The sequence below is a fragment of the Benincasa hispida genome, chromosome 2 (assembly GCF_027475165.1).
Source record: "Benincasa hispida cultivar pf3 chromosome 2, pf3_genome.v1.1, whole genome shotgun sequence".
NCBI lineage: Eukaryota > Viridiplantae > Streptophyta > Magnoliopsida > Cucurbitales > Cucurbitaceae > Benincasa > Benincasa hispida.
The window spans coordinates 50,735,538-50,805,250 of NC_143479.1; the positions used below are offsets into that span (position 1 = coordinate 50,735,538).

The 69,713-nt window shown below is 33.2% G+C and overlaps 1 protein-coding gene across 1 annotated transcript; it reads left to right on the forward strand.

The window, feature by feature from the left end:
* The first annotated feature begins 39,816 nt into the window (after positions 1-39,816).
* LOC120072355 (cyanogenic beta-glucosidase-like) lies at positions 39,817-49,519 on the forward strand. The gene is made up of 13 exons (XM_039024837.2): positions 39,817-40,016; positions 40,346-40,409; positions 41,231-41,289; positions 41,831-41,906; positions 42,574-42,651; positions 43,113-43,200; positions 44,207-44,462; positions 45,355-45,470; positions 46,386-46,603; positions 47,680-47,696; positions 48,034-48,139; positions 48,246-48,351; positions 49,202-49,519. Exons 1-13 carry the CDS (start codon positions 39,858-39,860, stop codon positions 49,368-49,370), a joined length of 1,512 nt encoding a protein of 503 aa, XP_038880765.2. The 5' UTR covers positions 39,817-39,857; the 3' UTR covers positions 49,371-49,519.
* Positions 49,520-69,713: the final 20,194 nt, after the last annotated feature.

Consider the following 69,713-nt stretch of genomic DNA (forward strand, 5'->3'; position numbering starts at 1 on the left):
TTTCCTCTCTAATACACCATTTTGCTGAGGTATACCAGGTGCTAATAATTGGGAAACTAGTCCATGGTCTATTAAATAGGTCTGAAAAGTTGAATCCAAAAACTCTCCACCTCGATCAGATCGAAGTTTTTATTCGTTTTATTTAATGCATTTTCAACTTCAATCGTGAATTCTTTGAACTTTTCAAAAGACTCAGACTTCTATTGCATTAAAGAAACGTACCTATACCTTAAATAATCATCAGTGAAAGTGATGAAATATTCATAACCTCCCTGGCTCTTACATTCATCGGACCACAAAGATCTGAATGCATTAGCTCTAGAGGTTCTTTGACCCTATGTCCTTTTTACAGTAAAATACCTTTTAGTCATTTTGCCTTCAAGGCATGAATCACACACATGTAAAGAATTTTCTTCTAACTCGCTTAGAAGTCGATTATGCACCAACCTCTCAATCCTATTCAGATTAATATGTCCTAATGTTAGGTGCCAAAGTTGGCCATTTTCCTTTGTTGAAATTCTATGTTATTGAGAGTTCTAGGAGTTTTAAACATCTCTATGTTATGGAGGACATTTTTTGCTAATGGTCTTAACACATACAAATTATTTTCCAGTTGTGCAGAACATATATCAACACCATTCTTAGTAATAAACACTTTATTATAAGAAAATTGAAGTTGATAATTACATTCCAAAAGACACTTTATAGACACTAAGTTCCTTTTTAAATCAGGAACAACAAATACATAATTCAAAATTAGAAATTTGTTCTGTAAAGTTAATCGGAGACCTCCTACTGCCACAGCTGAAACTACGTCCTCGGTTTTAACTCGCATCATCATCTCTATCCCTTGAATCTCTTATAGCATGCTGTAATTTCTATTGATGCATAATCCGTATGTTTCCGTTTAAGACTGTGATTGTTTGTGTTCAATCTGAATGGGATTTGGAACGATCCACTTCTGCTGCTCATGGAGATCTCTGTTTATGATTTCTTTCATGCTTCGCAATGCTATCTTTGGCGTTGCAACGCTGCGATGGTTAATGCAATGCCCAGCAACCGTGCATGCGCCTATTGCAAGTTAGTGTGGAAGCCACCATTGCAACGCACCCCTGATGCTCAAGGTCTGAATTGATAGAAGCATTGCAATGTTATTCCTAGCATTGCAACGCTGCATCTAATTCTATAAAATTTCTCTTCGATTTTAGGTCAATAATGCTATCTTTTGGAGACTGATCGGATGGAGGCCGAAGTAGAGCTTCACTCTTCTTCTTCTCCCTTCAAATTTTAGCATCTTAGCTTAGGATTTATTTTTTGTTTTTGGGTTGTAAATGTCATATTGGACCTTTCCTCTTCCTTTTGTCTATCGGATGTTGAGGTAACTTCTATCTAGTTTTTGGAGCAAAAACCCTGTGTGTTTTTTCTTGAAATTTCTTTTGTTTGGACTTAATACATACAAAATTTATGTTTTCTTGAATCTTGCTTGATTTTGATATATATTTGTGTGTTGGATTTACGCCCTTATCACGAATGTATGTCATAGCTAGTTGATTTTAGGCTCGCGTGTTTCTCTGATGTTCGTTTATGCTTCAAATCACATCGGTAACAAATTGTTGAATATGTATGCTTGGATTTATAGTGTAATCTTGGGTCTTAAGATGCATGCTTGATCTAGGTTCAAGGATAAATCGATTGATTTAGTTAGGGCTTTACCATTAATTAGTCTACACAATGGAATCCTAAAGCTTAATGCGCATGTGCTTAGTCTTAATTGATTGTTATTGAACCCAATTATGATTTAATGCATGTTGTTTAATTAGGACGCTTTCTTGGTTCGGTCCTAGCTAGTTGTCCGCCTTTGTAGAGGCTAGCTTGGTCGTGTCAAGAGAGTGTAATAATCGAGTTGGCATCGAGTTGGCGTCACAACGCTATATGCATTCTAGGCCTTAGGAGGATGGCACTATGATAAACTCCGGGATGGTGTGGCAATGCTAACGGGCATATGCACGCATCTCTTCTTCGTAGCACCACTACGCTTTTTTCTATTTGCACAAAAACCATGCTCTTTGTCTCTTGTTGTCGAGCATGGCGTCTAGCAGTGCAGCTGCACCATGCATGCAGAGGCAAAATGGTCATTTTGACATTATCTTTTTGAGTTGATGCATTTAAGCTCCTTTTTAGTTTCTTTTTGGTCCATTCTATCATTAACACTCCGTTCTACCTCTTAGGTAATCGAAACCTATAAAATCATGAAATAAACATATAAAACCAAGTAACGACTTCGAATTAAGTAAAGCAAGATAATACATTTTTTGTGCTACCAAAGGGTGGGTATAAAAATGTTGGGATTTATTTTTAGGTGAGTTAATCTCACATAAGGATTAAAGGCACTAGCTAAACATGTTATTCATTTCCACAGGGTTAACGCCAATAGGAAGGGCCTATTAACTGAAGGAGGAACGTCCAAGGCTGTGAGTGACAAAATTGATGTTTCCAAATGTTTTAGTAATACATGCTTTACTTAAATATTTAGACTCATGTTTAATTATGTTAAAAAAAAATGTTTAAATGATTTTCAAGCAAACTATATTTCATGAAGCCTTTAACACATACTAGTTTAAAGAAGTTTATGAGCATGACTTAAGTATTTCCGTACTTTTTTACAACAAGTATGCATTGGAAGTTGATGCTTTATAGTAAAAATGATTATGCATATGATTTATGATGCTATGCTTTCAAAGTAGGATTTATGTCAAAGTATGAGTTTTATGATGATTATTAGAACCCGATACTGAAGGAAAATGAGATGGCATCTGGGCAATAGTACCTAAGGTATGATGGTACTTACTGATTACCACGTGCACGTAGGTAGAATCGATGTTGGTTGTGTTGAGAATACTGCACACCAACTAAAGTATAACATTGAGAGATTGAGCGAAAGGGTTCTCTCTCAACCAGGGATTATGTTAAGCTATGTTTTAAGCTATGCTATGTTTGAAAGTTTTAAAATGAGTTTGCTTGGTAGTTTCAGTTTTAAAGCATGATGTTGATTTATTGGTTACTCACTAGGCTAGTAGCTCACTTGTTTAAATGTTTTCCTTCTCACAGGTAGTGGTCATCTCCCCAGAGGATAACTGCACTATTGCTCTACCACATAAAGACTCAGTTGTAAGAGGATGTTTAGATGTCTGCTCTATAAATATTTGTATACATGTGTCTTTATATTAGGGGCTAGTAATAAGTGTTGGACCTACTGAACATGTTTCTGTTTATATGTTATAAATATGTTGTGTATGGAGCCCTGAGGTTATTGTAAATATTTTAAGTTCCGCTAGCACTTGAATGTTAAATATGTTATTCCATGGTTTTGTAAGCAGGTTAAGTAGGTGAGTTTAGGCAGTAAGTGCCACATAAGGGTTAATAGTTGCTGCCATCACATTCTCTTCTAGATTAAGAGGTTAATCTAAGAGGGGGTGATAACGCAGGCAAAAAAATGCCTCGAGTGTCACGATGTTGAGGGATAGTACCGTGATGTTCTGCTTGAAAATCCCAGTGATGTAGCAGAGCGTCACGACGCTGCAGCACACAAAGATATTTCTTCTTCAATATTCAACAAATCCGCCTCTTATCTCCAGTCCTCTTCACGATAAACTTTTCACCATGAACAACAAGACAATTATAGACTCAATTCCAAAATCTAAATACGAAGTAAAGCATGCTTTTATAGGATTATTAAGGGAGATGAGTAACAAAACATTGAAGATACTCTTCTTCAAATCTTCTCTCAGTCTTTAACAAAAATAACTTGATCAAACAAACCACGTTCTTGAAGCTCCAAGCAAGATATGGCCATCGATCTTCTCTGCTGTTCTCGTTGGAACAACGGGGTTGGTGGAATCCAATTGGAAGTTTAGAGAAGTGAAAACTTTTTTGTTAGAGAATTATTTCTCTATAAATGTGAGAGCAAGAGAGTGAGTGAGATTGGTCAGTTTTATCAAGAAAAACAATCGTACTTTAATTACAGACTGTTCTGCAACTTTAATACGTGAGGGGAACTGTAACTCCTCTCACCCCCACTAATACATTCTCATGCAATGAAGTGGAGTTAATTAATTAATTGATTTTATTAACCACCTTAATTAAAATTAATAAAATCTGAATTTAATTAATATAGATATTAAATATCTTATATTTAATATCATGTATATTTGAATCATATTCTTACTTACATATCTCTTACAACCTATAGTATTAATATGGATCTCATTTCATATTAATTGTAAACTATAGTTTAAATTTAAATCCAATTCATAATAAGATAATATTTGAATCTTATTCAAATATTAATTCTTTCATATTATATAGTTCAATTTGATTTATTCTTAAAACTAATTTTATATTATAATGTATCTCTGTACATTATAATAATCGTAACTACAACTAGGTCAAATTATCGTTTTACCCATATAATTACCTCTTGCGCCTTAAGTACCACTGATCCTTTAATGAAAAATTCTATTTATGATCCAACCATAAACAAAGTCCCTCTCGGGCCAATGAGAGGGTAAGGTCTCATTATTCAAGTCCCAGAGTTAATACTTAAGGGAACAACCTATCTACTTTCTATAAAGTCGAGAATGAGCAAATTCCATCTTGTAAAGCTATGTTCCCAGCTCTTGACTTAGTATTGTCCCCAAAATAATAGGCATATTAAGTCCGTAGCTAAAGCCACTTTGAACCATACAAATCAAAGAACGACCCTTGTGAACGGGAGTTCATAACTCACTTATGATTGAGATCGAGTTACATGGTTATTGTCTAAAATATAATTCTCTTCAATTAACGGTGTTACAAATATGTGTTATATTTCGTGGTTTGGTCTTATACAGATTCACTGTATAAGATACCACCACTTACATGTCATTACATGAACGATTTGGACCAAACCGATTATAACACTTACGATATTTGTAACATTTATAAAGTGGACCGTATTCGTAGTCTTATTAGGGTAAGGTACCCAACCTTATCCATATACTATAGACCTTTTATATTATTCTTTGAACTCGATCTACTTGTATGTTAACCACGTATTGTTCAACTTACATTAAATAACCTTGGATCTTAGTTTAATAGATTTGAGTTATGCAAATAATAAATAACACTTATTTGAAAAAAATAATAATAATTTATTTACAAAGATTTACAGACTACTTCTTGCCTATGCGATGATGAATGATGCACACAGGTATAAGGTGAACGCATACAATCATATCCTATCTCTAGGGTGCATGCGATGCGTTAATGCAAACAGAACTTATTCCTAAGCTTCTATCTCTTGATTATGCGTTTCTAATCTGACTCTCCCAAGCCGAGATTCTAATCTGACTTTTCCAATCCTAGATTTTATCCTTAAACTACCCTCCCAAGTATCTCTAAAGGATGAATGAAGCATACACAATACAAGATGATCGCATAAAGTGAAGATCTCAGGTTATGCTAGCTAAGTGCTTCTCAACCCATTCAACAGTTTAGCTACTCATGCGTAATGTAAAGAGAATGGACAGATATGGAGATGCAATTTCAATTTTATAAAGAAGTTCATATTACAAAATGACAATGGTAGATTAGGGTAGAGAGCCTGGGAGCAATGTCTTGCTTCCCAAGGCTTTTACACTGAGTTTTCTCTACTCTGCCCAAAAGATGTTCTTGCTTCCACAAGAGTTGGCCCTTTCTTTATTTTCGATGCTTCCCGGCACTCTTTCAAGTTAACCAGGACGATCTCTCGGCATATTCTCCCTTCACTCGCTTCCGCCTTCTAGGTATGCAAAATCTAAGTATAAGGTGAAGACGAACTCTAAATTCTGAATAGCGGAACCAAATTTTCCGAGCTGAGCGAACTCCTTCAATGAAGGTGACCTTCGGTATTTATAGAGCTTCAGGGTGAAACACTTTTTCCCTCGAATGATTGCACTAATGGGATGTCATTAATTCTCTGTCTGATGCGCCGAATATTTTTCACTGAAAAGTTGAGTGTACTTGCTACAGTATGTCATTAACGACTTGTCAACTTAATTTGGAATCGACCATCATCAGCTTTCTGTCCCATCGTGATTTATTAAGCTTTCACCTTGCTGTGCCGACACTATGCGGCCATGTTCTTGAGCAAATTTTCGTGAACGCAAACAATCGTATAGCCTTGCGGTCGCAATCTCTTAATGCGCTCAGACGTTAATTTCTTTGGATCGCAATTTCACCTTGCGCCAATGCATTTTCTGCACGAAATACATAAGTTATCTGTTTTTAATGCAATGGATGCATGCGATCGTAATGTTGTAAAATTAATTCTTTTGGACGCAATATTATATATTTTTACCATCGCAATCTTGCATTGTTTTATAACTTTGCATTGTAATAACGTGCATTTCTACCCGTTATCAATAAGTCTCCCATTTCAGGGGTAAGACCGGGTAGATAGCTAGGGACATAGGGTGCAAGATGGAATTCATGCCTACCCGACTTAGGGATAGGAGGAAGGTTGCTCTCTTAAGTGCTGAATTCGGGTCTTGAACAAGGGGCCTCACCCTTTCATTGACCAGAGAGGGATCTGATTTAGGGATTGGATCACAAACCAATTGTTCAATAGAGGATCAGTGGAACTTAAGGGGGAAGACGTAATTTCGGGTGTAAAATAGCATGTGACCGAACCGTTATTACGAATAACCTGTAAAGAGTCGACTTATTGATTATAGTTAAATCAAGTGGACACAAATATATCTGCAGTGAGGAGAGTGTAACTATCGAGCTATAGTGGTGTGACTCAATAGTTAATGAATATTGATTAATTCAATCTAAAGAGTTTTAGCCAATTAATCTCAAATCATTAGAGTTCATGATCTGTAGGTCCATAACATCCCTCTACTAGCTCATAAAACATGAACATCTTGAATTAGTAAATTAAATGAATTTTGAATAATATCAATTTGAATTGTTCAAATTGAATTTCAACTTGAAATATTAAAATTGAAATTAGGGTTTGAATTTTAATAGTTCAAAATCAAATTAGAGTTTGTATAATTATATTTGATATACTTAATTAATGTTTAGTTTATCCAAATTAAATGAAATTGGAGAGTTTATAATATTTAACTATTGATTTAAATATTAAATACATGAACAGTATTCATGTTTAAAATTAGGTGTGTGATTAATTTAATTTTTTATATTAAATTGTTGTTTAATTAATTAAATATGTTTAATTAATTAAAAATCAAATTAATTTTTCATTTTTATTTCAATTTCAGAAATTGAAATTTAGATTTTGATTTTATTTAATTTTGAATTAATTAAAGTTAAAGAAAAATGGAAAGTAGGAATTTAGTGTGAAATTCCCATAATTTGAAGATAGTAGGTGTTCCTCCTATGTTCACCCACCTTATCCATTATTTATACTAAATTTAAGTGTCAATTTGTTGGCACTTTAGTGCTTACAGGAATTAAGGGAATAAAACTCTCAGAATTTGGGTTAAAGAAGAAAAGAAAAAAATAGGCTGTTGAAAATTAGTTTTCTACTGGGTGTTCTTCTTCTTCTATTAGGCAAACCTAAAAAGTCACTTAGTTAAAATCCTTAGCTGTGTTTTTTCGAAGTAAACTAAACCCTAGTTTATAAAATACTCAGTGGGAAGAAGAGATGTATCTGATATGTCTATGATTCCATTCACGTTTCTCCTTGTATGTCACACCGTGAGATTCATGCTTTTCCTCGTGGTGCCCTGGGAGCATCTCCCTTCGGATGGTGTTTGCATGAGTCAATATCAAGGTGGACGGAGATAGTGTTTATAGTAAGTGGGTGAAGAGTGTGTGTCAACACGGCCTACGGTCTCTGTCATTGGTTCACACCGTGAGATCATTTTGTACTCCCCCGTGGCACCCTAGGAGCGTCCCCCTTCAGATGAGTTTGGTTCAGTTGGTCAAGATTAAAATGAACTCCAAAAATGGATAGGGTTGCTTTAGGTTTTTTCTTAATCGAATTTTTTCCATTTGGATTGGTTGGTTGAGGCAGATCTCTAGGGCCTAAAGAGGCAAGTCACACTTACGAGAGATTGTTAAGTAAGTTAATGATCTCTTGACCAAATCAATGATGGCTAGTCGTTATAGGAACAAGAGTTATTCTGGTATTAATGACTGGTTGATAACTTCTCAATTCAGAGGAGGGATAATTGACCTCCCTTCGGCAGCTTTTATCCTAAACATTTGAAGCATTATTGTGAAACTAGATGTCACACAGGGTTCATATTAGTTTTGCTAAAACCTTATTGGATGTTGTTTATTTTTCAACGAGTATTTGCTTAAAACCTAACGTAGGTCAATGTGTTTTTCTTTTCAGCAACTCGTTAGTATTTTCGTTTAGTGCCTTTAATATGACCGATTACATATAGTGGAAAGAATTGTGTAAAACGTATTTCGTGGCAGACGACCTCGAATTTTTCATGGTTGAGGAATGTTCTCAAGTCTCAACCCTTGATGCACCGCAAAGTGTTCGTAATGCATATGAGGAGTGGATGAAGGCTAACTGATTGGCCAGACTTCACATTTTGGATAGCATACCTGATGTTTTGGCCAAAAGAGTTGAGAACATGGTCATTGCATGCGAGATCATGGAAGTTGCATGATTTATTTGAAATCAATTCTTACTTTTCGAGCACAAAGGAATGGGTGACAAAACAAGTAATTTCAGTTGTTCTGACACTGATCCCACTACTCTCCAAAAGAGGAGGAAAGACAGTAAATATGATTTATTGGTCTTGGAGAAATGTTGGGTAGAGAATGATGATTCTGCTTAGATCCTAGATTCCGGTTCTACCAACCATGTCAGTTCCTCTTACCAAGAATTCAGTTCCTGGCAAACGTTGCCACAGAGAGAGATCTCTTAGAGTCGATACTGGTAAGGTTGTTTTAGCTGTTGCTGTAGGCAGGCTGAAGTTATTTGTTGACAAGAAATGTTATCTGTTACTGGATAATGTTTCGTAGTTTCTCATATTAAGAGGAACTTAATCTCGGTTTTTGTCTCATTGAACAAGGGTATACCATCTCCTTTTCTGAGAATAAAGTGTTTATTTTCAAGAATGGAATGGAGATTGATTATGGTTCAATGTAAAATAACTTATATGTACTAAGTCGTTAGTCATAAAAGCCTTGTTTAATACTGAAATGTTCAGTATGGCAACAACATCTAAAAGACCAAAGATTTCTCCTAAGGAAAACGGCCATCTTTGGCATCTAAGGTTAGTCACATCAACCTTAATAGGATTGAGTAGTTGGTGAAAAGTGGACTTCAGCATTTGGTGAAAAGTGGACTTCTAAACAGTTTAGAAGAAAACTCCTTGCCGGTATGTGAATCATGCCTCGAAGGCAAGATGGCCCTCGAAGGTAAGATGACCAAACAACTTTTTACTGGAAAAGGTTACAAAGCCAAGGAAGCCTTAGAGCTTGTACATTCAGACCTCTGTGGTTCAATGAATGTTAGGGCTTGAGGTGGGTATGAATATTTCATCTCTTTCATAGATGATTATTAAAGGTACGGGTATCTCTACCTAATGCAACGTAAGTCTGAAGCCCTTGACAAGTTCAAGGAGTATAAGGCTGACGTTGAAAACTTGTTAGGTAAGAAGATAAAAACACTACGATCTGATCGTGGTGGGGAGTATATGGACCTCCAATTCCAGAACTATATGATAGAACATGGGATTACATCCCAACTCTCAGCCCTAGGTACACCTCAGCAGAAGGGTGTATCAAAAATGAGAAACATAACATTGTTGGGCATGGTTCGGTCTATGATGAGTTATGTTCATCTTCCAGACTCGTTTTGGGGTTTTGCGGTGGAGACTGCATACTATATTCTGAAGAGCGTTCCCTCGAAAAGTGTTTTTGAAACACCTTTTGAGCTGTGGAGAGGCTGTAAATGAAGTTTACGCCACTTCAGGATTTGGGGGTATTTGGCGCATGTGCTTGTGACTAACTCGAAGAAGTTGAAACCGTGTTCGAAGCTTTGCCTATTTGTAGGCTACTCCAAGGAAACGAGAGGTGAATAATTCTATGATTCGAGTGAGAACAAAGTGTTTATTTCTACAAATTCTATATTCTTAGAAGAAGACCACATCTGGGATCACAAACCATGAAGTAAGCTAGTTTTACGTGAAATTTCTAGTGAGACTGAGACTGCTGAGGGTTCAACAAGAGTTGTTGAACAGGCCGATAGATCAACAAGAGTTGTTGAGGTCGGTATATCTAGTCAAACAACTAAAGAGTTGAGACTGCCTCGACGTAGTGGGAGGGTTATGAACCCACTGGATCGCTACATGGGTTTGACTGAAGCCTAGAACGTCATTTCTAATGATGGGATCGAGGATCCATTATCTTTTAAGAAAGCAATGAAGGATCTTAACAAGGATGAATGGATTAAAGCCATGAACCAGGAAATGGAGTCTATGTACTTCAATAACCTCTTGAAGCTCGTAGATCCATCTAATGGGGTAAGACCTATTGGGTGTAAGTGGATCTATAAGCAAAAGAGAGGTGTAGATGGAAAGGTGCAAACCTTTAAGGCTCAACTCATGGAAAAGGGTTATGCCTAGGTTGAGGGAGTTGAACGAGGAAACTTTCTCACCTATTGTCATGCTCAAGTCTATTAGGATACTCCTGTCCATAGCCACATTTTATGATTTTGAGATATGGAAAATGGACGTCAAGACTGCCTTTCTTAAAGGTAATCTTGAGGAGACCATCTATATGACTCAACCAGAGGGGTTTATAGTTCCAGATCGAGAGCAAAAAGTTCGCAAGCTTAATAGGTCCATTTATGGGCTAAAACAAGTGTCTAGATCATGGAACATTAGATTTGACATTGTGGTCAAGTCATTTTCCTTTGATTAGAACATTGATGAGCCTTGTATTTACAAGAAGATCATCAACAACTTAGTAGCTTTCCTGATACTGATGTGGATGATATCCTACTCATTTGGGAATGGTGTAGGGTATCTGATTGATATTACAAAATGGCTAGCTGCTCAATTCCAAATGAAATATTTGGGTGAGGCATAGTATGTTCTAGGGATCCAGATCATTCGGGATCGTAAGAACAAAAGGTTAGCCTTATCTCAGGCATCATACATCAATCAAATGTTGATCAGGTACAAGATGCAGGATTCCAAGAGGGGTTTCTTACCCTTCAGACATGGAATCGTTTTGACTATGGATCAATGTCCTAAGACACCTCAAGAGGTTGAGAAGATGAGACGAATTCCCTATGCTTCAGCTGTTGGAAGCTTAATGTATGCAATGTTGTGTACCAAACTCGACAATTGCTATGCAGTAGGGATTTTCAGTCAGTATTAGTCCAATCTAGGATTTAATCACTAGACGACAGTCAAGACGATCCTCAAGTATCTTCGAAGAATGAGAGACTACATGTGTATGGAGATAAGAATCTGATCCTTATAGGATACACTGACTCTGACTTTCAAACCAATAGAGATTGTTGCAAATAGACATCGAGGCAGTTTTCATCTGAACGGAGGGGTTGTAATGAGGCGTAGCATCAAGCAAGGATGCATCGCAGACTTCACTATGAAAGCCGAATATGTAGATGCTTGTGAAGTAGCTAAAGAGGTTGTTTGGCTGGAGAAATTCCTTTCAGATTTGGAAGTAGTTCCAAATATGGATTTTCCTATCACTCTTTATTGTGATAACAGCAGGGCTGTAGCAAATTCAAAGGAGCCTCGGAGTCATCGTTGGGGCAAGCATGTAGAGCGAAAATACCACTTGATGAGGGAGATTGTGCATCGAGGTGATGTGATAGTCACGAAGATCATATCGGAGCACAATGTTGCTGATCCCTTTACAAAGGCTCTTACGACTAAAGTGTTCGAGGATCACCTAGAGAGTCTGGGTCTGCGGGACATGCGGCATCTTATCTAGGGCAAGTGGGAGATGATACTGGGGTATGCCCTAATTTATTGTATATTGTACATATTTTCTATTGTATTGTACATTAGTCTCCCAAGGCATTAGCACAAGTGGGAGATTGTTGGGATTGGTGTCCTAATTCTCCCGGAGTCTCGTTGTTTGTAATTATACACATTGTTTATGAATAAAATAATTGTTATTTCATTCTGCATTTACTCATATCCAATAAACAAAGTTTCATGGTTATCTTATGTAAACTTAAACATGTATATGAGATATACGAGTGGATCATGCCTTAAGTGATAACCTAAATAGGTCTGTAGTATAAGGATTAAGGTGGGATACCTGATCCTGATGACACTATGGATACGACCCACTTTATAGGGGTTTATAAGTGTTGTAAACTACTATAAATGCTAGATCCTGACCATTCATGTGGAGACATGCGAGCGAAGGTGTCTTATACCAAGAGTTTGTATAAGACCAGACCATGAGATGATTTGTCTCTATATATAACACCGTTGATACTGGAGACTTACATCTCACCTAAACGACCATAGGTGACATGACCTCAATCCTGAGTGTTTTGGGAACTCCTACTTTTGTGTGGGGTCCTTTGATTAGTATGGGTGAGATTGGCCAGAATACCAACTCAACATACCTATTTTTTTGGGGACTTGTCTGATCTAGAAGCTAGGAACTCAATTACACAAGATGGAATTCACTCCTTACCCAAAGCAGGGGTAAGTAGATAGATTCCTCCCTTAAGAACTGATTCTGGGGCTTGAATATAGTGGCCACAGCTTCTCTTTAGAAGAGAGGACTCAGTCATAGTAGGACTATGACTTATGTTCATTAGAGGGATCAGTGGTACTTAAGGAGTTAGATGTAACTACATGGGCATAACGGTTATTGGCCGAGCCGTATTTACGAGTGATCTGTGAAGGGTTATCATACTGTTGATTGGTTAAGATGGACACTTAATATATCTGTGGTAAGAAGAGTTCAATTGTTGATCTTTAGTGGAGTGCCTGGCAGTTAACGGATGGTGGATTCCATGACTAAAGAGTTGAGTCAGTTATTCATGTACCATTGAAGCTTCGAGCAACAGGTCCATAAGGTCCCCTTGGTAGCTCAATGGATTCAAGTTGAGGATCAGTTCTTGGTGTTGATTTGAAATGTTTAAATCTACAAGAGGTAATTCAATTATATATGATATGATCGGTAGGATGTATGATATACATCTAGTAGAGGGTTAATGTAAATGAGATTTATATTAAGGATCATAGAATAGAAAAAGAGTTATGGTTTGTATGTTTCATGAGATGAAATATTAAAACTATAGGTTATAAATATATAATGGTAAGTAAGTTATCCTTTATATTTATAATAATATTAATTATTGGATATTTATTTCTTTTTCTCTAATAACCAACTGAGTAGGAGGTTATTGGTGGTTTCATGGTAACCGTGAGATAAAAGGAAAAATATTTTCCTAATTTTGGTTAGCAGTTAATTTGAGAATTCCAATCTTGGAAAGTTCTAACAGAATAGTTGTCAAGTAAATCAGATTTACTAAACGACGGCTTAAAGAGACTAAACGATCGTGGAGTGTTCTTACACGATAGACACTCTACTAGACGATGACCTAGACGATCGCATAGCTTTTGTTAAGCGATTGGGCATCGACCTATACGATAGGCTTTATCTTCTCTCAATTGCCCAATCGTTTACACGATTATTCTTCCTCTAGTTTCTCGCCTCTAACCAAGTCGACACACAGCCCACACTCTGGATTCTCACACCAAGAATACCAAGGTAACCTTGTTGGTGGTGTCATACTCAACTCGACACAGTCGAGGTTCTGTGGAGGTCGTTCATGGTGTTTAGGGTGTTCGTGACCTTGGTGATTGCTTTGTTCAATTTTTTGTGATCGTGCAGTATAGTGGTCGTGTTGTACGAGCTTTCGAGTGTTGCAATGTTGTTGATTTTTCAAGCATTCGTGATCGAGGGATCTTGAAGATGAGTCTTCAAAGGTTTGTTAGCTCCATCCCTTGATATGTAGAAAAGCATGATGTAATTTTGATTTATGCATAACCCTATGTTTCTGTTTGTGACTGTAATTGTTGTTGTTCATATACGACTGAAATTTGGAAAGATCCTTCCGCTGCTCATGGAAATCCTCATGTCAGATTTCCATCAATTGGTACCAGAGCCAGGTTGTTCTGATATTCCAAATTTTTCTTTTGTTTTGAACTTTTTTTTACAGTCATGGTGGGTTTTCTGCATTTGTGTTTAATTGTTAAATGCTTTTGTGGATGGCATTGATGGATGTTTTCGGGTTTAATTGCCTCTGTTTAAAGCTTTCTTCAATTATAAAGTGTTAATTTGTAAGTGGCCTTGTAATTTTGGGCATAATTAACATGCTATCGAGTTTGTAATTCAAAGAATTTGAGTTAGTCGAGTCATCGTGATGAAGTTTCAAAGCATGGAGATGCAGTTCTCAACAAAGAAGAAGACCAAGAGTTGGTCGTGTCGTGTAGTCTCAGGTAAACGATCGTTGGGATTTAACTAAACGAACGTGTATATTTTTCTATACAATCGTGTAGTATTTACTAAACGATTGGGTAAATCGTCTACTCTATCGCATAGCGTTGGTTTCCCAATCGCGTGGACGCTAGAGGTAGACAATCATAGTGGGAGCGTTTGATGCTCATCGTTTAATAGAAGGCTCACACTAGACGATCATGTAGTTAGCGTGCTCATCGCATAGTCACTACCTACACGATCACGTACTATACTATACGACAGTGCTCGCTCAGTGATCGTTTAGACGATGGTGCTTTTCTGCATCGTAGTCATTTAGACGATCGTATAAGGCTTGAGTTGAGCGAAGTGCGCTAGACGATCGCGTACCTCATGCTTCATCGCATAGTAAAACGTACACGATCATTTAGTTATAGGAGCATTAGTAAACGATAGAGTGAAGCGTTTTTTCTTTCGTGTAGACGATCAGGGGGTGTTTGGTGCACGATCTGTGGAGACGCGTTGCTTTGCCCGGACGGTTTAAGACCTGGTTCGCCTGTTTCAACCAAAGACTCCTTGTTTTGTAATAGTTAGCTTTAGTTTTGAGGATTTGAGGGAATTTTACCCGATTCATCAACATTGTTTATTATACATGTGATGTATGGTTTTTATATGGAAAAGTGTTTGACATATAGTTTGAAACCCACCTTAGGTTGTACAATCATTCATGCATCAGGTAATATAAGTGTTATAATATTGCATGAAGAAATTACATGAAAGCATGCGCATGCATCATGAAATATAAGAGTTATATTTTGCAAGCAGTGAGCATTATCATGTATAAGGGTGAATGGAAGGATGTTGTGCTTGTTTCGTTGCTTGTTTGTATAAGAGTTATATAAAAAGGTAGCAATGAATGAACAATGCATTGAGCATGACACTTAGGCTATTTATAATCGTTATGAATGGCCTGTCTGTATTAGCTTTGTGTTGTGGTTTTGGTTCTTTCCCTCATAATTTTTATAAAACAAAATTACAACTAAAATCGATAAGAAAGAGTTGCATGCAGACTTGGGTGAACTCTTTTTTTAAAAGGGTATTAAAATTGGATAGAGATAGACCTAAGTTCAAATAGTTCTAATGAGATTAGTAACGTAGATTAATCTTTTAAAATCGGTTTAATAGGATTAAATTGATTGGCATAAAAGATTAAATTTGTTTTAAATCTATCTATAAGGGACCTTTTGTCTAAGGCGGGTTCTGTCTAGGCTGGGGTTCTTAAGCTAATGGAAACAGACACTCCTACCTGGAAACCTACCTGGAAGGGTGAATTAGATAGATTTTCTACAAGCATGCGACAATTGGTCAAAGACTCCGTTAAAGAGTTTAATGGATGATGATCAAAAGTTGTTTAACTATCTAAGGTAAACGTTACTCTTGGGCAAACCTAAAAACTCACTTAGCTAAAATCCTTAGCCATGTTTTTTCTAAGTAAACTAAACCCTAGGTTATAAAATACTTAGTTGGAGGAAGAGATGTATCTGATATGTCTATGATTCCACTCACGTTTCTCTCTATATGTTCATACTGTGAGATTCATGCTTGGCCTCGTGGTGCCCTAGGAGCATCCCCATTCGGATGGTGTTTGCATGAGTTAAAATCAAGGTGGATGGAGATAGTGTTTATAGTATATGGGTGAAGGGTGTGTGTCAACATGTCCTACGGTCTTTGTCATTGGTTCACACCGTGAGATCATTTTGTACTCCCTCGTGGCGCCCTGGGAGCGTCCCCCTTCGAATGGGTTTTGTGTAGTTGGTCAAGATCAAAGTGAACTTCAGAAATTGATAGGGTCGCTTTAGGTTTTGTCCAAATCGGATTTTTCCCTTTGGATTGGCTGCTTGGGGCAGATCTCTAGGGCCTAAAATGACGGGTCACACTTACGAGAGATTGTTAAGTAAGCTAATGATATCTTGACCAAATCAATAATGGCTAGTCGTTACAGAAACAAAAGTTGTTCTGGTATTAATCACTGGTTGAAAAATTTTCAATTTAGAGGAGGGATATTTGACCTCCCTTCGGTGACTTTTGTCCTAAACCTTTGAAGCGTCATTGCGAAAATAGATGTCACACGAGGTTCATATTAGTTTTGCTAAAACCTTATTGGATGTTTTTTGTTTTTCAATGGGTATTTTTTAAAACCTAACGACCTCAAATTTGTCATGGTTGAGGAATGTCCTCAAGTCCCAACCCTTGATGCACCGCAAAGTATTTGTAATGCATATGAGGAGTGGATGAAGCTAATTCATTGGCCAGACTTCACATTTTTGCTAGCATACCTGATGTTTTGGCCAAAAGGGTTGAGAACAAGGTCATTGCACGATTTGTTTGAACGTCAGTTCTTACTTTTTTAGCACAAAGGGATGGATGACAAAACCAGTAGTATCAGTTGTTCTAACACTGATCCCACTACTCTCCAAAAGAAGAGGAAAGACAGTGAATCTGATTTATGAGTCTTAGAGACGTGTTTTGTAGATAATGATGATTCTTCCTGGATCTTAGATTCAGGTGCTACCAACCATGTTAGTTCCTCTTACCAAGGATTCAGTTTCTAGAAAACGTTGCCACAGGGACAGATGACTCTTAGAGCCGATACTGATGAGGTTGTTTCAACTGTTGCTGTAGATAGGATGAAGTTATTTGTTGACACGAAATGTTATCTGTTACTGGATAATGTTTTCATAGTTACACATATTAAAAGGAACTTAATCTCAGTTTCTTGTCTTGTTGAACAAGGGTATACTGTCTCCTTTTCTTAGAATATAGTGTTTATTTATAAGTATGGAATAGAACGAGTCCATGATCTCATGTGCAATGACTATAACAACTAGCCATCATTGATTTGGTCAATAGATCATTAACTTACTTAACAATCTCTCGTAAGTGTGACCCGCCATTTTAGGCCCTAGAGATCTACCCCAAGCAACCAATTCAAAGGGAAAAAATCCGATTGAGGAAAAACCTAAAGCGACCCTATCCATTTCTGGAGTTCACTTTGACCTTGACCAAATGCACAAAACCCATCTGAAGGAGGATGCATCTAAGGCGCCACGAGAGAGTACAGAATGATTCCACGCTTTGATCAGAATGTTGATGAGCCTTGTGTTTACAAGAAAATCATCAACAGCTCAGTAGCTTTCCTTATGCTATATGTAGATGATATCCTACTCATTAGAAATGATGTAGGTTTTTTTACTGGCGTTAAGAAATGACTAGCCACCCAATTCCGTATGAAAGATTTGGGAGAGGCGCAGTTTGATCTAGGGATCAAGATCATAAGAGATCGTAAGAATAAAAGGTTGGCCTTGTCTCAGGCATCGTATATTGACAAGATGTTGTTCAAGTTCTCGATGCAGAATTTCAATAAGGGTTTATTACCTTTCAGGCATGGAATCATTGGGTCTAAGAAATAGTGTCCTAAGACACCTCAAGAGATTGAGGAAATAAGACGAGTTCCCTATGCATCGGTTGTTGGTAGCCTTATGTATACAATGTTATGTTCTAGACCTAACATGTGCTATACAGTAGGGATCCTCAAGTAAGGGTCAAAACGATCCTCAAGTACCTTTGGAGAACGAGGGACTATATGCTCGTGTATATACAAACGGACTTGATCCTTACAGGATACAAAGACTTTGACTTTCAGACTGATAGAGATTCTTGAAAATCGACATCAGGTCAGTGTTCACTCTGAATGGAGGAGCTATAGTATGAGAAGCATCAAACAAGGATGCATCGTGGACTCCACTATGGAAGCCGAATACATAGCTGCTTGTGAAGCTGCTAAAGAGGCTGTTTCGCTTAGGAAGTTCCTTATTGATTTGGATGTTGTTCCAAATGTGTCTTTGCCGATAACACTCTATTGTGATAACAGCGGGGCTGTGACAAATTCTAAGGAACCTTGGAGTCACCGAAGAGGCAAGCACATAGAACGGAAGTATCATTTGATCCGGGAGATTGTGCATTGCGATGATGTGATTGTCACAAAGATCGCATTAGAGCACAACGTTCCTGATCCATTTACAAAGGCTCGCATACCTAAAGTGTTCGAGGGTCATCTAGAGATTCTGGGTCTACGGGATATGTGGCAACTTTTCTAGGGCAAGTGGGAGATGTTACTAGTGTATAGAGTATGCCTTAGTTTATTGTATTTAGTACTTTTTTGTATTGTACATTAATCTTTTGAGACATTAGGACAAGTGGGAGATTGTTGGGATTGGTGTCCTAAATCTCCTGGTAGTCTCGTAGTTTGTAAACATTCTATAAATATATTATTAATCAATAAAATAAGTGTTATTTTATAAGCATTTACTCGATTTAATAAACTATGATCCATGGTTATTTATGTAACTTAAGCATGTATATGGAGACATAAAAGTGGATCATGCTTTAAGTAATAACCTAAATGATCTGTAGTATATGGATAAGGAGGAATACCTTATCCTGGAGACACTATGGATACGACTCACTTTGTAGATGTTACAAGTGTTGTAAAGTTCTACAAATGGTCTGATCCTGACCATTCATGTGAAGACATGTGAGTGGGGGTGTCTTATACAAAAAGTTTGTATAAGACCGAACCACGAAATGATTAATCTCTTTATATAACGCTATTGATAATTGAGACTTACATTTCACTAGAATGACCATAGGTGACATGACCTTAATCTTGAGTGAGTAGGGAACTCTTGCTCATGAGGGCGGTCCTTTGATTTGTATGGGTGAGAGTGGCCAAATTGCTAACTCAATAAACCTACCATTTTGGGGATTCATTTGATTGGGGAGCTGGGAACTCAGCTACACAAGACAAAATTCACTTCTTCCCCAAAGCAGGGGTAAGTAGATAAATTACTCCCTTAAGGGCTGATTCCAGGTCTTGAACATAGTGGCCACACCCTCTCTTGCAAAGAAATGACTGAATCATAGTGGGACTATGACTTATTCTTCATTAGAGGAATCAATGGTACTTAAGGAGTTAGATGTAACTACAAGGGCAATACGGTAAATTGGCCCAGTTGTACTTACGAGCGATTTGTGAAGGGTCATTGCAGTGTTGATTGGTTATATGGACATAGAAATTTATCTGTAGTGGGAAGAGTGCAGTTGTCGGTCTTTAGTGGAGTGTCCGATAGTAAATGCATGGTAGATATCATGATTAAAAAGTTTAGTCAGCTATTCACATACCATTGAAGCTTCAAGCTATAAGTTTATAAGGTCCCCTTGGTAGCTCAATGGGTTCAAGTTGAGAATCAAATTTTGGGTTAGCTTGAAGTGTTCAAATTAACAAGAGGAAATTTGATTATATAAGATATAATTAAATTGATTCAATGATGTGTGATATAATTGATATGATGTATTTGATACATTATTAAATTGGAGGAATTAATATAAATTTGATTTATATTAGATGCCATAAAAGAGAAAAATAACTATGGTTTATATGTTGCATATGATGCAATATTAAAACTATAGGTTTTAAATATAAAATGATAAGTTAGTTATTATATTTATTTATAATATATTAATTATGTGATAATTAATTATTCTTTTTCTTAATAACCGACTTGAGTGGGAGGTTATTTGCGATTTATGGTAACTGTAAGATGAAAAGGAAAATAGTTTTCCAAATCATCTAATGATTCTTTATTCGAATCATTCTCACAAGAAAATCACTATCGAGTAAAATAGTTTTACTAAACGATAGCTTCAGTGACTAAACTATCAAGTATTGAGTTTACTATACGGTAGTTACTTATTGCTATACAATCAACTAGCAAGTCTATACGATAGACTTCTTCTTACTACACGATCGAGTATCAAGTCTATACAATAGACTTCTTTCTTATGTCGCATACTCAATCGTTTAGCTCCTCCATTCCTCTATCCAAAGTCAGATAGAGCCCATAACTCTTAGATTCTCACACCAAGAATACCAAGGTAACTCTTGTGGTGGTGTTCTTGAGGTTCATCCAGTTGCTCATTAAGATCGAGTTCTGATTGTTGCGTTCGAGTTCGTGCTATTGGACGTGTTGCTGAACGATCGAGGGATACATGAAGAAAGAGTTCTTCAAAGGTATTGCATACTCGATCCCTTGTTTGTTCTTTAAGAAGCATGTCGCAATATAATCGTCAGGCATAATCTGTTCTTCTAGTCTGTAAATGTATGTCTTCTTTCTCAATGGAGTTTGGAATGATCCACTTCCTTTCACTAGTTCTCTATTTAGAGTTCCTTCACAACTTCCCCTGTGTTCGTGGTTTCTCTCTGGTGGTTCCAAACAAATGGTGAGTACATGAAGAGAAACTCACACTTATAAATAGAAAATGGTGTACTATGAAGAAAAAGCCAACAGAAGAACGATTGTTGAATCTTCTGATGGAAATGCTTTGATGAATGTGGTAGAAGCTGATCACATTTCAAACCCTAATGTTGAGAAATTGGGTCAAAGTAATATTGTTTCCTCTCTTTTTGCAAAGCGAAAAAGATCGTGTCGCATGTCAAAAGATAAAAGTAAAAAGAAGAAAATGAGAACTCTCTTAGACTGACCATAGATGACCTTGTGGGTTTTGGTGTTGAAATTGAACCCTTTGAACTTCCATCTGATCTTCAGAATCCTATAGGTACTGATCATCCTCTTCTTGACTTTGAAAATGAAAATCTTACTTTGAATGGGGATGTCATGCATGTTGGGAATGATGAAAAAACACAAATTGACAAAAGTAAAGTATAATGGTTTTTTACTTTATGAATTCTTCAAAGAATGATTTAACAGAAAGCAGTCCAATTGGGTTGGTTATTGAGTCTAATATCGATAAAAACAATTCAAAATGTTGAAAATGTTGACGTTGAGGCTCTGAGTCTACAAACAACTGTTATTGCATCCGGTGTGGTAAATGAATCCGAGGATGTTGAAAATGTTGGGTTTTATGTCCTAAAAACTCGTAGTTTGTAAAATGATAAACATTTTCTATAATCAATATACTTGTTATTGATCTCATAAATTGTATAAAAGTCTAAATCCAATAAACTAAGACCCATGACTATTGTATGAGTACTTGAACTTTATGTAGAGATATAAGAATGGATCGGGTTCGAGTAAATAGTCGAAATGATCTATGGTAAATGAATGAGGTTGAGTACCTTATTCTAGTAACATCATTAGATGCGGCCTACTCTATAGTTGTTACAAAGAGTTGTAAAATGCTACATACGATGTAATCCTAAATCGTACATGTTATGACATGAGGAGTGGGGGCGTCAAATGCAATGAGTTTGCAAAAGATCGGGACCAAGAAATAAGTCACTCTTACTTTATAACGTTTTTTACTGTCTAACATTGACTATTTCTCCTAGATGACCTAGGTAACTCGATCTTAATCCTGAGCTAACTATGAACTCTTGTTTATTCAGGATTGCCCTTAGATTTTCATAGTTGAGGGTTGGCTCAAGAGCACCGGCTCAATAAGACTCCTATTTCAGGGGTAAGACCAGATAGATAGCTGAGGATATAGGGTGCAAGACGGAGTTCACGCCTACCCGATTTAGGGTTAGGAGAAAGGTTGTTCTCTCAAGTACTAAATCCAAGTGTTGAACAAGGGGCCCCATCCTCTCACTGGGCTGAGAGAGTTTGGTTTGGTGATTGGATCATAACCATTTGTTCATTAGAGGATCAGTACGGACTTGAGGAATAAGACGTAATCTCGAAGGTAAAACAGTTATTTGACCCAATCGTTATTACGAACAACCTGTGAAGGGTCGACTTGTTGATTATGGTTAAATCATGAGGACATAATATATCTACAGTGAGGGGAGTGCAACTATGGGCTTTAGTGGAGCGACCCATTAGTTAACGAATGGGGATTAATTTGGTCTAATGAGTTTAGCCAATTAATCTCGGATCGTTGGAGTCCATGATCTGTAGGTCCGCAAGGTCCCCCTACTAGCTCGTAATGAACTAGCTCTAGAATAGCGTGATAAGTTAATTTGAAACGTTCAAATTAGAATTAAAGAAATTAGTAATTATATGAGATATAATTATGTTTAATTTTAGAATTAAACGGTATAGGAGAATTTATATATTTAAATATGATTTAAATATATAAAGATGGATATGTGTTAAAATTAATTTAATATTTGATATTAAATTAATTAAGTTTTATTAATAATTAATTTATGAAATTAATTATTTTTTCATTTTTAAAATCAAATAGATTTTTTAAATCAAAATTTGATTTTTAGATAAAATTGGAAAATTGGAAAACAAAAACACAAAATGGAAAAATGGATTTTTCCATTATCCATCACCTTAGTAGCTCACACATGAAGTATTAATCTTGCCTTTGTCTTCTCCAAGCATGAGCTGCAACTCATGCAACTCTTCTCTTTTCATGTTGATTTGAAATATAATGAAGAGATTGGAGTGAAAATCGGGCATGCAATCGATAGAGTTTTTTAGAGAAAAACTGGTTTGAAGAAAGGTTCTTCAACAAGATTGCAGCAGTGAGCTTTTCTCCTTCATCCCTTGATTCAAGCTTGTTTTGAGTTCCACAACTCAATCTAAAGCACCAAGAGAATAGTGGAGAAGATCTTAAGGTGGTCTACAACAAGATATGGAGAAGATAGCAGTTGGAGATGGAGCTTTGAAAAAGTTCTACAAGAGGTATGTCTTGAAACTTATTTTTCCTGCAAAAGCATGCTTTATATTTTGCTAAAATTAGTGAATTTGAATGCTTATATGATCCTTGTGCTTCCACTGCTGTTGATACAATCCTATAGAAAAGGAAGATGATCATGAGAACTTTGAAAATTTGAATAATAAAAGTAACTTGAGTAAAGTAAGTTTTGAGAACGAAACTTAAGATAATTTGTTTAATAAGGGTGAGGAGAGTGAAAATACTCATGAAGAGGAAGAAACGAATAAGAGCCCCCTCGACCCTATTGATGATTTCTTTGATGACAATATGCCTATTAGTCAGTTGAAGCAAAAAGGTGAGAAAAAGTGTGTTAGTGAGGGTGCCAGTTCCTCGAAGCCAAGTGCTTGGAATGAAGCTCTTTTTTACTCGAAATGGATTGATGAAAAAGAAAATGTGTTGGAAAAAGTTCCTCAGGATATGACTGATAAGGATATTTAGAAATCTGAGACCAAGATAAGAGTGAAAAAGAAGGATGTTCTTGTTATGCCTTTAGACAATATTTCATTCCACTTTGAGGACATTTCTAAGATATGGACATTTGTTGTAAACAGAAGGATTGTTGTTGAAAGAAACATTTCAGAACAAGCATAAGATTGTCTAGAAATTATGAGTTTACTTGTAAAGACTGATATTGTTTACTCTGTGTTGAACCTAGGGTTCTACTACCCTCATTTGGTTCGTGAATTTTATGTAAATCTCTCCCATCAGTTTAATAATGCAGGCAGCTCGGAATGTAGAAAGATTCATGTGAAAGGTCCCTGCTTTGTGTTTTCTACATCTGCCATTAACAAATTTTTGAATCACCAAATTCTTGAAGATGTTACTGAATAGCGACCGTCTATGTCTGATCTAATCTTTGAACTTACAGAGGGTGTCAAAAGTGCTTGGCCTCATAATGGAAAAGAAGGATGTTCTTGTTTTGATCTTAGTGTGAAGTATATGTTGCTCGATAAGATAGAGATTGAGAACTGGTACCCATCTTCTCACAAATCTGGTCTCTTTGCTACATTGGCAAGTCTTCTGTATCAGATTGGCACAGGGGCAAAATTCAGCTATGGTGTCTTTATTCTTAATTAAATTAAACACTGCAGTGGTTCTCAAGCCACCAAAGTCGTTTTTTTTTTTCCTAGAATTATTTGTGGGATTCTACTCTCTTAAAAGTCTAATCTTCTTCTAGACTCTGATGTTCTTGGACCTCTTCCTCCTACTGTATCATTCAACTACAGATTGTATTAGGGAAAACATGTTCCTGACCTGGTTCACACTGATGTTCCTATAACTGAAAGTGGTCCAGTTAGGTAGTTTCTTTTGACTCCATGCGGAAAAAAGATGATGCATTTACTAGTGAATAAATGAAAAGATGTTGGTGTTTTGGCTCAAAATATTTCTGCTCATAAAACTGAAGTTAATGATTTTTTGAATTTACTTCGTAGTGCTTTTGATGGTCCTGGTCAAGTTGGAAGCTCTGGTGCACAGGATGATGATTTGGATGTTTGATGATGACTACTTTCATCAAATCTTCTCCTATTGTTTTTTAAGCATGGCTAAAGAAAAAAAGGGAGAAGAAAAAGAAAAAGAAATAATAAGTATTCTTGTTTTGTGCGGATTCTATTTAGATATTGCTATGGTTTGTCTCTCAAAATGTTATGTTATGTTTCAATGACATTGTTCTCTTGATTATCTGTCTATACTAATTAATTCCTTTTTTTTTTTTTTTTTTTGTCGATGCTTAAAAAAATTTCCAATGGGGAAGTTTGTTCGATTTTATGTGGTTAGCAATATTTGTTTAAGCATCTCAAATTTTATAAGATATTTCTCTACGTTGGTGGTTTTAAGAACAGGAATGTCTACTATAATGTTGAACCTGCAAAATACTTTCCTTTTCGGTGGTTTTCTTTGTTTTTTAATTCTAATGATATTTTTTCCTTTTTAGCTCTCGATTTCTATGGAAGTTAGGGTTGTCTGTTATGTTTCCACTGCTCATATTTAAAGTGTCTTTTGTCTTTCGTAAAGGGTTAGATGTATTATTTTCGTGAAAAGCTCATATTGGAAAAACAATGTAGTGTGTATTCAGTCAACAGAGTAGTTCATTAACAAAGTAGAGTTTTCTTAAAGACGTACTTTGTGTTCCACACATCGTGAGCAAGAAGATCTTTTGAGAAGGTATTCTCAAGCTTAGGGGGAGCCTAAGTCATTTGAACAAAGGGGACTTTGCCCTTAGAAGGAAAGATACAATACGAGTGATAAGGAGTCTCACGACTTAAGGAGAGCTCAAGTCTTATAGAGAGGAAGTCTTAATCTTAGGGGGAGCCTAAGATTTGCTTCACTGATAATATAAATTAAGGGGAGCCCAAGACACCGTGAAAAGGAGTCTCACACCCAAAGAGAGCATAGGTTATTAGTTGAGTGATAAAGCTGTACAAAAGTCACTGTAATCTTGCATCTATTACAAATAAGTACTTATAATTGCTTATCATTGATATTAGTGAAGTTGTCTTTCTTGAGCACTTGATAGCTCTCGCAAAGAGCTATAATTCCAGGTTAATTTAGGCCCATTAATGGATTCTTAATGTTAATCATCCTATTTTGCAAGTATTGAGCCCAAGGAGGTAGAACCGAGCTGAGTCAAATGGAGTTAATTTGAAGCAATTTGGAGGTGATTTGAGCGTCCTGACTTCAAAGAAGGAGAAATGACCAAATTTCTCCTTATTGGAGAGTTCCAACGCTCGTACATGCATAAGTCCAACGATTGCATATCACTATAAGGCAGAACTTGAAGATACAGAACAACGTTGCAACATTTCCCTTAGCGTTGCAACGCTACAATGATTAACGGAAAGTCAACGCATCCGCACGCAGTGTTGCACCTCTGCTCCAATGCTCGAGGGTTGTTGTCGAAAAAAGCGTTGCAACGCTATGACTGTATTATAATTATTTTCTTTCCGAATTAGGTAAGGGAGAAAGGAGAGTTAGGTCGTCTTAGAGAGAATGTTGCTCGATTTTGGCCATTCCAGGCCAAAACTCATGAGGGTCCTTTCCTTTTGAGTTGTATTTGTAAATCTTGACATCGTGAATTGGATTCAATGAAGGTCACAACGTCGGTTTTTGAGGTTTGAAGGGATTTTCTTGAACTATTTGAAATTTCTTATGAATTTTTTTATTGGATGTTTCTGTTTCTTTGTAATTTATAGTACAAGCATATAGGATTGATGAACTGAATACTCGATTTCTTGTATGTTTGTCTTTGCTATGTGTGTTTTTTATGTTTGTAATTGCATTGAAAGCATGCTTAATTTAGTAGTAATAGTCTTTGTAACAAGCTTAGTTAATTTAGGGATTAACGACATGTTGGTTCTTATTAGGGAGTTTGTATGAACTGTTCCTACATTTGATTGTGCTTAAGAAATAGTTAATTCAACCATGTTTTCATAATTAATCGATGATTAGATTAATGGTAAACTCTATGATCTTTAAATTGGTGAAGGTGATCTTGTGTTCGATCTCTCTCTTTCTCAATCTATCTTACTTTTCCACACTTTAATTTTCGCATTTAATTTTCCTGTCAACCAAACAAAAAAAACTTGTTTTATTGCTTTTCACAGTCAAATTTGGCTTAAGAGAAGATTAAATCCTGCCCTCCTTGTGGTTGAACCACATACTGGATTACCAATCTCTAGTATTATTTTATCGGTTCCGCAATTTTTGATAATTGTCTTACAAATTGCTATAACATAGGTCGTAACATTGTTTACTTACAGTAGATACCTCCCTATCGTTTTTTTTTTTTTCAACTTATTCAACTTCAAAATCATCGAATCAAAATGAGCACTTATTGATTTATGTAACTTCAAATTACATCCAACCAAAATTAACTTTAAGAAGAATAATGAACTACTAGACATATTTTTCAAGATATAATTTAAACAAATATATTAACAGCTTTTAATTTAAAAACTTCATCCACATAAAAATAATTCAATGTATGATAATGAAATGAATATTAGTATTAGTTATTCATAACAAATAATTTGACCATTTACGTACAAAGATTTTTAACTTGTATATATGAAGTATTCAATATATGTACCTTGTATATTTACATTCTCTGTTTTCTTTGTTCTTGTTCGGGTTGTTTTTGTCCTTATTTTGTAACATAATTTATGATTTTACACTAGTAATTAATTTTTTGCTTTAATCCATAAGTTTGTAATTAATAATGGTTAGGTCATTTACACAATTATAGAGTAATAATTTATTTGGTAATTATGAGATTTTCTCTAAAGTTTCGAAGTTTTCTTTCCTTTGGATAGGACCCGTGCAAATCTAATTTACGACTTTTTAGGTTGTATTAAATCCTCTAATTTATGATTTTACACTAAGTAATTTATGTTATGTTGAGTTTGAGTTTGAGTTGTATTTCGGTGTATATAGGTTGTAATAATAATGGTTTGGTTGTAATAATTCGTGTGGTTATGAGGCTCTTTATAAAGTTTTTCTAGGGGTGGGGATTAATTTATGTTTTTAAGTGTTATTTAATACTTTGGTTTATGATTTTAATGTATCAAGTTTTGTGGATTTGAAATTTTCTTAACTTTATCTTTTTAGGTTGTAATGAAGGTTTAATTTATGACTATTTAACGTTGGTTGTGTTTCTCTCTCTCATTAATTAATTAATTAATTAACTATTTATTTATTTTTGAGAAATCTCTCTAAAGTTTGTCAAGTGGGGAATGAGTTTTAGTTCAAATTTATGGTTGCAATAATTATTTGTTTGTTTATCATAACAGATGAATTTGTTTAGAATTAGTCTCTTGATAAAAAAAAAAAAAAAAAAAAAAAAAAAAAAAAATGTTTTAAGTTCAAATCGCTCATTATTCATGTTGAACTACAGATAATAATAATAAATAATTTTTTTTTCTATACTTCTTTTCCTCTAATGTGTAATGAAGGGTTGGTTTATGATATTAGATTAATAATTTATGTGATTATGAGATTTTTGTTAAGATAAAAACTTGGATCGAGTGTTACACCTATCTTTATTATAGTTTAATCAAAGGTTTTGTCATGTAACATTTTTTTCCCCTAAAATATGTGTGAATATTCCTTGTCATGTGGTTGAAAAAAATGCCACAAAAGGATGGGTACAGTCGAGAATGTATCCCGTGTTTAGTATTTAGTTAGAGTTTTTCTTTTTTATAGTGGGAAAATTATAGGCTATGGTTTCTAAGCTTTAATAAAGATTTGACGAATTGATCATGTATAACTTTTGTTTATGTTCTTTTCAAAAGTTTTCTCGGGGGTACTCATGTAATTTAGTTTACCAAAACAGGTAAAACAAGTTACTAATATTAGGTTCATAGTCCAAACCTTTTAGTTTTGCAAAAATAGCAAAACACAAGCTCAATTCACGATTTTAAACAAGAAATGTAAAAAATGTACGAATACACCTGATACACTTGACAAGTTTGATACACTTGATTCACAATTAATATCCCTTGATACACTTGATATCCCTTAATACACTAATAATATACACTTGATATCTCTCGATACACTTACACTTAATACACACTTGATACTCCTTAATAAACTACTGATGTACACTAGATACACTTGAAGTCCCTTGATATACCTTGATTTTTTAGTTGATTGATGTCTGATAATGAGATGATGTACTTAAATTTTATAATGCTTGTTGATTGACATTTGATGACTATTGGTGTAAATTGGAATTTTAATATATTAATAGTTGATGTATTCACAACAATGATACTAGCTAGTTAGACAATTTTCTTAATGATATACTGCTAATACACACTAATAATATATTGAGAATATATTTTAATGTATATTAACATATTGTTGATATATCAATGATATACTTGGAATGAATGAAGCCCGTAATGGCAAAACACAATATAAAAAAATTAAGTTCGTAGCCCAACAATTACAAGTTTGAATAAATGAAAAAAATTAATAAGTTCATCTCAGTTGAAACAATCGAAGGTCCAAACAACCATACACTTTTAAAATGTATGATTGTTGTTAGATATACATATATTTTATATTCTTGCTCATTGATATTTAATAGTGTGTTGATTGACTAGAGATTTAACATGTTTGCTAACTGATTGTACTTGTCGAAAAATTTATATATTGTTTATTGATGTCTTTTCTTTTTATTGAGTTTAATAATGATAGAGATGAGGGATTGAACCTCTCACCTCTAGGATGGAAACTCATTTTAGTTAGCGGATTGATGTCTAATAGATTAACATCATACCGTAAAATTTTGATATACTAAAGGAATTGATAGGTTAGAAAATTAAAGAGGGGAAAAGATTTAAAAACTAAAACTTGCTTGCGAAAAAATAGATATGTTAGGAAAAAACAATAAAGAATTCAATATTAGAAGTTTATGTATATACTATTGCTCTTTTAGAAAATATGAAAAAATGCCAACGACTTTGAAAACGTGCTTATCATGCTACCCAAAGAGAGGAACTTGAGTTAAAAATCTAATATATTTTTGCCATAGACGCAAAATTCCAAAGTTGGAGCCATAGTTGCAAATACACAAATATATTTTGCTACCTGATGCAATTTTTCTTATTATTATTAGGCTAAATTATAGAAAATACTCTTAAACTTTGTACTTCGTTTAAAAAATATTTTAAGATTTCAAAATTTTCATTAACACCCTTGAATTTTTAAAAAGAGTTCAAAAATATATTTACCGGTAGTATTTATAAAGGAGAGTTAGTTTTTTTAATTTTTATTTAAAAAATACTCTTGAAGTTTGAAGAGGTTCATTGGTACTCTTTTTTTAAAATAAAGATTAAAGAGATTCAAACAAATAATTTTACAGTCGTTAATACATACATATGTCAATTCAGTTATGTTGTTTTTGGCTTCCATTGATACCACAAAACTAAGAAAAGATCATAAATACCTTACAGTTGGTATACATATATAAATCGTTACCTCTTTTAAAAATTAATTGAACTTTCAAAAATTGGATTAATATCATTAATTTTTCTACAACTAAGTTTAAATAATATTCTTTTGTTAGTGAATGGACATAATTATTTATTTCCATTTCATTCCCCCACTTCTTTAATGCTCCTTCCCCTAATCCTTTTTGTCATTCCTCAAACTCTAAAACTTTTCTCTATTCATTGTTTTCTCCCTCTTTTAAATATCAAAACTTTATATAAATATGTGAAAATCTCTCCTTTCACATGTCAAAACATAAATATAAAACTCTCAAAACTTAAGCAATTAATTTATTTAATGTTATCTTGAATTAGGAAAGAACTAATTTGAAAATAGTTTAAATAAAATACTCTTTTTTTTTTCATGTCAATATTTTATAAGTTATGACCCGAACTCTTATTAATATGTGTCTTTTTTTTTTTTATTAAATCTAAACATATTAAGTCACATTCAACTACTAACATACAAGACCTTATTAAAATATTTATGTCCTAAGATTCCATTGAGGTCCTATTATTAATCTCTTTTTCTTGCTATTAGTCTATATGCTTTTATTGAAGGGAGTACTTTTAGCGATTGGAAAAATAATTTTTTTTCATTTTTTTAAGTGTTAACGATATGAATGTAACTTTTGAAAGTTCAATGGTGTTTCTAAAATGAAGTGTTAACAATTTTCTATTCATATATAATAATAACTGTAATTTTTAATTTTTTTTTTTAAGTTTAAGAGCAAATTTAATTTTAAAAGTTCAAAGAAATTTTTGGAAAAAGATTAAAGATTTTCGTTAAAAATTAATTGTTAATGTATTTTTAAATATTTTTAAAGTTCAAGGTATTAACAAAATTTTTGAAAGTTGATGAATATTTTTTTAAAAAAATAATAAAAAGTCCATGAGAAAAATTCTTATAATTGAGCCTATTATTATTTGGATGTCATATCATAACTTGAGATCTGTTTTCTTATTTTTCTCAATTATGACGTACCCAATTTTGTTTGTATTGAAAAAATATGGCAATTAATAACGTCATGAGGTTCGAACCTCTCCCTTTGACTATTACCATGTTAGTAACTTTATTTTGTAGTACTAAAATGCGTTTGCGTGGCTTTTACAATGAACTAAACAAAAGAATTAACTTTGTATATATAATACTTTTGTTTAGTTAACTCTTAAAAGTAATTTTTTTTGCCAATTAATTTGTGAATATAAGATTTAGTAGATAAAATACTAATTACCGACAACACGTGTTTCACTTCTGTTGGACTTGATAAGAGAAATATGGGTTGGAATAACAGACTGCACTTGATCTTTGGGCTTGACAAAACTCAGGCCCTATACGAATACCGGATACCACCTTGCTTATTCACACAAATACAAAACAATGTGCTGAAAGCACAATTCATATGATGAGAGATCTCGACCTTACACTTTTATGGCTGAGATTAGAATTTGGCACTTCTGCTGATTGTAGACTTCGAATGTCTAAACTTTTCTTTTCATTGTTGCAGAGAAAAAAGAGAGAACCGGAGGAATGCTGCCAGAAATCGCAGGGGCGATGAGACTTCGATCGTCTATGCAAAGGGATATAAAGGTGGAGGTCATCTAGACGATAAGGGAAGAGTCGTCTAGATGATGAAGGCTTTACTAAAGATCGTCTAGACGATGGGGTTCAAGACGATGGTTGTCTACATGATAGGGGTGCCGAAATAAACGATCGTTGGCTAAAAGCTACACGATCGATGGATCAAAGGTACACGATAGAACAAGATGATCGGGAAGAATATGAACACGATGGTTTTACGTGGTTCGGCCAAGGATAGCCTACGTTCACGAAGAAGCTGACAAGAGTTTTATTAGGGAATATTACAAGATTGCTACAAGATAAGTCTCAAGCTTCTTGATCACTTTGTACAATTTTTCTCTCTCATACTTTACAATTAGTTACATAGTGTTGAATGTAACAGATTTATAACTACTTTGAAGTTATTTTCACCTTTCTATATAACAATCTCCACCTTGAAATAAACTTCATGTTTTCTTCAGCTTCTCTGATCTGACTGTCTTCTTCTTTAACCTTTGTCCCTCAGCTCAAACCCTATAATATCAAGGTACTTCTGAAGTTTGAGCTGAGTGACTGTCTTTGTCAACATGTCGGAGGCATTCTTTGAGGTATGTACTATCAGAACTTCAATCTGTTTTGCTTCTATCTGCTGTCGAATTAAATGATATTTAACATCTATATGTTTAGTTATGTTATGGTATTGAGGATGCTTAGATAAACGTATTGTACTCTGTTTGTCATAAAATATTTTCAGTGTATTCTGTTTAATTCCGAAGTCACATAGGAGACCCTTTAGCCATAGGCCTTCCTTTACTGCCTCTGAAAGGGCAATAAACTCTGCTTCAGTAGTAGAAAGGGCTACTACTGATTGTAAAGTAGCCTTCCATTTTAGGACACACCTTCCAAATAGGAAGATATACCTTGATAATGACCTCCTCTTGTCTAGATCTCCAACATAATCTGAGTCAACATACCCAATCAACTCTGGTTCACTATCTGGAAGCTGTTGGTACATTGGTTTAGTATTAGAAGTACCTTAAGATACCTCATTATCCACTTTTTTGCCTCCAAGTGCCTCTTACCCAGATTAGCCATGTATCTACCTACCAGGCTAGTAGCATAGGCAATCTCAGGTCTTGTAGACACTATTAGATACATTAAACTTCCCACAGCTTGGGAATAGGGGATTGTTGACATTATCTGCTGATGTTCAATATCTGATTCTCTGGGTGAATTTTCTACTGAGAGTTTGAAATGGTTAGCAATAAGAGTAGTCACTGCTTTACCCTCTATCATTTGATACTTCTAAACAATTTACTGCAATATTGTGACTGATCAATGCTTAGAATATTAGTTTTTTTGTTTCTAATAATGTCAATGCCTAGTATTCTTGTTGTATTTCCCATGTCTTTCATTTCGAACTCTGATTTGAGTAAATCTTTTACTTTATTCAGTTCTTTCATAGTTGTTCCTGATAAAAGCATGTCATCCACATATAGTAACAAGTAGATAGGATGAGCGTATGATTCTGTATTTATGTAAACACAACTGTCATAGAAGCTTTTATAAAAACCATTCTTTTGTACAAATCACTAAACCTTATGTTCCAGCATCTAGGGGACTATTTGAGGCCATAGAGAGACTTTTTAAGTAGGCATATATAGTATTCCTTCCCTCTGACCTCATACCCCTTTGGTTGGCTCATATAGATAACTTCCTCTAGGAAGCCATATCAACAAGTTGTTTTAACATCTAGTTGCTCCAGTTCTAGGTTATTTTAAGCCATAATAGATAACAATAATCTGATAGAAGTCTGCTTGACCACTGGAGAAAAAATCTCATTAAAATCAACACCTAGCCTCTGTGTAAAATCCTTAGCAACAAGCCTAGTTTTAAATCTAGGTCCTTGATCATTAGGGAAACTCTCCTTCAACTTGTACACCCATTTCGATGCAATTGACTTGCATCCTTTTGGCAAAGGTGTCATCTCCTATGTGTTGTTTCTCACTAATGAATCAATCTTTTCACTCATAGCTTCTATCCACATCTTAGCTTTAGAACAACTCACTGCTTCTTCAAAGGTTGAGGGTTCCGAATCATTAGATAAATCAGAAGCATTCAAAGCTAAGTAGTCTTCATACCTTGTAGGTGGCATAATGTTTCTTCTCTACCTATCTTTAGCTAGGTTGTACCCTCTCAAGTCTGGTTCTTCTTGCTCGGGATCAATAGTAGCATCTTCTACTTCTTCTTCTAGATGAGGTAGTTGATCAAAAAATGATTCAGAGCTTGAAGGATCAGAAGTAAGGATTAGAATTTGCTCTACCTCAATTTTATCATTCTTCACTTGAGGTACTGAAACATTTGGATTAGATCTCTACATATACATTTCATCTTCTTTGAAAACAATATTTCTGCTGGTGATGCATCTCTTCTCAGTAGGGTGCCACATTCTAAACCCCTTAACTCCTTCTGTGAAGCCCAAAAACATACACTTCACAACTCTGGCAGCTAATTTCCCTTTACTATGATGAACAAAACCAATGCAACCAAACACCCTTAGATTATTCAGGTTAGGAGACTGTTTGGTCCATCTTTCTTTAGGGGTTAGAAGGTTAAGAGATGCATGAGGGCATCTATTCAGTATATAGACAGTGTATGAGGTTGCCTCTACCCAAAATTTCTCAGGAAGTATAGCATCAGACAATAGGCTTCTTACTCTCTCCATTATTGTTCTGTTTAACCTCTCTGCCACCCCATTTTGTTGAGGTGTATACCTAACTATCTTGTGTCTAGTTATACCATGTTGTCTATAAAAAACATTAAACTCCTCTACACAGTACTCAAGCCCATTATCAGTTCTTAGACATTTAATTTGACAGTCAGACAATTTATCAACCATGATCTTCCATTCTTAAAATTTTTCAAAAACTAAATCCTTAGATTTAAGGAAATAGATCCAACATTTTCTTGAATAGTCATCAACAAAGGTTAAGAAATACCTGGCTCCACTTAAGGACTGAAAAGGTGAAGAACCCCATAGGTCCGAATGCACATAGTCAATGATGGCCTTGTTTGTGTGCTAAACCTTCACAAAACTCTGCCTTGTAGCCTTTCCTATCACACAATGTTCACAAAAGGATAGACTCTGATAAACTCCCTTAGATAGAATTCCATGGTTGGAAAGAGCTTGTAGACCTTTGGCACTAATGCGTGAGAGTTTTTTGTGCCATAGATCTCCTTCAAATAGGTTGCATCTGAATCACAATCAAAGCTGAGTGAACTTTATGAACTCCTTGAACAACATACACTCCATTAATCTTCACCCCTCTAAGGATAGGCTTACTGTTCTTTAAAACTTCACAGTAACCTTCCTTGCCTCTGTATTCACAGCCAATAGAATCAAGCATGCCTAGTGAAATTAAATTTCTCTTCAGCTTAAGCACATGTCTGACATTTTTCAATAGCTTGACTATTCCATCTTCTAGGCTTTAGTGAGACTGAGCCAATCCCAACCACTGGACATGAGTTATTGTTTCCCATGTAGACAGATCCTCCATCCCACTCTCTGTAAGTACTAAACCAGTCTTTATGAGGTGTCATGTGGAAAGAACACCCTGAATCTAGAACCCAATCTAGGTTCTTATTAGCTTCTTCTTCTGCCTTACAATTGGAGGTAGCCAAAGTATCAGAATAGAAGTAAAAGTCCTCACAAATTGAGGCTTCACCTGACTGATTAGGTTGGACTTTGGGTTGTGGTTGTGATTTCTTGTTTTTCTGCTCATTCTTCCACTTCAAAGTTTTGCAATATTTGATTAAATGTCCAAGTTTTTTACAATACTTGCATCTAACCTTGGACTTCTCTTTCCCTTCTTCATTTGAGTTCTATTTTCCTTTTTCCTTATTGTTTTGTTTTGAATTACCCTTTACAAATAAGCCCTTTGCACTAGGCTTGTCTTCCTTGCTAGTAATCAACTCCATTTCTCTGATTTTGAGAGCAGAAATTATGATGTCAGTAGTTAGGGAATCTCTCCCATATTTTAGGGCAGTCTTCACATCTTTATAGGAATCCGACAATGAGTTGAAAGGCATAAAAGCTTCATTATCTACCCTAATCTCTTCTCCTTGAGTCTTGAATTCTGTAGTTATCCTCTTGAATAATCTAAATTCTCTATTAAGGATTTAGAAGCACTCATCTTGAAGGTAAAGAACCTTTCCCTTAGGAAAAGTTTGTTGGGCAAATTTTTAGTCTCATATAGCTCATTCAACTTGCTCTACATCTTAAAAGTTGTCTCTTGACCAATCACTTGCCTTAGGACACTGTAAGACAAGTTTAAAACCCGTGTTCCGTGAGCAATTAGCTCCATGTTTTCTTTTTCTTCTTCTGTTGCAGTGCTCGGTAGCTTGGCTGGATCTTTTAAGGACTTATAAGTCATTTTTTGTCCCAAGATAGCCTTGATTTTGGCTTTCCACAAACCAAAATTGCCTTTCCCATCAAATTTCTCAATGTCATACCTTGCTACTGCCATATCTGTTCAAATTTCAACTAAAAGGCTCCAAGATTTTGCTTCTTTTTGAATCTTGACTAATCTTGAAGCTTTCTTGCAGGCTCTAATACCACTTGTTGGGCTTGATAAGAGAAATATGGGCTGGAATAATAGACTGTACTTGATTTTTGGGCTTGACAAAACTCAGGCCCTATACGAATACCGGATACCACCTTGCTTATTCACACAAACACAAAACAATATGCTGAAAGCATAATCCGTGTGATGAGAGATCTCTACCTTACACTTTGATGGTTGAGATTAGAATTTGGCACTTTTGTTGATTGTAGACTTCAAATGTCTAAACTTTTCTTTTCATTGTTGCAAAGAAAATAGAGAGAAAAGAAAAGAGAGAACCAGAGGAATGTGCCAGAAATCGCAGGGGCGATGAGGCTTTGGTAGTCTAGGCGAAGGGATGTAAAGCTGGAGGTCGTCTAAGCAAAGGGATGTAAAGTTGGAGGTCGTCTAGACAATAAGGGAAGAGTCGTTTAGACGATGAAGACTTTACTGAAGATCATCTAGACGATGGGGTTCAAGACGATGGTTGTCTACATGATAGAGGTGCCGAAGTAAACGATCATTGGCTAAAAGCTGCACGATCGGTGGATCAAAGGTACACGATAGAACAAGACGATCGGGAAGAAGATGAACATGATGGTTTTACGTGGTTCGGCCAAGTATAGCCTACATCCACGGAGAAGCTGATAGGAGTTTTATTAGGAAATATTACAAGATTACTACAAGATAAGTCTCAAGCTTCTTGATCACTCTGTACAATTTTTCTCTCTCATACTTTACAATTAGTTACACAGTGTATTTAAAGGTAGCTTGAATGTAACAGATTTGTAATTACTTTGAAGTTATTTTCACATTTTTGTATAACAACTTCATATGTCAAAAATATTATCAACTCATTTTAAAATATATATTAACACATTAAATTGTTTTAAAGCATATATTATAAGCTAAATTATAAAGAATGTCCTTAAACATAATATACTTGATCTTTCAATAATACCTAGAATTTTAAATATTATACTAATATCCTTAAGTTATATATATATAAAAAAGAGTTCAAAAAATGAAAAAGATATACATAAAACTCCTAATTTCTTCCTCATTTGTAAAATATCCACCAATTTTCAAAAGTTTCATTAATACTCATAATCTCAAAAAAAAAAAAAAAAAAAAAAAAAAAAAAACTTTTAGATGGAAATCGTTTATTTTCAACTCATCTCACCTCCTCTCTCTCTTGTTTGCTTGAGTTTTCAAAAGGTGCATTAATATACCCTTAACCTCTACAAAAAAGTTAAAAAAAGTACTTTTAAATGGAAATCCTTTATTTACACCACAACTCACCTTCTTTTTCTATTTTCTTTCTCTGTCCTTTGCTTCAATCTATGGCCCCAACAATGCACTCGTTTTCTCCCCCACTTTAATATCCCTTAATATTGTACTTTAATTCTCTATTCTCTAAAACTACCAAAAAAATAGGGAAGAGCTAGCTCTTTCTTTTCTTTTTTTTTTTTTTTTAACATATATAACAAAACATAGAAATAATAAATTTGAACACCCAACAAGTCAATTCCTTTGAATTTATATTGAGTTTGGGAAAGAACTAATATGAAACCATGCATATCCAATTTATACATAAATTTTTTCAACAACCAAACAAGACGAAAACTTCAAATTAAAGTACCAAATTCTACATAACCTCACAAAATCCTCAAAATCAAAATCTCTCCTCAAATTTTAGCAAAATGATGAATCACCAAATGCACAACGATGACAAGGATGACAACAACGACAACGACGACAATGATGATAGGAAAAGAAAAAAGAACACCATCCTTGAGTCATTCAGAAACATTCTAAAAAATCACAATAAATGGACTAATTTAAATTGAATTATCTAATTTTTCATCTCTCTATCAAGTTGGTAATGCTCATATTTTTTTCCGGCCCACTTATCCTCGGAATTAGGACACAAGTTCTCAATGTGTCTCTCATTATGCGTGGATTTGAACTCTAACATATTAATTCTAACTCAACTAGTAATATACAACAAGGTATATTGAAGGAAGTAAAAGAGGAAAAATAAAGAGACAAATAGGCAAGTATTAGGTCATAGATTGAATTCTATAAGATAGAAAGAGTAAATGAAAGAGGGAAGTGATGAGGCCTAAATAAATGGGTTTTCATCCATATACAAATGGTAAATACATTTTAATTTTTTTTTTTTATTTATGATGCAACTTTTAAAAGTTCAGAAATATTATTGACATGAGGTACAAAGTACAGTGATGGTATAGAGAACTCGATTTTTTTTCCAACTCTTTTTGAAGTCTAAAGATATTATAGGATGTTATTTTCATATTTAAATATTTAATGATATTATATTAAAGCGAATTTCAAAATTCAAGAATACTTTTTATAAGTCAGTGAATATTATAAAGGAAATACCCCCATGAAATATTAAGTGAATATATAAAGTAAATAAAAAAAGTTCCATATCTAGATTCAGAAAAAATATATATATTAATAATGAAATTAAAACATAAACAATTGTCTCCAAAAACGGAATATTCGACCATTGAGTGATGGGACTAACATAGACATGGGTTTGTTTTGGAAAAACTTTGCGACTGTTTAAAAAGTATTTTAAGTGTGAAATAATATTTTAAAAAGTCATTTAGGGCTTTAACCAAATTGAATATTGGTCACAAATCCAACATTTTCTTTAAAGAAAAATCCAACATTCTAATATTACAACACAATTCCATTTCATCCCTAAATAGAGATACAAATCTTTTTCTTGCCCGAGGACGCAATCAAAAATGTTTCTCTTCTGTATAATTCTAATACTGATGAATGTGTAACATTCCACGTAGACATCACTAGATTATTTTCTTTTTAATTTTGGTAGACGGAAATACCATAAAAACTTATTTCGAAAGATGGGTAGACCAGGTCATTTCTCGAAAACAATAGTGTAGGATGGACACTCCATCATCTTTCTTTGACTGAGTGAATTTTGTTCCTACTGATCAATACACGACTTTTTAAGATCAGTTTGAAATTACTTTTTAAGTCCTTAAAAAGTATTTATGGTTTTTTTTTCCTTAAGTGGAATTGGCTTGTTTCATGTAATTTCTTCTTTTTCTAAGTATTTAGAAAGTCTTCATTCACTTGTTAGTTCTCAAAAAAATGCCAGAAAACAATTAGCCACACCATATAGAGTTACTCCAAGCTAAATTGTATCTAACTATAGAGTTTTTATGATTATCTCACACTAAAAAAAAAAAAGTAAACTTATTAGTATAGATAACAACTTTCCATTATGTTCGTTGTAATTAAGGGAAGTTTCCTAATGTACCCCTCCTATACTCGGTGCACATGTGAAAGAGGGAGGGTGTTAGTCAATAGTTGTGTAAACATTTTGTCTATATAAAGGAGGCTAATGACGAAGGGAATTCTCACCAGCGACAAAAAAAGACCTAACAAGATCCATTGGCAATGTCTTTTAGAGATGACAATATCATTGTTTTCTTTCTTAGCTTTGTATTTCTTCTTCTACTTCTAGTAGGAGCACAGGAGGAGAATGTGTTTAACATAATCAAAAGAAGTGATTTCCCCAAAGACTTTCATTTTGGTGCATCTTCTTCAGCTTACCAGGTTAAGAAAATTTGGTTAACTTTCATTTTTTCCAAGTATGGGATTCATGCCATGTTCGAGAGTGATTTCAATATTTGTTATTTTCAAAATCACTCGAAAAATATTTTTAATCATTCAAGATTAATTTCAATAATATGAAAAATATGATTACTAGTGTAAAATTAAACATTAAATTGATATGGAGTGATTAAAGTTGTGTCTCGGAGTGATTTTAAATATTAAAAAGATAATTTCAATCATTTCAAAATCACTCTCGAATATGCACTCAAACAACCAATATTATTAGATTTCACTTCTTTTTTGTTGATTGGTTTTGTGTTTTGTTTCAGTATGAAGGTGGTGTTTCCTCAAAAGGAAAAAGTACTTGGGATACCTTCACTCACTTATACCCAGGTCTCACTTATGCTAATTTTGCTAACTTACTTTTAGAACCAAACACTTTTTATATCATCTCTCTTATTGGTTCTATAATTATACTTAAATAAACAATATCAAGTTTCATCTCAAAACTTAATTGACAACAAACTAAAGTAAAGAAGAAATTAATAATGGGTTCGTATAAATATTAGATGTTAAAATATAATTATATTTAAGTAAACATGTTTTCTAACACTATTTTTTTTTTAGCTTTCAAAATTCTGGCGAATAAAAGTTTTCAAAATTTGGCTTGATTTTTTAAAACTTTAGTGGAAAATGAATGATAAAATATAGATATTTACGGATATGAATAGTGTTTATACGTCTTAATTGTCAAAAATAAAAAGTCAAATGATTACCAAATAAAATTTAAATAAAACCGTTTAAATATTAGGGTCTATTAAAAAATGAGAGAATTTGAAGGGGAGAAAACTATATTTTAAGGATATATGTTGTCGCCTTTAATTATGAATGCTATAATTTAGTTTAATATACTAAACTCAATAACAAAGAAACTATATAATCGTTGCTAAGTAAGTTCATTCTTAGTCATATTATACTTCTTAATTTTTCTTTTTATTATTATTTTCGTAAAGGCTTAATGGATATTTTAACACTACTTGGAAAATAACATAAACAACAAAGAGAAAGTAACCTTGTGATACATTAATTTATTATTTTTTTATAAGGTTGTTTTCTTAATAAATTTTCAATTAATCAAGTAGTACCATAATTAAAATATTATCATCATTATGATTATCCAAGAGTAAAGTAATGAAGTATTTATGAATTTGTAGACAAAATTGCCGATCGTAGCAATGGAGATATTGCTCTTGATTCGTACCATCGATACAAGGTGTGTGAAATTCCTACAATAATAGGAAGGAAAATTAGTGATTATATGTATGTATGTATACGTATATATGTTTATATATATATATATGTATGTATATAGGTAAGCATAATTAAGGGAAGAATGCCTTTTCGTACGTTTCCTAGGTTATGAATCTAGTTTGCATTCGGTTTCTAGGTTTTCAAAATATTAAACTTTTACTCCTTAATTATTTGGTTTGATTTCAATCTAGTCTTTAAAAGTTTTGAAATGTGATAATTTTTCTCTTGATAATTTTTAGTTTTGTTTCAATTTGATTCATCGGTTTCAAGATATATACTTTTAACCTTGATTTTTCACTAAATATTAATTTTCAGTTATTATTTTTCTTATTATATTTAAATCTATCGTTATATTCTATTTGTTACTTTCCAATAGATCTCAAATCATGTAAATAATGTTCATTTAATCTTAAATCTCTGGTTGACTCAAAACTCATTGATAAAGGTAAATTTAATATTTAAGTTATTTAATTTTTGACTCATATTATTTATTTATTGTGTAGGAGGATCTTTCCATTATGGAACAGACAGGTTTTAATGCTTATCGTTTCTCAATTGCTTGGAGCAGAATATTGCCAAGTAAGAGATTAGTAAATCATAAACTTGAATAAGCTAAGTAACATTTTTATAAATTACAAAATATAAAAGAAGTTTTTATGAAACATAATCCATGTCATTTTTAGTAGTTTTCTTTTGATGGATACTAGATTCAAAAGTGCAAACTCAAGATTCACATCTCATAAATTAATAAAGCAGTTAGGTATTTTTCAAATCTTTTTTAAAAGAGTAATTTTTTTTTAATTTGATAAAACTACTGAAAATATTTTTATGTCTATCACAGTCTATCACATAGCTAGTAACATTTTACTATATTTGTAAATAAGTTGACTTGTTTTTCTTTATTTGAAAATAATCATTTTATACAATAGAAAAAAATGGGAAGATTCGAACTACAAACCTATTGATTGCTACTAACTTGTCCTAGTTAAACAATATTCGTTTAGACTAAAAAAAATTAGATTTTAGTTTTCTATTAATTTTTTTATATCTAAAATTATATATTAAAAGAGTAGCTACCTTTAGTAATTCTATTTTTATTTGTTTCACATGTTTACTTGTTTTAGAAAGTTAATAATATTTTCTAAAAAAGCAAGAGATTTACATTAATTTTTTTATTATTATTATTATCTATAAATTTTACTTTTTTTAAATTTGTAACACGTTTTTGGTTTCTGAATTAATGCAGAAGGAAGCCTCAAGGGAGGTATAAACCAGGAAGGCATTGATTACTACAACAGTCTCATCAATGCAACTCTTGCAAAAGGTTGGTATTATTGTAATTTTAATTAATTAATATTCATTATTTAATACCATTTTATTATTTTTCTTAATATTGACATATCATACAAACTCAAGATATGCCAATATGTATTAAATATTTTTAAAATTTCCGTACATGAAAAAAAAATGTCAATAAATAATAAAAACACAATGAGAGAAATATTGATAGACTTCTACTATCAAGTGAAAGATTTCTATCAATTTCTATCACTGATAGACTTCTATCAACGTATCAATCCCTATCAAAGAAGATTAAAATTTTGCTATTTTGTGTAAATAATTTCTCTTATTTTTCTATTTTTTAAGAATATCTTAAATATTTTTGGTATAATTTTTTGAAATTTATGATAAATGAAGAGATTGACATTTTTTTAAAAAAAAAATTTGGAGAATCTTTTTCTTTCTTGGTTTTGCGTCTTATATCCTTTTGATTTTATGTTATAGGCCTCCAACCTTACGTTACACTTTTCCATTGGGATGTTCCTCAAGCTCTAGAAGATGAATACAAAGGCTTCTTGGATCGTCGAATTGTGTAAGTAAAAGGAAATAATAATCATAATAAATAAACAAAAAATCAATAAATAACAATTATATATTTCAACTTGGATTTTCCATAGTAAATTTAGTGTTAAAAAAACTTTTTGTCCCTAAATTTTCATAAAAGTAACAATTTAGTTCTTAAACTTCTGTTTGTAATAATTTAGTCCATATATTTTCAATTTTGTAACAACTTAGTATATATACTTCCAATTTTATAACAATTTAGTCCTTAAGCTTTAGTACGTAAAAATTTAGTCTCTACACTTTCAATTCTTGTAACAATCTAGTTCCCAACGTTAAAAAAAAATGTCAATTTTAATTATTTTATGATGTAGACTTCGCATTTTATAAAAATATTGAGTCGCTAATTAGTTTATCGGTTTATTTATACAAAAAAACTCATTAAATGTCAACGCTAATTTTTACAATAGGGATCAAATTATAATAAGTTTTAAAATCTAAGAACTAAATTGTTATATAATAAAGTTTATGGATTAAAATGTTACAAAATTGAAAGTTTAGAGACTAAATCATTATAAACTAAAGTTTAGGGACTGAATTGTTACTTTTATAAAAATTTATCAACTAAAAGTTATTTTATTGTTTAAAGATGGAATTATTTATTTTGTTTACTCGAAAGTTTATAATATGAGAAAAAAAAAGAAAAAAATATTAGAGGTATTAAGTTGAATGAACTTATAAATTGGTACAACACTTTTTATGTTTAGTTTTATATTTATGTAGAAAAACAATGTTGCTGTATATTAGTAATAGAAAGATGGGTTGAAAAAACAATCTAAAATCTTCGAAAATATTCAAAAATAAAATTTATATAAACATCTTTTTGCAGCAACTTTGCTTGACTTTAAAATTTCATCGTGATGAAGTAAATATAAAAGTTACAACCTCGTTGAGATATTTTTGTCCATCTCCTGATTATACCTCCTCTAATATTTTCATTAAAGAAAAAAAATGATCATTTTATAAATTAATTGCAGGAATGATTTTGAGGATTATGTCGACCTTTGCTTTAAACACTTTGGCGATAGAGTTAAGCATTGGATCACTTTGAATGAACCGAATTTATTTGCTCAAAACGGTTATGGGATAGGAACATTTGCACCAGGAAGATGTTCAAGTTGGGTACTCAATAATTGTTGCGACGGGAATTCTTCAACTGAACCATATATAGTTAGTCACCATGAAATTCTTGCTCATGCTCATGCTGTCAAACTCTACCGAATGAAATATCAGGTTTTTAATTTCTCAAACTACAATAATATACATTACTTCGGCTTCTAGGTTAATGAATATCTCCAATTTAATATAATTTTTTTTAGAAATATCATTTAATATAGAGTTGTTTTTAAATATAAGAAAATAGACCAAAATATTCATGAATACAGCAAAATTTTCATTGTCTATTTGTGATAACTACGATAGACTATTATCTTTGTTTATTTTTTTACAGATCACGATAGACTCAATAGACTACAATAGATAGTAATCTATCGCCGTCTATCACGATACCGCATATAAACTACGAAATTTTGCCACATTTATAAATATTTTCAGTTGTTTTGTTATTTAAAATAATTTTTCGTAATTAATATACTTAAAGATTTGGAAGTAATTTTAAAATTACATCATGTTCAAAATTATCCTAAAATATGATTTTAAACATTCATGTAATGAAAATCACTAAGGTATACATTTCCATTCGATTCAATTTGTCTTCAATATTTATACACCCAAACCGAACAACAAATATGAAGTTCAATCGGTTTTCTATTCTCTATTTAATATAAATTATTTGGTTTGGTTTTGAATTCTTTATAATTTTAAATTGAATCGAATCGATGCTTTAGTGGAAATCGAGTTTTCGATTTTGTCAATTATTTCGGTGTAATCGGGTTTACTGTTCAACCCTAAAAAAATCATGTATAAAAGTGTAAAATCAAAACAAAATTTTAAACTATTAAATACATGTTTGGAATAATTATGATAAAAGTGATTTCAACCGTTTCAAACGCTCCCAAAACATGTTTTTACAACATCTACTAGGGTCTCTTGCTTCCCCAATTATGTTAATCACAATTAATTCTTTCACATATATATTTTCAAACATTACACATTGAATTTGCAGAAAATACAAAAGGGTATAATTGGCATAACAGTACTAGAAAATTGGTACGAACCATATTCAGAATCTGCCGCAGACAAAGAAGCTGCAAAACGAGCTACTGAGTTCTTTTCCGGTTGGTAAGTAAATTAAGGTCTCGTTTGAGATTGCGTTTACAAGTGTAAAAAGCAAGAATATTTTAACCGTTATTTGGAAAAACAAATTATTTATTAATATATCTATAATCGTTTTTAAATTTATTCTAACAACTAAATATTGATAGATACTAACTTTTAAACCTAGTTTTTTTAACAATATACCACCTTTAATTCCTTAAGAATTTACAAATCTCAAATTTATCGCTCCATATTAATATACTTTTTCACTTTTGATATGAATGCATCACTTTTCGATTCAAGGTGTAATGAGGGTGCTACGGATGTGTCAACCTAGTTGAAATATCCCGATGCACCTATCAATCCTACTTCCTCTAGTATATTGTTAAAAAAATATATCATTATACATTTTCACCTCATTCTCTCACGAAATTTTGAATCATTCAACTTTTCAAAAAATAACTTTTCTTAAACTTTTATCAAATTGAACAAAATTAGGTGGAGTTAAATCATATTGGTATTAAAAATAATTGAAATATTAACTATTTGGGGTCATTATGACTAAATCATACTAATTTAGTACTAATTTACCAAACACTATAGCTATAATAATTCCAAACTAGAATCTAATACTATTAAATAAATATGGGGTTTCATCTCCAAATCTATTGACAATGGAAGAAGTTGTCCATTTGGATTATATGTGTTTTGATATCAAACATGAAATTTATCTCAAAACCAATTTGAAAAGAGAGAAGTAACCCACGTATCTTATAAAGAGTGATTGGATTTCTCCATTTTTTTTCAACGTAACATCCTCAACAAATATATCTCAAAGTTTATAAATCAATAATTTTACTAGCATTTACATTAAAACTTACCTATATTTCAATCGTATCATTAATTCAATATGTAACCAAATTAAATTCATGCATATAGGTTCTACAATCCAATTGTCCATGGTGATTATCCAGAAAGTATGAGACTTCGTGTAAAAGATAGACTTCCAATATTCACAGAAGAAGAAAAGAATTTGATAAAAGGAAGCTTTGATTTTCTTGGACTCAACTATTACACAGCAGCATATGCCATAGATGATTCCAACACACATGTTCTATATCCTTCATACCTTACAGATTCTGGAGTAAATACTTCAAGTATGTACTTCTAAATTATATCATTTTCAAAATATCATACGCCTTTTCAATGATATTTGATTACATTTCATAATCTAAGCCTAAAATATTAGTACATATAACACAATATAAATGAATTTACAAATATAGTAAAATTTAGATTTAGCTCTCTATATCTATCGATCATAGACTTTATCGCTTGTAGGAGTCTATTAGCGATAGAATGTATCATTAATAAATTTTTCTATATTTGTAATTCTTAAAATATGTTGCTATACACTTAATTATTAACCCTAAAAGTGCTACCCAGTACAATTATCCAATAATAATATGGAACAGTTCAATTTATTAGGTCTGTTTGATAACTATTTGGACTCCATTCATTAGCTATTTAGTTATTGAAAATTAAGTCTATTTTCTCCTGATTTCTTATAATTTTTTTTACCTTCCTTAAATAAAAGTGTTTAATTCTAATTAGCGAAATTATAAAAAAAAAATAGAAACTATTTTGTTTAGTTTCAAAAATTGGCTTTGCGTTTGAAAACATTGGTAGAAAGTATATAATAAAGCAAGAAATTTAGATGTGGAAAAGAGGTGTTTGTAGTTAGGCTTGAGTTTTCAAAAATTAAATACAGAAAACCAAATGATTATCAAACTGAACTTTAAATATTTTTTTTTTTGAAATTTAATGTTATAAATACCACTTTTACCTAATTATTGATATCCTCCTTTTTGTTATCTATTTTTTAGACATATTTTTAAAAACACAATTTTGAAAAACTTATTTATACTAATTTGAAATTTAAGTTAAAAATTTAAATGTTTAGTTAGAAAAAGTTGAAAAACATGAATTACAAAAAATTGTAAAAAAAATAACATAAAGTAAAAAATCAAATAGTTATCATACAGAGTTAAATCCTCCGTAGTTTTGTTTATCTTTTATTTGTTAGTGAATTTAAGTCAATTCTTCAGAACCTTTTAAGTTGAATTATATTTAGGTTGGTTTTCTTGTTCAAGTTATGAAATAATCATTTGAAAATCTCTGATTAAAATTTTGTATAATGTGCTTGGCATTTGCTGCTGATTGATTCATGGAGTTTCACTGGGACCAAAGGTAACTAATTATGTAAATTTTCTTTAATATTTATTTGGGATTTTTGTTTCCTTATTTTAAATATAATCTTGTCATTTTTTAGGAAATTTTTATTGACAGAAAAAATATCAAACTATTTAAAAAATAGTAAAAAAAATAATAAATATTGATAGACTTCTATCAACGTCTACCAGTGATAGACTTCCATAAGTTACCGATAGACTTCTATCAATCTTTATTAACCTTTATAAAAAAAGATTAAATTTTTGCTAGTTTATGTAAATAGTATCACTTATTTTTCTATTTTTAAAAATCTTCTGTTATCTTATTTAATCCAACAATTTGTTAATTGTTACAGCTGAATGCATCATCTTGGCTTTCAGTTTATCCACCCGGACTGGAAAAATTGTTGGTAACCATGAAAAATAATTATAACAATCCAAATATCTGCATCACGGAAAATGGTATTGAAAAAAAAAAAAAAAAACCTCATTTTTCTTTACATATATCAAGAAAAAAATATCACCATAATTAATAATCTTATATATTAATCAAATTGTACATGTGCAGGATTCTTTGATTATGATGATCCTAATGTAGGTAAACTAATTTGTGATAAGAAGAGAACTCTTTACCATATAACACATCTCTATCATCTTCACCGAGCAATATTCACGTAAGTAAATAAATGGAATGTTCTCTTTTTTATTCACATTTACTCAATAGTAAAATATATTTTTTACGGCCCATTTTGATTGAATCTTTTGAGATATCAGTTATCCGTGTTTGAATAGGTAGCAAAAATTAGGATTTATTTGAACTGATTAGAGAAAAAATGTTTATTTTTTTAAAACCATTTTTATTTAATCTCTTTTAATAAAAATTATTTAAATTATATTTTGAGTAGTTGTCAAACGGTTCAATTACTTTTAAATACTTATTTTCACTTGATAATTAAATCAAACACATCTTTATTGTCCTTCGTAGTTTTATTTATTTAATTTGTAAATTTAATGTAAGAGAATGAATTTGGATGCAATCATAATTATTAATTACTTAAAACTAACATTGAAACTTAACTAATTTAATTTAGTTTTTTTAAATAATAATTAAATAAATAGAAATTAATTATAATATTAATAATAAAGAAGTAGATTACTAATAAGAATTTATATTAAATAGTTAACATATATAAAACATCAATTGTAAATTTGTTAGCTAAAATGCACTGAGGGCTGATTTGTATTAATTAATAAACCATTTTTATTTTTATAATTTATCTCCATATATAAAAATTCACATATATGTTAAAGTATATATAGTTCATCTATTTCTTATGTTGAAATCGAAGGTTCAAATATTCAGTAAAAAAAAAAAAAAATTATATACATAGAACATATGTTTGAAAATTCATTGGCGAAACACATTAAACAAACAATTAATCATTTGACTAAAAAAGTATTGTATGTATTTTATTTATCATAAATATTTTGATGTTACTATATAATACTTTTGCAATATTATAGGCATGGTGTACAGGTAAAGGGATATTTTGCATGGTCATTGTTGGACACTTTTGAATGGTCAGATGGATATACCAAACGCTTTGGTCTTGTCTACATTGATCGTTCGAACAACCTCAAGAGAATACCAAAAAAATCCCAAGAATGGTTCACTTATTTCCTCAAGAACTAAACAACTTCCCCAACAAGTTATTGTTATGATGATATATGTTATTGCAGCTTCTAGCACAAATAAGTAGAAAATAAATTGCAATTATCGTGCTACTTATTTCTATGTTTTCTGTTGTTTTTCAATAAATAATACGATCATCTTCTCTTGTATGACAACTTTTTCCTATTTTCTTAATGTTGATACCAATATTTGAATGAGACAAATATGTACCTAATCTTCTCAGGTAGCAATAACTGTTAATTTATAAGTTAGGAAAAATGCTACCTGCATGATAATTAAAGATCTACACGCCAATATCATACTTGCTATATTTAAGTTAGTAAGGAAAAGTATGTATCAAATATAGAAATTTTGGATGTGAGCCGACTTACTAATTTCCTTAGGGTATTCCGCTTCTATTTATAGGTTTACTTAACTTATCTTATAAACATTGCTAAGTCCATTGATTTTTCCGATGCGTGGTTTTCAACAACAAAATATACTATAACACAATTAAAACCATAGCATATCAATTGTGAAAATGACATACCCAGCAAATATAAAGTATATCGGCACTAATATACAACATATAACGTATATCGTACATTGGTTTTTCAAAATTAATTCTATAAACATCATTTCCATCTATTGGTTTTTATGTTTTGTTATCTACATTTTATAAATGTTTTCAAAATCAAAACTATATTTTGAAAACTAAGGTCCTATTTAGTAATCATTTTATTTTTTATTTTTGACTTTAAAAATTATACTTGTTTTTTCACAATTTCTTATTCATGGTTCTCATATTTCCTAGGTAAGTATTTGAGTTCTTAACCTTTTTTTTTTTTTAAAAAAAAGTTTTTGAAGACTACATTTTATAGTTTTTAAAATTTGATTAATCCGATTTGGTTAAAGAGCTAAGTTCTTTGCCCATTGTTTGAAACTATCAATGATTTGATCCATGAATGATTCGAGATCTCCCTTTTGAAGTTCTGATATGGGTATTGATTGTAGAAAACAAATATTTGAATAGAAAGTATGAGGATAAAATAGACATGTCTTCTAAATTTGAGGGTAAAACGAGAAGAAGAAAATTTTCCAATTTTACGTTCTTTTAATATAGTAGAGATTATTCACACTTTATAGAGAACAAAATTATCACCAGGAACTATTGTGAATTTATTGCGTTAAATTATTTGTTTTCATTGTTTTCAATAATTTCTTGTAATTTTCTTTTACAAAAAATGAATTTTTTCTTGTATCTTGTGAATATATTCATGGACAGTTACAAATATAGATATCATTAGTATATATAATATAAAATAAAAATCACAAATATGATAAAATTTAGATAGTTTATCAATGTTATAAACCATATTATTGGTAAGAGTCTATCAGTGAGAGACCATATGACTGATAAGAGTCTATCAACTATAGAAGTCTATCATAGATAGATTTTGTGGTATTTGCAATTTTTTTTAAAATGATGTTGTAAACTTTGTTATTATCTTAAAAATACTAATAATTGTAATTATCCATATATTTAATTTTGATATTTTTCTTAATTTTCATTTGTGATGAATCGGTACATTTAAAATATAAATATTGTTCAAAATATATATATAATTTTATAATTATGCATATCATTTGAAAAATATTGCAAAAAAATGATTCTATTTTGATATATATAACTAAAAAAGTCATCAAAACTTATTTATTAAACAAGAAACGATAATATTATCCTAATGATGATATTATATATAACTAAATATATGACACTAACGATAATATTTATATATAACTAAAAAAGTTTGAAATAATATAAGATACTCATTTCTCATTTATTAAAAGTCTAGATATTTCCTGGAATTTTTTGCTTTCAAACTTCCCTTAGCACTTCAAAACAGTAGCAAAAAAAGCAACAAATTTGATATGAAAAATGAGAACGTTACTGTCATTCTTATTTTTCATTTTTTAATTCTCAATTTTTGCTTATCGTTTTTATTTCTACTATCTTTATTAATAATGAAAAATAATAATATTGGCCAAGTGTTTTATGTTTTCTTTTTGTTTTTAATTAATTTTCTTTATTATTGAAAAAGAGACATGCAAAGTATTTGTTAATCAGAAACTTGGATTTTAATGGTTTGATAACCATTTTAGTTTAAGTTTCACTTTTAGTAAAGAGAAAATAGAAAAAAAAAATGTCAAACTATTTACAAAAATAGTAAAAAAATAATGATAGACAAAGATAGAATTTTATCAACCTTTATATCAACGACAGACTTGTATTAGTTCTATTACTGATAGACATTGATAGACTCCTATCAACATCTATTTATGATAGATATCAATAACAATGTCCAAATTTCTTTCAATTTTTTAGTGTGTTCTAGAACTTTCATAAGTGAAAAAGAGTTTAATTCTTAACAAAACTTGAAACAAATGTTTTATAAACTTTGTTTTTAGTTTTCAAAACTTTGAGGCTATTAAGGATGCCAACACAGCCAGTCACGTCACCAAAGAAAAATCCACTCAGCAATTCCGTCAATAGTGTAAAACTTCATAAATTACAGTCTTACCTCTTTATCAAAAGAATAGGATTTACCAAAGGAATAGGATGGTTACAACAACTGTATAACCTTTTTTGTTGAGTTATTCTTGCATTCCCAAATTAGGGATTCCATATTGTATAAATACAACACCTATGTACATTTCAAAGACAAGAAATAATAAAGGAAAATTTGGCTTGCCACTGTCGTGTATCGTCTGCTTGATTGAAACTATCGTTTATCTTTTCTGATACTATCGTCTACCTCCTGACGCTATCATCTACACGATATTATCTATCATCTACCTTCTGACGCTATCGTCTACACGGTAACGTCTATCTCCTGACGCTATCGTCTACCTCCTTTAGACGTCATCATCTACCTCCTCTAAACACTATCGTCTATCTCTTGATGCTATCGCTTACCTTGTCTAAGTGCTATCGTTTACCTTGTCTAAGTGCTATCGTCTACCTCTTGACACTATCGTCTACCTGTTGACGTTATTGTCTACCTCTCTAACACTGTCATTTACTATCCCGTCGTATACCTCTTCAAACGACAACGAGCACTTTGACTTCCCGCGTGAGTCTGCTGTCTCCTTCAACCTCACACTTTAACTTGGTATCAGAGCGATAATGACCAACGTCAATCAAGGAAACCTGAGAGCCACCCTCGACACAGCCAACTTTAGCGACCCACCCTTGAACCGACTCCTCAATCAGATAACCTCCATTAAACTTGATCGTAACAATTTTCTCCTATGGAAAAACTTGGTGCTTCCAATCCTTCAGAGTTATCGACTCGAAGGGCACCTGATCGGATAAAAGGTTTGTCCCCCAATGTTTCTGCAACCTACAGTCAGTGAGAGCATACCGACTGGATCGACTGGAGCAGGAGCTCCTCCGCGCAGTGCAAAAGGAAGCTCCAGCAGTGGTGCTTCCATCTCGTCGATAGTACTTGAGATAAATCCTTAATATGAAGCGTGGATGGCTGTAGATCAACTTCTCCTCGGCTGGCTGTATAACTCCATGACACTAGAGGTTGCCATTCAAGTGATGGGATATGAATGTGCAAGGAATCTGTGGACCAGCATTCAACAACTCTTTGGTGTTCAGTTTAGGGCCGAAGAAGATTATCTAAGACATGTGTTTCAAAGAACCAGAAAAGGTAATTTGAAAATGGAAAAGTACTTTCGAACTATGAAGATGAATGCTGACAATCTCGAACAAGCTGGTAGTCCTATGCCACCAAAAGCTCTTGTTTCACAGGTACTACTAGGACTTGATGAAGAGTACAATGCCATCATGGCCACGATCCAAAGAATAATGGACGTGTCGTGCTTGATATGCAATCAGAACTTCTCCTGTATGAAAGGAGATTGGAACATCAGTCAAACCAAAAGACGACAGTAGGCTTCAACCAAGTCAGTAATGTCTCAGTAAATATGGCAAATACTAGACATGTCAACCAAAATAACAAGACCAATAGCAACAATCAGTCTACTAGGGGAGGACAACGAGGTGGTGGTGGCCATGGAAAAGGTCGAGGCAGGGGAAGAAACAATAACAAACATGTGTGCCAAGTTGGTGGGAAGGTAGAACATATAGCGTTTTACTGCTTCAACAGGTATAATAGAGATTTTTTTCCCAATTCTCCTTAAAACAAGGGACAACCCTTCCCCTACAACCAGACCAAAAACACACAACCTCACCCAATAGCCCTAGCCACTGCTTATGGAAGTAATCCCTTTCTGACAAGACAAGAAAACATGACTAATGCAAATTGGTATACTAACAATGGTGCCTCCAATCATGTTACCTCAGACTTCAAAAATCTTGGCAACCCGACTGAATACTCAAGTACTGAAGCAGTCACTGTAGCTAATGGTAATACTCTAGAAATTTCTCATGTTCGAACTGTATGTCTGTCTAGTGATGCCTGCAATTTGAAACTGAATGATATGTTATGTGTGCCTGCCATAGCCAAAAATGTGGTCAGTATATCTAAGCTAACAAAAGACAATAACGTATTTATTGAATTTCACACGAATTACTGTCTTGTGAAGGAAAAGAGTAAGGGACAAACAGTAATGAAGGGAATGCTTAAATTTGGACTATATCAGTTAGAAGGTGTAGAAGTCAGCTCAAGTTAGTAGGAAACAGAGTACCATCGCAACCAGTGCACAAGAATAAAGATCTGTCTACTCTTAGCATATCTTCGAAGCATAGGGTGTCTAAGGTTACATGGCATAGAAGGCTTGGCCATCCTTCATAAAAAACACTAGAATTTATTATAGAAGGCTGTAACCTCCCTATGTTCTCTAATGAAGAGCTCAAACTTTGTGATTCTTGTAGCTATGGCAAATCGCACTCTTTAGCCTTCCCTAACTCTAACTCAAGAGCATCTACAACCTTTGAACTTATACATACTGATTTATGGGGTTAAACTTCTCTCTTGTTTACAGACGGGTACAAATATTATGCTATCTTTGTTGATGATCATAGTAGGTACACATGGATCTATCCTCTGAGGTTAAAAAGTGACACACTTGCAACTTTTCAACACTTTCTCACCATGATACAAACTCAGTTCAATACACTGATCAAGTTCTACAGTCGGATAATGGTGGAGAATTTGTCAAGATACACAAAGTCTGTCATCAATTTGGCATTGCCTCCAGGTATACCTGTCCATATACGTCAGCACAAAATGGAAGGGCTGAGAGGAAGCACAGACACATAGTGGAAACAGGGCTAACCCTACTAGCCCAAGCACATCATCCCTTACATCATTGGTGGGATGCTTTCTTACACTCAACTCTGCTAATTAATGGCCTTCCCACCCCTGTCCTAAATGGATAGTCTCCAATGAAATTTATGTTAAAAAAGAAGCTAAGGTTTGAGGAGCTTCGAATATTTGGGTGTGCATGTTTCCCCTACTTGAGATCGTACAATTCACATAAGTTAAGCTATCGCATAGAGAATTGCATCTTCTCAGTCTGGCTGTGAATCACAAAGGCTATAAATGCCTCAACCTCAATGGTAAGCTGTTCATCTCTCGGTATGTTGTGTTTGATGAAACTGACTTTCCTTGTCAGGTGTCTTCTTCAGCTTGCAGACCAACAAAGCAAGCAGTTGCCATCCACCCGGTTTCCTGGCTGTCTCTCAGTCAGGACACACTGCACAGTGACTTTATGCCCTCTATGTCCACAACCTCACCCTCACCAATTATCAAAACAACCCACACTCAATCACCAGTTAATAACTCTACAGACAACCCAGCCTTCCCACCTCCATCTTCTGATCGTCTACCCATCAATTATTTACCAAGCGATCATTTATCCTCATCATCTAGTGTCCAACGCACTGATCGCCTACCCACTAGTTGCTTACCTAGCGATCAATCACCCAGTGATCGTTCATCTACCGATCGTTTACCCAGCGATCGTTTACCCTTATTGTGTAATATCCAGCCCACCGATCGTCTACCCATCGATAGTTTACCCAATGATCGTTTACCCAGCTATCGTTTACCCAGCGATCGTTTACCCACCACCCGCTTACCCACTGATCGTGTACCCACCGATCGTTTACAACCCACTTGTTTACCCACTGATCGTTTACCTACCGATCATTTACCCTCCGATTGTTTACCTCCTGACTCACCATCGCCTACTACCCAACCCACCGATCGTTTACCTTCGTCATCCACTGCCCAGTATTTACCCGATACTGTCCCACACCCTATACCCGTATCTACTCATCCCATGATTAACCGAGGAAAGGCAGGCATCTTCAAACCCAAAATACTGTCCTCCCAAACCCACAAAGACTGGTCCCTAACCGAACCTACACGAGTCAGTGATGCGCTCAAAACTACGCAGTGGAACAAAGCGATGAGTGATGAATTTCAAGCATTGATGAAAAATCAGACCTGGACTTTAGTTCCTCCGTCACCATCGATGAATGTTGTTGGGAATAAATGGGTATTCAGAATCAAACGGAGTTCTAATGGCTTCATTTTATGCTACAAGGCACGACTCGTAGTAAAAGGCTTCCATCAAAACCCGAGCATTGATTTCTTCGAGACATTTAGTCAAGTGGTAAAGGCATCCACCATCCGGATCGTCATTAGCCTTGTTGTATCCAAAAGGTGGCAGCTGAGACAGTTAGATTTCAATAACGACTTCCTTAATGGGGTCCTCGATGAAGAAGTTTACATGTGCCAACCGCAAGGATTTGTTCATACTTAACTACCAAATCATGTTTGTTGCTTACACAAGGCCATATATGGCCTCAAACAAGTGCCAAGAGCCTAGAAAAACACACTGAAAACAACACTATGTAGCTGAGGCTTTTAGAATGCTAAGTCTGATACATCTCTCTTCATATATCGAAGCACTTCTTCCTTGATACTCTTACTAGTATATGTTGATGATGTAATTATCATCGGCACCAATCCGCGGGTAATCAATCAGCTTGTAATAGCTCTGGACTCCAAGTTTGCTCTAAAGGATCTTGGCCAACTCCATTACTTCCTTGGAGTCCAACTGCACACTGTCGCAAATGGAGTTCTACTGAATCAGGAAAAGTATGTCGACGACCTACTACACCATCTTGACCTTGGAGATCTAAAACTGGCACCCTCTCCGAGTGTTCTAAACAAGCAACTCTTCATCTTCGATGGCACTTTTCTTGACAATCCCTATATCTGTTGGAGCACAATTGGCGCCCTACAATACTTAACCACCACGAGACCTGACATTACATATGCGATTAATCGTCTAAGTCAGTACTTAAAACAACCTACGGACATTCACTGATAACAGTGAAAGAGTACTAAGATATGTGAGTGGCACTCGACACTTTGGCCTTTACATTCAACATGGGTCCGACCTGTCTGTTTCAGCTTTCTCCGATGCCGATTGGATAGCCAACATAGACGATCAAAAATCATTTGTTGCTTATTGCATCTTCCTTGGTGGTAATCTTGTCTCCTGGTCCTCAAAGAAACAATCCGTTGTCACCCGGTCCAGCATGGAGTCTGAATATAGAGCGCTTGCTCAAGCCTCTGCAGAAATCATCTGGGTGCAATAACTACTGTCTGAGATTGGTGTCAAATATAAGTCGGCTTCAGTCTTGTGGTATGACAACCTCAGTGTCGGTGCTCTAGCTGTCAATCTAGTATTTCATGCGCGGACCATGCACATTGAGATTGAGGTTCACTTCATTCGTGGTCAAGTCCTTGGTGGTCAGCTTGATGTTCGTTATGTACCATCCTCCTACCAAATCGTTGACTGCCTCACCAAGACCTTAACACATTCACAGTTCTTCCACCTTCGATCTAAACTCAGTGTAGTATAACTATCCTCTCGTTTGAGGGGGAATGTTAAGGATACCAACATAGCCAGCCACGTCACCAAAGGAAAATCCACTCACAGCTTCGTCAGCAGTGCAAGACTTTATAAATTACATTCTTACCTCTTTACCAAAAGAATAGGATTTACCAAAAGAATAGGATGGTTACAACAAGTGTATAACCTTTTTTGTTGAGTTATTCTTGCATTCCCAAATTAGGGATTCCATATTGTATAAATACAACACCTATGTACATTTCAAAGACAAGAAATAATAAAGGAAAAGTTGGCTTGCCACTATCGTGTATCGTCTGCCTGATTGAAACTATCGTTTACCTTTTGTAATACTATTGTCTACCTCCTGACGTTATCGTCTACACGATATCATCTATTGTCTACCTCCTGACGCTATCGTCTACACAATATCGTCTATCTCCTAATGCTATCGTCTACCTTCTTCAGACGTCATTGTCTACCTTCTCTAAATGCTATCGTCTATCTCTTGACGCTATCATTTACCTTGTCTAAGTGCTATCGTCCGCCTCTTGACATTATCGTCTACCTGTTGATGTTATCGTCTACCTCTCTAGCACAGTCATTTATTGTCTCGTCATATACCTCTTCAAATGACAACGATCACTTCGACTAACAGCGTGAGTCTGCCATCTCCTTCAACCTCACACTTTAACTGAGGCATGGTTTTTGAAAACATTTGTAAGAAAGTAAATAAGAAAGCAATAAATTTAGAAGTCGAAATGGTGTTTATACTAGAAGAAATTCGGGCTTTAATGTCGGTTTTAAACCGACATTAAAGATAGTGTTATTAAAGCCCTTTAATGTCGGTTGCCTTTAGTGTCAGTTTTAAACCAACATTAAAGGGCTTCAATAACACAGCCTTCAATGTCAGTTGCAACCGACATTAAAGACCTTCAGTGAAATTTCCAACCGACATTAAAGACGTTCAGTGAAATTTCCACCCAACATTAAAGGTCCTTAATGTCAGTTGCAACCGACATTAAAGCCTCTATTTTTTTTTTTTAATTATTAACCGACATTGAAGCTCGAATCTGTCCTTTTTTTTTTTTTTTAAATTCTGTTGCCGAATCCATTTTTTTGGTCAAAAAGTATAACATGACATATCATCATTGAACATTGTGACTATGACATATTATTCATGTATGGATTTTGAATCTAATACATTTAATCCACAAATTCTGCTATAAAATTATAATTTAAAAGGTTGTACAATAATTCAGGCCTTGAAAACACAAATTACAAGTAATACAAACATTATGATTTTACAAACATTATGAGATTACTGTCTCTCTCCACTTGGTAAGTATGGATCCCTCCATAATTCTTCTTGAACCAACCCCCTAGCTTCAGTAGTGTTTGGTTATAGGCATCTTTATCTGACCACTGTTGTTCAAAGGATCACAAACAAAAAAGGTTTAAGACAAAGAATTCATATTCAACTAACCGTGTTTATTGGGAATGTGCATAAATGGTACATTCAAGGAAAAATTCTTGTGGTGAATGTGTTGGATCTAAAGTTCCCTAAGAAAAAACATAAAGAGGTTGCGATACCAAATATTTACTCCTTTGTTGCATCTGCAAAAAAAGAAAACTCAATAGTTGAATAAATGAGAGAATCTTCTTTTTCAAGATCTTGAAGAAGAGAAGCTTGGTTACCTAGATATGAGATACGAAGACGATGGAAAATTTTCAAAAATACATACATCAATAAGCAAATTTAGCTCACAATATACTTTCAAACCTCAAAAGTTGTCACAAAGACTACCATAGTGCATGAATAACCTACAAACTACCATAGTGCGATCTACAAACTCAAGCACCTTGAATCAAATCTAAACTACAAACTTGAGCACCTTGAATTTCTATTGTACTGAATTATTGGGAACTATGATAACTGTCCTAACAAGAAATCAATCTTTGTAATATCTCAAGCCAATAATTGGGGGGTAGGAGAAGGATGCAATATGTATGGAAGAAGCAATAAAAATGAGTCTTTGAGAGAGAATAAATGATATATATATATAAATTTTTTTCCTTTTAAGATCTCCTTCCATGGAAAGTTTTCTATAAAATCTCGAGTAAAATCGATTCCTCCCTACGGCTCCCTGCGCAGTGGTTGAAAATATCTGAAGAGAGTATGGGAAATAACTCATCGGCTAAAATCATGTGTAGAAGAAAGAAAACAAACCCATCTTGAGCAATTCATCTGCAACTTGAAGTGGGAGACACCATCAAATGGAGGGCATAGCAGAACACGTTGGTTTTTTGTCTTTTTTTTTTTTTTTTTTTTTTTTTTAAAGTTTCAGCATCCCATCACAACATAGTTATACACAAAATTTGCAGATGGTTTCCTTGCAATCAAATCCCACCTTAGAGGTCCTTCACTTGGAACCCATGAATTGAGTTCTATATAACCTTACCCCATGGCCCTTAGTCCACCAATAACAATAAGCCTATCTCCACAAGCTCTAAATGCAAGCCCCCAACCATTAGTTGAAATTGTTCGTTCAGGCAACCTCCCAACATTTCTATGAACACTCGAAAAACAATCAAAGGTTGTGAATTCTGAACATAACCAATCACTAGAGTTGTCCATGCAATGACATTTCTTCTAGGCAAATTATCAAACACTTTGCGAGCAATTTCCATGACTCCACATTTTGCTTAAACGTTAACAAGAAAAGTCATTACAAATAAGTCTTCATGAGTCCCAGTTTTTACGATATGTCCATGGATAATTTCCGCTTTTGCAGCTAAATTCCTATCTATACATTCTGAAAAGATAGAACAGAAAGACTATTGAATTGTTTCAAATTATCTTGCTAATTAATTTGTTGCCACTGATATCATCGTACTTGAGGTATCAGGCAGTAATTTATCGATTGTTCTAACATAAATTATAGAATCGTGATTAAAAACAAACAGTAATAATCAATTTGACAACGAGATGCACTTACAAAGCCAAATATTTTCCATCTCGACTGATGGACATCATGCAAGCAGGCTTTCTCCGCAATCTCTTATACCCAATTCTTTTCCAATTACTGATGTCTAAACCATTTTTATTGGAGCTTGATAATATGAGTTCTGAAAGAGTCGTACCTATTTGGACGGGTACAAAATAAAAATGGTTTAGTTCCATCCTTAGAAATCCAAATAAACATGTTACTAATTACGAGGAAAATGCAATACACACAAAATAACAGGTAAAAATATCTACCATATCGCACTCCGAGTCAAAGTAGTTATAGGAACTCCATCGTCAGTCTTCCAAACTCTTACTGATCCATCTTTGGAAGTAGAAGCCAAGAACTATGAGTTTAAGCTGGAACAAGATTAAACTAAGCGTCTAAGTCATTAATCCGGGAGAGGGAAGAAAAGCCAACAAATACTTGCAAAATTTTCATCCACCATAATCAGAGTCATAGATAACAAATTTAGTTGATGTTTTATGGGTTATTTATATAGTTCTGCTAGCAACAAGAGAATGTCAAATGGTCTACACAACATTCCATACCATCATGCTTTATGCATAGATCTGAAGATGTTGTGAACACTTTCCTAATAAAAATTCCAAAAGTTCAGGATAAGAATTATGTTCACAAAGCAACCCATTAAATATGAACACACAAATTTTATTGTACGAAAATATGTCCTAATAGCAATATTTGTATAGATACCGTGTGAGGAAATAAACAAACAGACATGTTGCCATACGTTGAGAATATACCAGCAATAGAAAACTTCATGGCTCACCTAAAGTCCATATCCCTCACAGATTTATGCGCACTTGGTTCATCTAAAATAGGGCGCAAGCTTGGCCACTCCAAGATTCTGAGATGTCCATTTTATAAGTAATTTGATGTCAAATTAAATCCACTGTGTTTTTTAGAAAGACAAGAATAAAAAAGAACCATGAATTCCCTAAACTAGATAACAGATTTGTCCTTACCACTCCACAAGTAGCAAGTTTAGAACCATTAACACTGAAAGTGAGGCAAGTCTGAGGACCGACATCTTGCCTGAGTATTCAAAATTTCAAATGAATGGAAGTGATCATTTTATCAAAATTTAATGGCCAACACTAAAGTATTCAAACTACTATTTTTTCTGAAAAACTTACCTGAGCATAAAATTTATTAAAGTTTGTAAGATTTATAGGATTAGACAATAAAAGAGTGATCATGGTTTGAGCACATACAACAACCTTAGTATAATCCCACGAAAAGTATGTTGTGAAGAAGCATGGTTCATTTCCTTTAGAGATTTTATATAACGGCACATTAGGAGACAATCCCTCTAGAGATGCAGCCATCTCCACATATTTCTGGGAAAAAAAGAAAAAAACATGAATGAAAATTGAACTTTGAAGTGTACAAAATATAGTTCTCGACTCCTACCTGACCAATTTCCCAAGCATTTTGCTTTTCTTTGGGGTCAACGGATTGACCAATCCATATAAAAACTTCAGCTTGAGTGTCAAGTATCAAGATATCCTCTGTCAACAGATCATCTTGAGAAAAGGTGCTAATTTTCTCTACCTACGCATGATAAATATAAGATCATAACACTGCATCTTGTTTAACTTCTTCATTAACAAGAATTCAAATATTCACCTGGAACTTTCCTGTAAAGACAAATGTGAAGATCAACCATCAAAATGGAAGCAGTCAAAATGGAAAGTCAGCAACTGACAAAAATTAAATGCCAAATGAGAACTTTTTTGTAACTTAAAAAGATAACACATGTCACCTCTAGTGAATGAAAATGCATACAAGTGGGGATCCCTGACAATATCCTGAGATGCTTTTTTACTGTTGTAACTTTGTTTTCTTCCAGTGCAAATCAGAAGGTTGAACTCTCTGTTCCTTCCTTTGCATGCTTCAAAGTAACACTTGGTTGTATTAGGGAGAAAATAACAACTGTGTTAGCAAATATCAGTACACATATACAAAAAGAAGACTAAGACAAGATATCTTCAAACATTAAAAAACAATACTTATAATCTATAAACATCCAAAAAAGAAAGAAAAGTTATACAAGAAAATCTACTATTGTAACTATGGCTTGGCTCATTTTGAAAGGGGCAAGGAATGACTGAAACAAGGGAGGGTCAGAACAATAGTGTATCTTTTATTCCTACCAACAATTGCAACATCGCACTTCCTCTCATGATTTTTATCCTTCAAGAATTGGACCACTTCCAAAGCTTTTGCCCTCTCCTGAATATTAGAATTGGTACCATTGAACTAAAATATCTTGCCCTTGATGTCTAAGATGAACACATCATCATGATTTAATGATGAACAAGCAAAAGGAACCTGGATAGCCAAATGCAAAAATAAACATCAAAACTCCATATCACTGGAAGAGACACTTTTGAATTCACAAACTCCTGGAAAGAAAAATTAAGTGCCTATTTCATTCGGACAACTCGTTTTCCTCTACAAACGTACAACTGTGTTTCAAATTGTTCTTCCTCAGGTTTCTTAAATCCAGATGCAACACCTCCCTCCAATGGTATGATATAAGGTTTGAAGTATGACATGAATTTTTCTGATTCGTGGCTTTGAATTTCTCTGTGTTGCACTGCACGTCCTCCAAGAGAAGCATCAAGCTCCACAGTTTTAATAGCTGCAGTTCATGATTCATCCTAATATAATAGCCAGACTTATAAATTTGAAAATAAAAGATACATTTGAAAGCATAAGAAAATCAGGAAAGCAAACAAAATAATATGAACTATTTTTTAATGTATTTTCTTGCATAATTCGATTTTTTCCCCCTTTTTTAGACTTAACATTGCCACTCAAAGAAACATGCACAGTAGATCTAGGCGACTAATGAGACGCGGAGTAGATCTGAGCCAAGAATGGACTTGGCGGCACCCAGCAGATCCGGGCGACTGATGAGACACGGAGCAGATCTGGGCCAAGAATGGACCTGGTGGCGTGCAGTAGATCCAGGCGATTGATGAGACGTAGGAGATTGGGTGCGGCAGCGTGGGTTGCACGAAAAGGGACGGTGTGTGTCGAGTAGGAACGGCGAGCGGCAGCAAGCGACGACAGTCGATGATGGGGAAAATAGGGTTTAGAAAAGGGATAGATAAGGAAGTCTAGGAATGAAAGGAAAAAGACAATTTTGGGGGGGGGGAATGGGTTTTTTTTTTAAAAAAAAAAAAAAAAAAGCGAATCTTTAATGTCAGTTTTAAACCGACAGTAAAGGTATACCTACATTATCGGTTTAAAACCAACATTAAAGATCCGTTTTTTTTTTTAAAAAAAAAAACAAAAACGACATTATACATCTGATTTCACTTTTTTCAACCGACATTAAAGACCAAAATTCTTATAGTGTTATAGGCTTAATGTGGAAAACTAAAAATCAAAAACCAAATAGTTACCAAAGGAACCTTGATTTTTCTAGTTTCCAAGGACAAACACGAACCATCACTAAACACTTGTAATTTTATAAAATTTGTAGATGAATTCAACTAAACAATTTTACATAGGAAACTATTATAAGAAATTAAGATGAATATGCTTAATTTTCAAAAACAAAAAATCGAAACCAAAATGGTTACAAATAGGACCTTGGTTTTCCGTTTTTAGTTTTTAAAAATTATGCTTGTTACTCACAATTTCTTACCCATGGTCTCATATTTCCTACATAACCATTTGAATTTTAAGCAGTTAATTTCCATAAAAAAAACACAAGTTCTTTAAAACTATGTTTTTGTACCCGTTTAGTAACCATTTTGTTTTAGGTTTTTTAAAATTAACCATATATACAACACTTCTATTTATTGGTTTCTATGGTTCATTGTTTACATTTTAAGAGTGTTTAAAAAAAATCATATTATAAACACTATAAAATGTAGTTTTTGAAAACTTGTTTTTGTTATTCGAAATTGGTTAAGAACTTAAATACTTACATGGGAAATATGAAAATCATGAATAAGAAATAGTGAGAAAATCAGCACAACTCTTAAAAGTCATAAAAAAAGAAAATCAAAATAGTTACTTAACGGAATTTGTATTTTCAAAATGTGGTATGGACTTTGAAACCATTTAGAAATATAGATAATATAATACATAGAAACCAATAGATGGAAATGATGTTTATAGAATTAATTTTCAAAAACCAATGTATGATATACTTTCTATTTGGTATATGATTGCCCATATACTTTATATTGGGTATGTCATTTATACAACGGATATACCATTATTTGTGTTATAGCAGATGTTGTTGGTGAGTATCACACATTGGAAAAAATCAATAGACTTCGCAATGCTTATAAGACAGACATGCTACTTCTTTCATTATCAATTTGTTTTGAGATGTAACTCATGTTATTTATTATGGTATTAGAGGCTATAAAACTCAAACATGCATTCGGTCCAAAAAATATTGATATCCAATAAAAAAAATAATAAATACTAAAGAGACATCATCTTGAAGAGACAATATAAGGATTTAGGATAAAATTTGAAATCAAGATAATAGTCTTCTATTAGAAAACTTTGTGGAAAATACACTCTCTTTGGTAACAATTTAATTTTTAGTTTTTGGTTTCTAAAAATTAAGTCTATTCATTCTCATTTTTTTTTTTTACCATGATTTGTATATTTCTTAATTACAATGATTTGATTGTTAATCAAATTCCAAAAACAAAAACAAGTTTTTAATAAAAGATACTTTTTTTTAACTTTCGACTTGATTTTTTAAATTATTAATAAAAAATAAATAACAAAAGAAGAAATTTAAAGAAGAAAATTGTGTCAATAGATTTTAAAAAAATAAAAATAAAAAACTAAAGCCTTGTCCATACGAGCCTACTATTTCAGACTTTATTGAAAAGAAACAAATCCAATGTACCAGTGGATTATGTACCAATGGGCCACTGTCAAAAAAGAGAGAAAAAAAATCCAATTTTCTATGAGAAAAAAAACGTGTGAAAAGAGCATAAACAAACAAAAGAAAGTAGAAAATTTAATCATAACTTCATCGGACAAGACAGTGATTTTTTTTTTTTTTTTATCTAAACACAAATTAATTGGGGAAAATTAAAAAAATATGGTAGTTTTAAAAACTATTTATAAAAATACTATACTTTTGAAACTATTTAGAAAAATATTGTTGTTTTTTTTAATAGGCCGAGGGTAGTTCGAATTTTGAACCCTCGATCTTTACCTTTTTTTTTTCTTTTTAATAATTTAGATATTTGAAAATTCGACCCACCTAGATCGAATTTTCAACATTCGACCTTCTTCTTTCTTTCTTTTTCTTTTTTTAATTTTTCATTTTATAAAAATAATTTCTAAAAATAATTTATTATTTTATTTAAACTCTAAAAAGAATAAATAAAAAAAATAACATCTCATAAAAATAAAAAAGTGTAAATTAAAATATCTCGTTTATATAAAAATAATAACAAAAATCAATGTGTCCCACAAGGCCGACGTCGTCGATTTTGAGTTTGTTTTCGTTGTCGACTTTGAATTTGAGGTTGCTCTGGTTCTTCTTGATGTTGCTCTGGTACCTCTGCAGATGCTTCATGATATAAATATTCATTATGCTCTCCACGACCCCGACCATGTCCATGCATGTATGAAGACGAAGGACCAGTCTCTAAGTCATAATGTCCTATACCAAATGATGGCATCATCATCATCGGACTAACATAATCAGTTTGACTCTGCATCTATATCACAGGAGGTAACTCTTCCACATTATGGGCAACCTCATCAAACTCATCCTCTTCCTGTACAGGTCCTCTATGTCTAGGAGCTGGTGGAGGAACAATAGGTATATCGTACATATAATGTATCTCCTCCATATAGCTTTGGTTGTCACTACATATAGCAAGAACCTGGTTCGGATCATTCGCAACATCACGGAGTCTACTGTTGTTCGATCTTTGTGAATTATAAAACAATTAGATAATATTTAAAATAAATTTAAATTAAAAATAATTAGATAATATTCATTCATTTACCAGATGACCCACAGCTGCTCTCGCACGAATGACTTAGTGCCTTGTGATATTATTATACCAATGAATGTAGTCTTGAGTGACATCCCTGTCAAACTGTTCAATAGAAACCCCCACTGCAATAAACCTTGCACGATAGTACCATCCTACCAAATGTGCAACTTTTTCGGACCAATTTACAGTCCTTAAGTCGATATCATGCAGTAAGGCTTTAGTATTACAAGGCGATGGGACATCCTACTGAAAACTGAATTGTCTCATCACCCTGTCAGGAAGATGCCACTCACCAATGTGAAAACATATGAGAGGACTCATCGTTCGCCATATATTTTGACCATTCGTACAGAAATTGGGCAAAGTATGCATAATAATTTTGTACGGCTCCCAAATAACTTGAAACACAAAATATTATTTTGGAGAACATTAAAGACAAATACAATAAAAATGTGTCAATTAGGTACAGTGTAATGTACCTGATCAGGTTGAAGCAGATCAAACATGTATCTATACTAGCTGATTACATGTGTGGCTATCCTAGTCACACAAAATTTTTCTCTCCACCTAAATTTTTAAATTGATAATTTAGAATCTAAATTAACTAGATAAGTGGTATAAAAATTAAATTGAATTAAAACAACATACCAAGAACCGTAGACTCGTCCAGCTAACTGAGCATCATTAACATGTTGTAGCTGTGGAGCAAGTTGGAAATCACTCACAAGCCCATAATTGCAAAAGTATGAGAGGCCCAACTATCTCTCGAACATTAGGTCTTGTTGCTTTGCATAGTTGTCTATACAACCATGCCAAACATGCTCCACCCCACGAATACCGCCCCGCATCATCGAGGTTAACTAATAGTGGCAGGAATATCAAGTAAACAAAATGACTTGATTTGTCAGAAATCAGGCTTCCACCCATCATTAGTACTATATATGCTCGCGGATACCTTATGACGGTTTCCTCGTCTGTATCATCCTTTAATTTTGTCAGCAGGTGGGGTCACATCGAGGTACAGTTGACAAACTTGTGACCAGTCATCGTACATCACTCTGATGACCGGCTCACCGTCAACCAGTAACCCCAACATCACTTCTATGTAGAGTGATAGTGCACTCTCCAACAGACATATGAAATGTATGCGTCTCAGGCCTTCATCTCTCGACCAAGGTTGTGATCAGATGCTAGTTCAACTGAATAAATCTCAATCTGGCAACCCCATAGAATCCAGATGTGTGAAGTAGCGGTAGTATTCGAGGGTGGAGTGGGATAATGCGCTGGAGAACTGCCTTTCGACGGCTGTAAGATATTTCTCCAGTAGTACGATCTCGCCATATAACAGATGATCGATGAATGGACTGGTCGTACAAAACACTAGGATCAACAGGTCCTGGGTTTAAAGTCATGATCTGAAAGAAAAAAAAATATTTATTTCTCAATTAAAAAAATATTTATTTCTCAATTAGAAGAATAATGTACAACTTAATTAACATAATTAAATAATATACAACTTAATTAAAAGAATAATGTACAACTTAATTAAAAGAATAATGTACAACTTAATAAAAAGAATAATGTACAACTTTATAAATTATAATAAAAAAATTGAATATACAATAAAGTATCTACACTTAATTAAATATACATGATAAAAAGATTATTTATTTCTCAATTAAATAATGTACAACTTAATTAAAAGAATAATATACAACTTAATTAAAGAATAATGTACAACTTTATAAATTATAATAAAAAAAATTGAATATACAATAAAAATATCTACATTTAATTAAATATACATGATAAAAAGATTAATTATTTCTAAATTAAATAATGTACAACTTAATTAAAAGAATAATGTACAACTTTATAAATTATAATAAAAAAATTGAATATACAATAAAAGTATCTACACTTAATTAAATATACATGATAAAAAGATTAATTATTTCTCAATTAAATAATGTACATCTAAATTAAAAGAATAATATACGACTTAATTAAAAGAATAATGTACAACTTTATAAATTATAATAAAAAAAAATTGAATATACAATAAAAGTATCTACACTTAATTGAATATATATTAAAATGAATATATAATAAAAATATATTTATTTTTCAATCCCTAACTATCTGAAGCCGTCATAGTAACGAAGGACACTTCCTTCGATTATGGCATAACTAATTACAAAATCCACATCGTTGTCGAGTGACTGGTTCTGTCCAATCCATCTCGTTGTGATAACGTGAACTTTTCCGTCTACCAGGTTTTCTCAACAACGATGGACCAGGATGTAAGACGGCCATATTAGGGTGCGTGATCTAGTAATCTTCATGCGGTACAAGTTGAAATTGAGGAGAGTAACATTCAACATATGTTGACAATTTATAGTAGTCCTCAATAAAGTCTTTGTAGTTCATGTTAAAATGTGAGCAAACGATCATAAAATGCGAGCATGGAATGTCGAATGTTTGTCATTTGTTACATGAATAGTACGGTTGGATATGTTTAGACTCAATGTCCACAGGGGCTACAATTGCGTCATGTTCTCAAATGCTATCCAGTACATTCATATCCAAATCATTAAATGTATCTGAAAGTTACTCATGTTCTCGACCATCGAAATCCAACTCTTCAAATTCATCATTCGTTTCAGTTTTAAAGTCTCTATACAGGTTGTTAGCCGCCATATCCTCATTATCACATGGTGATGCAACTGACTCCGGATTAGGATCAATACATTTAGTTGGATCTTCAAACTAGCTAAATGATGTATTAAATTTATATCCACCCCTATCCTTTTTACATTTACATACAAATGCACTAAATTCGGCAGTGGCATTGCGATTGAGAGTATCAAGTTCATAGCTTGTGCATTCGAAATAAGGAATTGCATAAACCTTATTAATCCTGATGGTTTAGGATGTCTATATATTATTTCTATCTGATTTGTTCCCATATCTACACTAAGGGACATTCCAACCATTTCAATGAATTGTTCAAATACAATTTCACTGTTCACATTTATGCTAAAACTCCCACTTGGTGGTTGGTCATAGTCATCTCCATCAATACCATCAATACCATCAATCATATTATCATTTGTAAATAACAAAAATCCCAAGCATTTGCCCGCCATTTTCTAAAATAAAAAAAGACAAACATCAATTTTTTGTATTATACTTTTTATAAGAAGTATATTAAAAAATATTAAACTTTTTTAAAAAATCAAAATAATTTTGTATTATACTTTTTATAAGAAGTATATTTAAAAAATCACAATAATTTTGTATTAAACTAAAAATATTAAACTTTTTAATTTATAAACATCATTTTTTTAAGTTTTATAAACATCAACTTTTTAAACATAACAATAAATTAAACTTTTTATAATTATTTTTAAACATAACAACAAATT

What these genes read in the sequence shown, in the direction of transcription:
- LOC120072355 (XM_039024837.2), top strand. Translation starts at nt 39,858, where the DNA reads ATGTCTTTTAGAGATGACAATATCATTGTTTTCTTTCTTAGCTTTGTA. An exon ending in CAATGCAACTCTTGCAAAAG is followed by an intron (nt 42,652 to 43,112) that starts GTTGGTATTATT and finishes TTTATGTTATAG; the next exon opens with GCCTCCAACCTTACGTTACA. An exon ending in TCTACCGAATGAAATATCAG is followed by an intron (nt 44,463 to 45,354) that starts GTTTTTAATTTC and finishes TTGAATTTGCAG; the next exon opens with AAAATACAAAAGGGTATAAT.